Source organism: Papio anubis, chromosome 1, assembly GCF_008728515.1.
Source record: "Papio anubis isolate 15944 chromosome 1, Panubis1.0, whole genome shotgun sequence".
NCBI classification, from domain to species: Eukaryota; Metazoa; Chordata; class Mammalia; order Primates; family Cercopithecidae; genus Papio; species Papio anubis.
In genome coordinates, this window is record NC_044976.1 from 132842349 (window position 1) to 132912456 (window position 70108).

The window sequence follows — 70108 nt, forward strand, 5'->3', positions numbered from 1 at the left end:
CTTATTCTGTGTCAGAAACTGCTCTAAACACTTTGTAAATATTAATCCTCACAGTAACTCTGGTCGGCAGGTCTTATTATTAAGTAGGTCTTATTTCTTTTTCTACCTTGTTTTATTTTTTGTTGTTGTTGTTGTAGAGACGGGGGTCTCACTAAGTTGCCCAGGCTAGTTCTGGGATTTCTGGGCTCAAGGAATTCTCCTGCCTCAGCCTACCGAAGTGCTGGGATTATGGGTGTGAGCCACCACGCCAGGTCTGATAGGTTTTATTTATATATGCATTTGGGAATCAAGGCATGGAGACATCAGTTAACTTGTTGAAGGTCATAGTAACTGCAGAGCCAAGACTCCAACTCTTGTAGTCTGGCTTCAGAGTTCATATTCTTACCTATTATGCTAAGCAGTTAAAGACAAATTAAATGAATAAATAAATGCTTTGGGGGGAAACAGGAAATAATTACCCTGCAGCTCTGAGAACCCAAGTAAGTTTTGAAACAAACACGCTTTTGTAATTGAATTTTTTTCTTTTTTTTGTTTCTGGAATTCAATTTTGATGTCAAGCCAGTTGCCACTGCCAGAGACTTTTATTGCAACATTGGTTTTTTTTCTTCCACTAATATTCAGTAACACAGGCCAAGGGGAGATATGGGGTCTGGAGCAAAAAATGTTGAGGAATTTTTTACTGTGCCTAAGATATTACCTGGAAAATAAAAACAAAGTTAATTTGTTGTCTATTCACAAAGAAGGAATAGGCAACCAGGAGGTATCTCGAACAAAAATAACTTGTGGTATATTGTATGTGTGAGAAGGATAAGAGATAAAATGTACAATAAATTCAGACATGTTCACTTAGAGTAGAGCTGAAAAACTATATTATGAAAATCATATTCTGAGAAATCATCCACATCTGAGAAATCATCTTATGGAAGGTCAACAGCCCAGCAGAGATGGATGGCTGAACAATGACAAAATAGGTGGAAAGGCAAGTTTAGAATAAAGTATGCTGCCCTTCTGGTTTCAATGTAGGTCTGATGCCATTCTAGGCTAGGTTTTTGAGGAATTTTCCTTGGAGAGAGTAACACTGTGTGGCTGCCCGCCTTAGAAAGATCCAGTGAAAGCCAGGTGTGGTGGCTCACGCCTATAATCTCAACACTTTGGGAGGCCAAGGTGGGTGGATCGCTGGAGGCCAGGCGTTCGAGACCTGCCTGGGCAACATGGTGAAACCCCGTCTCTACTAAAAATACAAAAAATTAGCTGGGCGTCATGACGGGCACCTGTATTCCAGCTACCTGAGAGGTTAACACAGGAAAATTCCTTGAATCTGAGAGGTGGAATTTGTGGTGAGCTGAGACTGTGCCACTGCACTCCAGCCTGGGTGACAGTCAAACTCCATCTCAAAAAAAAAAAAAAAAAAAAAAAAAGGAAAGATTCAGCCAAGTGTACTCTCAAGAATATGCATTAAGTGTTTGATCTAGGACTCATAGTGGTTACAAGCCATTTAGCTTTAAGAGAAGAAAATATATTGGAATAATTGATTATGGTGGTTGAGGTTTTTAATGACTGGGTTATTTTTACATTCATTACCTTCAGAGGAACTCTGTTATGTGGCAATAGATTGACTTCTGATCCTGCTGTTTTTTTTTAACTACTCGTTCTTTCCTTCAGTTAATCTCTTAAGAGAAATTTTGTCTCCTTATCTATGAATTAAGGGAGGTGAACCAGGTAATTTCCAGTTAACAGCACAGGAATAAAATTTCAAGTCCACTCCTCCACACTATAAAAACCATACCTCAGTCTGGAATCCTGAGGTTGTGTACCTGCTCTAATTAGCACGCAATGATACTCTTAATTTTTCTTTTCTTTTTTTTGAGACAGAGTCTGGCTCTGTTGCCCAGGCTGGAATGCAGTGATCACGGCTCACTGTAGCCTCAAACTCCCGGACTCAAGTGATCTTCCCACCTCAGCCTCTGGAGTAGCTGGGACCACAGGCACATGCTATCATACCTGGCTAATTTTTGTATTTTTTGTAGAGGCAGGGTTTTGCCATGTTGCCCAGGCAGGTCTCAAACTCCTGAGCTCCAGCTATTGGCCCATCTCGACCTCCCAAAGTGCTGGGATTACAGGTGTGAGCCACTGCACCTGGCACACCAATACTTTCTTGCCTGCTTTCTCTCCTGTTCATTCCATTTTGTTATTTATGTGATTCTTACGTTATAATCAGTTTTGAGAGGTTGTACGTTTACTCATCTTTGTATATCATCCCCAGCATCCCACACACTGTAGATGCACAAATATTTTTCTGACAACTTAACCCTCTGAAGGACAGCATATACTTTAGAAGGGTGTGGAAAACACTGGGCAAAAAAAAAAAAAAAAAAAAATTGTCATTTAATAGAGTGTACTCATCATTCCACAGAATTTCAAAACACACTCTGAAGTACAGAAAATTTATAGTGTGGAAGAAGTGGTAAGCTACATCAGGATGATCTCTTGGGAGAATGACATACTCATGTCCTAGGAAACTGTCAACAGGAAAGTCAAAACGCTAATCCCACCCCACCCATTTATTTGAGGCTCGCAGAAACAGTGATCTCATGAATGCTCAGGCCTTGCATTGAACAGAGCCTTGAGTTGAGCCAGACTTTCTCCTGGTGTGTTGTCTATACAGCTGGGAAATAATCTGGACATTTGCAGAAGTTCAGTGGACTAGCTGAGGCCATTGCATTCAGGACAATGGAGGGAAGACTCCTCTAGTGTATACTTGCTAATACCAGCCTACTGTTCAAAAAATCTTGGTGGGGCCAGGCAAATCGCAGCACTTTGGAAGGCAGAGGTGAGCGGATCACTTGAGGCCAGGAGTTCAAGGCCAGCCTGGACAATGTGGTAAAATCGTCTCTACTAAAAATATAAAAATTAGTCACACATGGTGGCACATGCCTGTAATCCCAGTTACTTGGGAGGCTGAGGCATGAGAATCACTTGAACCCGGGAGGTGGAGGATGCAGTGAGCTGAGATCGTGCCACTGCACTCTAGCCTAGGCAACAGATCGAGACCCTGTCTCAAAAACAAAACAAAACAAAAACAAAAAACCCTGAGTGGTGGATCATTACTTGTTGTACTAAGCAAGAGAGTGTGGTCAGACTGGCACATATCTGTCATGACTTCAGGGAAGAACAATCAAGGAAGCAGCTTTTTAAGTTGTTAGCATACCTGCTCTTCTGAAATTAAAAAAAATAATTCTCCTAATTATAAAACAACTTTCTCTGGAGCATATTTAGAAAATAACCCCTCAAAATCATCCAAAAGAATATAAAAATCACCATAATTCTATTGTCCCTAAAAGACAAAACATAAAACCTATTCTTGTATGTCTTGAATTTTTTTGTTTGTAGTAATGGCCCACTTAAAACATCTCTCCCTTTATCGCGGTATGATTCTGCATTTTTTTTTTTTTTTTTTTTTTTTGAGACAGAGTTTCACTCTAATTGCCCAGGCTGGAGTGCAATGGTACAATCTTGGCTCACTGCGAACTCCACCTCCTGGGTTCAAGTGACTCTCCTGCCTCAGCCTCCTAAGTAGCTGGGATTACAGGTGCTCACCACCACTCCTGGCTAATTTTTTGTATTTAGTAGAGACGAGGTTTTGCCATGTTGGTCGGGCTGGTCTCAAACTCCTGACCTCAGGTGATCCACCCACCTCAGCCTCCCAAAGTGCTGGATTACAGGTATGAGCCACCTAGCCCAGGCTGATTCTATATTTTTAATACAGGACTATTTCATTTCACTTTTTTCTTTCTTTCCTTCTATCTTTCATTTATTCACCTAACATTTATTTATTTATTTATTTATTTATTGAGATGGAGTCTTGCTGTCACCTGGGCTGGAGTACAATGGTGCCATCTCAGCTCACTGCAACCTGCACCTCCCGAGTTCAAGTGATTCTCCTGCCTCAGCCTCCTGAGTAGCTGGGATTACAGGCGCGCACCACCATGCCCGGCTAATTTTTGTATTTTCAGTAGAGACAGGGTTTCACAATGTTGGTCAGGCTGGTCTTGAACTCCTGACTTTGTATTCACCTAATATTTATTGAATAGCTACTGTGTACTAGGCTTTTTCTCTTTTAATTCTCTTTCCAACTCCATATTTCAATTTTGTAGATGAGGAAACTGAAGTTCAGGGAATTTAGGTGATTTTTTTCCAGGTCTCACAGCTTCTGTATACCTGTTCCTTTTTTTTTTTTTTTGAGATGTGGATCTCACTCTGTCGTCCAGGCTGGAGTGCAGTGGTGTAGTCTGGGCTCACTGCAACCTCTGCCTCCCAGGCTCAAGTAATTCTCCTGCCTCAGCCTCGCAAGTAGCTGGGACCACAGGTGCACACCAGCACACCAGTTAATTTTTTGTATTTTTGGTAGAGACAGGGTTTCTCCATGTTGCCCAGGCTGGTCTTGACCTCCTGGGCTCAGGCAATGCACCTGCCTTGGCCTCCCATGTGCTTGGATTACAGGTGTGAGTCACCGTGCCCGGCTCTATCTATGGATCTCTCTATCTCTCTATCTATCTAGGTGAAATATTATCTTTTGGAACACCAAGCTGAGATCATAACACTGCTGAAAATACATCCCTTTTGGTAAATATTCCATTTTTGGTGTTTCAAATTTTACAGCTTATTTAATAGCAACCCTTAAGTAAATATATCACTTTTTTTTTTTTTTTTTTTTTTGAGATGGAGTTTCACTCTTGTTGCCCAGGCTGGAGTGCAATGGCACCATCTCAGCTCACTGCAACCTCCGCCTCCCGGGTTCAAGTGATTCTTCTGCCTCAGCCTCCCAAGTAGCTGGGATTACAGGCATGCACCACTACACCTGGCTAATTTTGTATTTGTAGTAGAGACAGGGTTTCTCCATGTTGGTCAGGCTGGTCTCAAACTTCCGACCTCATGTGATCTGCCCTCCTCAGCCTCCCAAAGTGCTGGGATTACAGGCGTGAGCCACTGCGCCCGGCCAGATGTCTTACTTTCTACGTTCTTTACTTGAGTACAAATACCTTAGTCTTTTTCATTAAGGAGGCAGCAAGAGTTAGAAAAGGTGATGGTGTTACAAGTAGGAAAACACATGAAAGCCTCCAACCCCAAGGCTGCGTATCAAACGGCAGCCTCCTGTGAGGAGTGAGGCTGTCCTTTGCCTCCTGCCTCTTTCCCAAACGTTCTGGGTGTCCTTTTCGGAAACCTCTTCATTCCTTCATTCTTTCCCTCCTCTGAGCTCTGAAATCCTTTATTTGTGCATTCATTATGACGCTTATGACTCTCTGCATTGAAAAAGAAACATCTCTCCTATCTCTATTATTGCACTATAAAGCCCTTGAGGACACAGAATCTTTTGCTATCCTAGGGTGTCTATCACGAAGTCTAGCACAGAGCAGCCAAATAAACGTACTTTGAGCAAACATCAGTTTGATCTTTTTTGCATGCTGAACATATGTCAGTCTGTGCTTAAGAGAATAGTTCAACTTCAGAGACATCCATATATAAACATGGAGGGATTCCAGGCAATGCTCTCTCTGTACAGGTTTCTGTGCTCTTCATCTAAGCCTCCACTGTATCCAACTAGAAGGCTGAGAATCACAGAAAAACATTTCCCTACCATTATTCCTGTACTAAGGAGGCACGGTTGCCACCATAAACAGGACTTGCTGGTGGCATTTACAGCTTCTCAGGTGATGTGGCATTCTGACCAGATGCCAGAAGGCTTGCGACATGGGACAGATATGTTGTTCTGTGCACTGTCACACCTTTCCTGGATCCTTTCCCTTCAGAGCTGTGTGCTCTATAGGTTAAAGATTTCCTTTTGTGTTGGACTGGTAATGAACAACTCCACTGTTGGTTGTATTTTAAAATTTTATATAATTTCAATCTTACTTGCAGAACAGTATAAAGTTCTAAATACCCTTTAAATTAACTATTGTATTTTCCTCCATTTACTTTATTATTTACTTTGCCTCCCAAATTTCTTCCTTGCCTACCCCCATGTGTGTATGCACATATATTTCTTTCTGAGCCTTTTATTTATTTATTTTTTTGAGACAGGGTCTCACTCTGACACCCAGGCTGAAGTGCAGTGGCATGATCACAGCTCACTGCGGCCTCAACCTCCTGGACCAAAGCGATACTCCTGCTTCAGCCTTGGGAGTAGCTGGGTCCACAGGCACATACCATCATGCCCAGCAAAATTTTTTTTTTTTTTGGAGAGATGGGGTTTTGCCAAGTTGCCCAGGCTAGTCTCAAATTCCTACACTCAAGTGATCCTCTCGCCTTGGCCTCCCAAAGTGTTGGGATTACAGGCATGAGCCATCGCTCCTGATTTTCTGAGTCATTTAAGAATTGCAGACATCATATTCTTTTACTCCTAAATATTTTGGTATGTCTTTCCTAGGAACATAAACATGCTTTTACATAACCATAGCACAATGACCAGAATCAATTTATTTAGTCATTTGTTCATATCCGCAACATACATGAAATAGCTCCAGAATTTTTTCATTTGATCAAGTATCTTATGTAGCTTTCAGGCATCTTTTACAACTCTCCTTATACAGGTTTTGCACATTTTGCACTAAATTTATACTTATTTTTTTTTTTTTGCTGTTATAAATGGGATTTTCTCCACCATCGTGTCTTCTAGATGTTATAATGTGTGTATATGAGAGCTACCGATTTACTGATTTCTACATGTTCATTTTATAACTTGCTACCTTACTGACATGGTTTGTCTCTGTGTCCCCACCCAAATCTCACCTCCAATTGTAATAATCTCTATGTGTCAAGGGTCAGACCAGGTGGAGATAATTGAATCACGGGATGGTTTCCGTTGTAGTGTTCTTGTGATAGTGAATTCTCATTATATCTGTTTTTTTTTTTTTTCTTTTTTTGGAGACGGAGTCTTGCTCTGTCACCCAGGCTGGAGTGCAGTGGTGAAATCTAGGCTCACTGCAACCTCCGCCTCCCAGGTTCAAGCGACTCTCCTGCCTCAGCCTCCTAAGTAGCTGGGACTACAGGCACGTACCACCACACCCGGCTAATTTTTGTATTTTTAATAGAGACAGGGTTTCGCTATGTTGGCCAGGCTGATCTCAAACTCCTGACCTCATGATTCACCCACCTCAGCCTCCCAAAGTGCTGGGATTACAGGCGTGAGCCACCGCGCCTGGCTGATATGATGGTTTTATAAGGGGCTTCCCCCTTCACTCAGTGCTCATTCTCTCTCCTGCTGCCCTGTAAAGAGGTGCCTTCCATCCTGATAGTAAGTTGCCTGAGGCCTCTGCAGCCATGCAGAACTGTGAGTCAATTAAACCTCTTTTCTTTATAAATTACCCAGTCTTGGGTATCTCTTGATAGCAGTGTGAAAACGGACTAATACACTAATCAAAATTTTATGGTTAGTCTTATCGTTGACTCTTTAGGGTTTTCCAGGTATTCTCTCTTGTCATTTGCAAGTCGAAGTAGTTTTACTACTTTTTAAAATTCTCAAAATGTATTTTTTAATTTTTTTTTTTTTTTTGAGACGGAGTCTCGCTCTGCCGCCCAGGCTGGAGTGCAATGGCCGGATCTCAGCTCACTGCAAGCTCCGCCTCCCGGGTTCACGCCATTCTCCTGCCTCAGCCTCCCAAGTAGCTGGGACTACAGGCACCCGCCACCACGCCCGGCTAGTTTTTTGTATTTTTTAGTAGAGACGGGGTTTCACCGTGTTAGCCAGGATGGTCTCGATCTCCTGACCTCGTGATCCACCCGTCTCAGCCTCCCAAAGTGCTGGGATTACAGGCTTGAGCCACCGCGCCCGGCCGTATTTTTTAAATTTTATATATATTTTTCGAATTCATAAGCCTCTTGTGATTTCTGTTGTCTAACTTCATTAGCTGATACCTTTGGTGTAATGTCAAAAAATCAATAGGTAGAGTGAGCATCGCTGCCTTGTTTTCTTCAATCGGCTCTTAAAAGACCATGTATACAAAAAGTATTTTGAAGGACAGATGTAACTCTAGTGTGAGAAATTTCTGGACATTTAGCTGGCAAGATGAGATTATGGCCCCTCTTATGCCTACTAACCGGAATAACAAACAAACAAATGAAACTTCAGCAAAAAAGGGCAAAAGTACAAATTTGATTTTATAGTAGTTCATTAAAAACATTTGAGCCAGACCTCAGTTCTACCTTTTTTCTTTAAAGGATTTCTAACTAATAATTTTGCTCTTTACTCAGTCATTCATCTAAGACTTATAGAATGCCTGTAATATTCCAGACATTATCTTAGGTTCTTTCTCACTTTTTACTACACCCATGTGAAATAGGTATTAGCTTCATTTCATAAAAGGACATTGGAGTTTGGAGTGGTTAAATGACTTACCCAAAGTCACACAGTTAGTAAGTATAGACTGATTTTGAATCTGGGTCTCCTAGTTTGAATTTTTATAAGTACTCAATAATAAATAATAACTAAAAGTTATTTAGTGTTTACTGTTTTACATACTTCATTTATATCGACTGGTTTAATACAACCACCAAATGGCATTTTCATCTTTATTGTCTGTTTTTTATAGATGAGAAAACCGATCGCACAAGTAGCTTGCCAAAGATCACAAGCAATAAAGAAGCTGAAATTGTCTTCGGATCCCGTGGTTAAGAAACCAATCACTACACTGTAAACCAATCACTACAGTATTCTTCTTTCAAAGAAACAAATGAAGTTCTAGGATCATGAGAGATGGAGAGTATTCAATCTCCTGAATGTAAATCTACAACCATTACTTACTAAGTTTTTTTTCTGTTGTTACTTGAGGCAGTGGGTGATTATGCAACTGGTAAAGGGAACGAAAAGGCCTTTGCACTCAAGAAAGTAGAAGAAAGGCGCCTGAATCTCTTTATGATAGGTGGTATGTTAAATCTAGGTGTTTTCGTATTTCAACATATCCCACTTCTTGCAAAAACTGCAAAATGCAACACAACTTTAAATGTAAACATAGCTTCCAAGGGCACAGTGCTGAACATATAATAACCTGTGTGTGCACACCCACACTAGGTTATGTAACAGGACTGTAAACACTGGTCCTGGAATGGCCTGGGAGGTCATCTAGGCCCTCCGCCATCTTTCTGCAGAGTACTGAAGCCTAGCTACGTTGTCTGCAGACTCACAAAGATGACCCCCGGCTTATACTGCCTTAGGTTACCTAATACCTTTGTTTGCATTTCCTCTCTCCTTTCCTGTCTGCTTGTGCTAAAGAAAAAAGGCCTGGCTTCACCTTCTTGGGAGCCAAAACACAACCAGAGAGCGAGTTTGGAGCCCGGTCAGGCATCTTGCGAACTGCACACAAAATAGCCCAAGGTCAGAGAGCGCGCCAGGCCCTCCCTGAAAGTTTCTCCGCAGGAAAATCCGCCGCTCTTTCCCAAACATCCGCGTGGGTGGCTCGGAAATCCGCCACCCTGGGGACACAGCTCCCTGCCCATCTCTGTGGCCCGCTTGTGCCTCGTGCCGCTGGGCCAAGAGCCTCGGGCTCGCACCTCTCAGTACAACCTAGGGACATAAGGAGTCCTGGGACCCAGTAGGCGCTCTCTGCCGGCCCGGGCGTGCCCCTCCTAGCGGACCCAACTAATATCCTCCAGCCTCAGCCAGTGCGCTGGAGGGACGGGGCCGCCAGCCGATTGCGCTCCAGGACTATCCCCATTGGGCCAGAGAATGAGTGACGCACTAGGCCCCGCCCCGCCCTGGCGGGTTACTCTTTTCACGCCCGGCCCCCGTCCCTAGCCCCGCCCCGGCGCCCCCGGCTGCGTCCGCGTCGTCATCTGCGCTCCGGACGCTGACGTGTCTGGGCGGTCGGCTTCCACTCCTCCCGGCGCCGGCAGCCACTAGTCGTGGCGAGAGGGGCGGGGTGGCCGGGGCTGGCGTTCCCCTTGGCCCCCGCTCCCGGCCCGCCCCGCCGCCGCGGCCCCCCGGATGAGGGTATATATTCGGAGCGGGCGCGGGACGCCGATGAGTGGCCGCGCGGAAGGAGCTGGAGACAGGCGTAGCTGTGGTCGCGCCGAGGAAGGTGAGGCGCTCCCAGCCCAGCGAGGGGACGGCGGGGCCCTGGACCCGGGCGGGCGGAGGACCTGGCCCCGCCGCACACACGGCCATGCGCTCAGACGTGGACACGCGTCGCACGAACGTGCACAGCGCGGGCAACCGAGCACACACACACCCCAGCCCGTGCGCCCCTCAGTCGCACCCCGTCGTCCGCCACCCGGCGAGAGGGTGTGTGGGCTGGGCAGCCGGGTGGATGGCGGGGCCAGGGATGGAATGATCTCGCCCCAGATGGACTGGGGGCGTTGTGAGAGGAGGTCTGGGCCAGTGTCTGGAGTCCGAGGGGGTTGTGTAGGCGTGTGGGGTTGGGAGTGGGGCCTTTCCCGGGTGGGCAGTAGAGACCTCGAGGCTCTCAGGCTAGGGCCTTGTGGACAGTTATACCAAGTGTGGGGGCCTCCAGTGGGACAGGAGATCGTTGGAACTGTCAGGTGGAAGCGAGTTCGTGTATCTTGAATATATGAGGAAAATAATTGAGAGCTCTGACAAAGAGGGGATACATTTGGAGGACAGGACAGTGGGACAAAACCTGTTTGCTTGCCACTTTTTTCTTTCTTTTTTTTTGGTTTGGTTTGCCATGATACTGGTAGTGAGAGAGAATTGAAATTTCTGGGTTTCCCCGTGCTTGGCCAAGCAGAAGGATGGTATTGGAGGGCTAAGTACACATATGCTGAACATATGGCTGCTTGAACTTTGGCCTGACGCTGTGCTACACTTACTTCTACGTGATTTATGAAATCTGGAATCAGGTAATAGGATTATAATCATATGTGTGTGTCATTTGGTATTGCAAAAGTTTAAGGACTTTTAGGTGAAATTCACTGGGTGTGGACCCAAGAGTTCGTCGGAAACTCAAGGCAGTTGTCTGTTCCTTCACTGTTAGTCAGTTGGCTCACTTAGCTGGAGCTAAGAAAGACTTCTTAGGCTGTGCTGCCAAGCATTTATAGGATTCAGTTGGTGGTTATGTCTCAACGCTGATACTGTGTTTTAAAAGCTGTAAAAGGTCATACATATACCAGCAGAGATAGGGGCTGGGGTGGGGGAGGCCAGAAAAGGAGGGAGAAATACTGGATTTCTTTAATACTGGTATTTAAATTCTAATAAAAATATATTTGATAATGGTAGATTATTACCAAATTTGTCATATATTTTGATGCAGATGGATTAGGCTGTGGGCATGTACCAAGTTTTGTTATAATTTCTAGAGCAGCTTTTCAACTTTTTCAGTTTTCGGTTGTCAAAATAAAAATTCTTGTCTTTTAACTCTTCTGTTCATTGCTGCTTACCATTACACACACATGCCTCTAAACATCGTTAATGGGAAATGTACTATTTTTGTGGCATGAAGATGCTTATATCTGCCTCAGATAAATATAATAGGTGAATTGTGCTTGTCCAAAACTCAAGTATAGTTGTTACATTATAAACATTATACAACATGTAAATGAGTACATGTGACCAGTGGTTTAGGTCCAGATATCAAAGTTTAACCTATGAGGTACCTTTTTTTTTTTTTCTTTTTTTTCTTTTTTTGAGATGGAGAGTCTCACTATGTCGCCAGGCTGGAGTGCAGTGGCGTGATGTCTGCTTACTGCAACCTCCAGCTCCTCCGTCCAAGCGATTCTCCTGCCTCAGCCTCCTGAGTAGCTGGGACTACAGGCGCGCACCACCATGCCCAGCTAATTTTTGTATTTTTAGTAGAGATGGGGTTTCACCATGTTGGCCAGATGGTCTCCATCGCTTGACCTCGTGATCTGCCCGCCTCGGCCTCCCAGAGTGCTGGGATTACAGGCGTGAGCCACCGCGCCCGGCCCTATGAGGTATCTTATTTGCATGGATTCATTTTTCCAAGTGTCTGAAGGTGGAGGAGTATCTAATGATGACCTTTTAGAAAAGTTTGGTTTATATCTTAAAATGTTATAATAATATGTTTGTGGCCGGGCGCGGTGGCTCAAGCCTGTAATCCCAGCACTTTGGGAGGCCGAGACGGGCGGATCACGAGGTCAGGAGATCGAGATCATCCTGGCTAAAATGGTGAAACCCCGTCTCTACTAAAAAATACAAAAAACTAGCCGGGTGAGGCGGCGGGCGCCTGTAGTCCCAGCTACTCGGGAGGCTGAGGCAGGAGAATGGCCTGAATCCGGGAGGCGGAGCTTGCAGTGAGCTGAGATCCGGCCACTGTACTCCAGCCTGGGCAACACAGCAAGACTCCGTCTCAAAAAAAAAAGAAAAAAAAAATAATATGTTTGTGTATGCCTTTTAGCAGACAGAGCACTCTTTACTCTTGACTCTCTTGAAGGCATGTGAGAAAGGTTGGTTGTCTTATATTCATGAGGAAGTATATGCACAGGGAGGTAAAATGATTGCATAGAATCAAATGATGGAGAAGGACCAAGAACAGGGACTTCCTATTCTTTGGTTATCTGGTTCCTTGCTGATCTTCCTATTACAATGTACTCTCTTAAATCAGAGGCAAAGCAGTAGCATAAATGAGGTCTTGGGAAAAACTACATTCCTTGGAAAATAATTTAATATAAATCTGTTCCTCTCAAGTGTCTTTCTTAATGTGATTTTTTAAAATTACAAAATAATAGCATCATGACTCTTGAAACCTATATAAATCAATAGGAATGCCTTTTAATACCATAACGAACATTGAAAGCTAAGTGTTGTTATTACCACCTCAGGGAACACACAGATGTAGGTTCTCTAGACCTGAGCTTGTAAATGGTGTTTGATGTTTAATGATCCTGGTGAGGTAGATACTATTATTAATCTCATTTTACAGACAAGGTAACCGAGGCATGGGGAAATTAAGTGGCTCAGCTGAGCCTAGAATTGTGCTCTGAACTACCATGTGTATTACTTTTCACTGTTCTCATAGGAGAAGATAAGTGTCTTTAGTACCTACTTTTTCCCTCTGTCCCTCACATCGAAGCAATTATAATGCAGTGATGATTCTTTACAGTGACCCTCAGATTTATTCCTTTCACTCTTATTTTCTCTGCCACTAATCTGGTTCAGACCTTTGGTATTTCATACCTGCAGTTGTCTTTTAACTTCTTTTCCTGCTTCTAGTTGTCCCTCCTTACAATCTATTGTATGCCATTGCTCCTTTCTCTCATCCTTTAAAGCATGGTAACGCTGCCCTGTTTGAGAATCTGCTGTTCACTTTCTGTTACTTCTTCTCTAAAGTCTAAATTCTTTTGGTTAGTTTTCAGACTCTTCATGATCTAGCCCTACCCTAGGCCATTTTATGTCATTTGTCATACGTTAACCTTCTTACTGCTTTCCATCCCACACATGCTTGCTCCTTATGGCCACCAGGCTCTGCTTGTTTCCTAATCTTTTATTTTTTTGAGATAGAATTTCCTGTCGCCGAGGCTGGAGTGCAGTGATGTGATTACGCTTCATTACAGCCTCGACCTTCCGAATTCAGGTGTTCCTCCCACCTCAGTCTCCTCAGTAGAGTAGCAGGGACTACAGGCATATGTCACCACACCTGGCTGATTTTTGTGTTTTTTGTGGAGGTGGGGTTTTGCCATGTTGCCCAGGTAGGTCTTAAACTCCTGAGCAGAGGCCTGTGCTGGGATTACAAGTATGAACCACCATGCCTGGCCTCTAATCTTATCTATGTAGTCTGCCCAACCCTTAACATATGGCTAGATCCTGCCTGTTTGTGAACTTTCTAGAAAACACCTATCTCCTGTTGCATTTGTCTATATTGGGCAAGTAGATTAAATATTTCCTCATTTTCTTATTTTTTAGCACTATGAAGTTTAACATTTTACTATATTATCACAGAATATAGCTCTTTAGAAAACATTTGTCTTATTCACTGATTGTTATATGTATATTGCTTGTCTCTTTACGGAGGACCCAAGTTTTTAGTGAGTAGAGACAATAGATGTGTTATTGCTTCTTTGCAGAAGTTGCTAATGAAATGAAATGCATTTTTCCTTATTATAGGTAGTTCTGTCTTTCTGAATATTTCGGTATACTGACTACAACAACACTTAATAGTATTTCTATCATTAGAGATACAAGGAAAACATTTAAATATTAAGCAGTCAAGTGTTCTTTCAGTGGTAGCTTAGTAGTCGGAGGACTAATACAGAGACAACTAAATGTGGTAAAGAGTGTGAGCCATGTCATCAGGCTGCCTGGGTTCCTATCCCAGCTCCACTCATTAGTGAGGTTACTTAGCCTCTCTGCCTGTCTTCTCAACTGTAAAAGAGTGGTAATAATAGTGCCTATGCCATAGAGTTGTTGAAAATTAAACAAGACCATGAAGGTAAAGTACTTAGAAGTGCCTGGTGCATATTTTTGTCTTACAGGTTTGATCGCTTACAAATATTGAGTGATGGAAAAGCAGAAGTTAATTTTTTTAACATCAAATTTTAAAAATATTCTTATTTTAGATGGGGAAAACCCCCTCAATTTTGGAGGTTGAATTTTGACGTGCCATTAATTATTTTTCTCTTTTCGGTTTATAGGTACGTACATTACACCCCTATTTCTACAAAGCTTGGCTATTAGACCATTATGAACATTAATGACCTCAAACTCACGTTGTCCAAAGCTGGGCAAGAGCACCTACTACATTTCTGGAATGAGCTTGAAGAAGCCCAACAGGTAGAACTTTACGCAGAGCTCCAGGCCATGAATTTTGAGGAGCTGAACTTATTTTTCCAAAAGGCCATTGAAGGATTTAACCAGTCTTCTCACCAAAAGAATGTGGATGCACGAATGGAGCCTGTGCCTCGAGAAGTATTGGGCAGTGCTACAAGGGATCAAGATCAGCTCCAGGCCTGGGAAAGTGAAGGTACTGGGCATGTACATATTTCTTCTGAAGTTTATTTGAGATATACTAAAATTGTTCAGGTAGCTGGATCATGTCACCAATATTTTGATTCATACTACATTAAACCAGGTGATCTAGCAGAAAGTGACAAAACTTGTCTTTTTATTTTTGATGCTCCATTCAAGGCTTCTCTCATTCAAGTCTTAATTTGCCTTCAGTCTCTTTCCCTCCTTAGTTTCCATACTTCTGCTAGATTTCTTTTCCCGAGGCACAAGTTAAATACTTAAGTTTAAGCTGGCTTAATTTTTTTTTTTTTAAGACAGAGTCTCACTCTGCTGCCCAGGGTGGAGTGTAGTGGGGCAATCTCAGCTTACTGCAACCTCTACCTCCTGGGCTCAAGTGATTCTCCTGCCTCAGCCTCCCGAGTAGCTGGGATTATAGGCATGCACTACCATGCCTGGCTAATTTTTGTATTTTTAGTATAGGCAGGGTTTCACCATGTTGGCCAGGCTGGTCTTGAACTCCTGACCTCAAGTGATTCGCCCACCTCGGCCTCCCAAAGTGTTGGGGTTACAGGTGTGAGCCACTGCGCCTAGCCCAGCTGGCTTAATCTTTAATGCCTTAACCTGACCCTAACCCATATTTCCAATCAACATTTTAGCTGAACCAAATAATTCGCCTTTCCCTGAAATAATTCACCTTTCCTTGCCTTTGCTCATGTTTATCCTTAGCTTGATGTGCCCTTTGCCCTTTCTCTACCTAGCTAGGTCACCTTGTAAGTCATTTCTTGAAGTTGTACAGTGCAGTAGTTCTGCCACTTGGGGAACTTACACTCATTCATTAAGGTTCACCACACATAATATTTGATCTATGACCTTTTCTTCTGTGTCCCAAGTTACAATTAGTTGTTCATGCTTTTATTTCATTCTAGCTTATCATAAGAGGTGTTTGTCTTCCTTAGTACATTGTAAATTCTTGAAGAGCAGCCCATGTGCTAGTTGTCTCTGCATGTTACGTAGCATTTAGAAAAGAGTTTTATAGTTATAAGTTGATCAATAAGTGTTTGTTGAATTGCCCCAATGCTTTTCATTCTAAAGCATGTAAAAATATCTGTCCCCTTAACCTAATACTAATTTGTGCTTTTGAGAATGACAAAATAGCTCAACTGTAGCTTTTGGTGGAGTTGAAAGCTGTGCTTTTTATAATCTATTACTCCTTTGTAAGTAAAATGTTGACTAAATATTGTAGGTGATTCCCTGAGTGTTTGTACATGATCCTTGTCACATCTGGGCCTCATTTTCTCAACTGTGAATGAGAGCTTGGGCAAATACTTTCCTTAACTTTTTAAAATACATTATTTTATTGCAAAAATATTGTTGAAATAACAGATTGCCCATAATCTCATCAAAGCTATATTTTTATTTGCTCACATTACCACCCAGTACTTGATTGTATACTTATTTTTTTGTTTCTTTGTGCTTTTTTTTTTGAGACAGCCTCGCTTTGTTGCCCAGGCTGGAGTGCAGTGGTGTGTTCCTCACTCACTGCAACCTCTGCCTCCTAGGCTTAAGCAATACTCCTGCCTCAGCTTCCTGAGTAGCTGGGATTATAGGCGTGAACCACCATGCCTGGCTAAGTTTTTGGTATTTTTAGTAGAGATGGGGTTTCACCATGTTGGCCATACTGGTCTCCAACTCCTGACCTCAAGTGATCCGCCCACCTTAGCTTCTCCCAAGTACTGGGGTTACAGGTATGAGCCAGTGTGCCGGGGCAGATTGTATATATATTGGATTTCATAGATGTGTAGTAATGCTATAGATACAGTCTTATAGTCTGTATTTATAACATGGCTATTTTTATTTTGTTTTCCACTCTTTGGCATCCCCTCACCCCCTGTAAAAGAAAGATTACTGGCATCATCAACCTGCTGTATACCTCTCTCTGTCTTTCTCCAGGCTCACAAATTTACTGATTTTCAAAGGGTGTTCCAAAGAACCCAAGGGTTTTCACTGTTGGAGAAGCTGCCTCTTATAGGGAGGGTGGGAGGGAGCAGATACTAAACTGGTAGGTCTCCAACCCCTTTATTCTCCACTATGAGTAGTTCTACTTTTTTCTGTTCTGTGTATTTGATCTTTACGTGAGGTTTTATTTAAAAGAGTTTAGAGGTTTAAAAACAGTTTGAAAATAATTGAATTTTCCTCAAGGAGGTGCTTTTCAGATGTAAAATGCTTGGTGGTAGCTAACCTAGCTTTTTACCTAGGATAGGGCTCTGCCACTAAGATGTGAGAGAATGATGCCTAGATGTGTCCTTGTGAATGAAGAGTTTAAGTGATACCATGACTCCTGTTACTTTGGATTCACTAATCCTTCCCTCCTTCCCTGGGTTTCAAAAAGGCTACTATTCCCAACCAAAAACCACACAGGCCTTTCTTTACCCTCTAGTATCCCAGTTGCCTATATTTTTCCTTGGGATTTTAAGGGCATGAAGTATTAGTAGTAACTCTTACGGAAAGTCAAAGCTTTGACCTTGTGTAATGGGGAACATAAGCCACAATTAAGATATCCTATAATTTGAGTCTTCTTTATAGCCTTTTTGTTGGACTATGTGGAGCCAGTCTACTTTTATGACTTTTCATGTAAACTAAAATCTGGAACTATTAGAATCAAATATATTATAACACGGTGTAAACTTCCTTTTGGCTTAGTGTCAAGGGAAAGGTATTTATCTGTAGCTTAAACAGTAAGGGTGGAGAAGGAGACTTTATGTTGACATTATTATCCTTTTCACTTAGCCAGAAACTACCATGTATCTGCAAATTCATAACAAAATGAAGTTTCTGCAGTAAGTTATCAAAGGGAAGAGAAGCCATTGCGAAGATCATGGCATTGTATTTCAGGTAGTAGGAAGATCCTGCTAATTGTATCAGGGACAGTTTTTACTTCCCCACACCTCCACCTCCTCAGATTGGGGGAATGAAAGCATTGTCCAGTAGTTGCAAAGTATCTGGTGGTTATTCAGATGATAATGGACATTTTTACAACTAGAGTGGAAAATTATTTATTTCTGAAGAATGAATATAAGTGACCACTGTATTCCTTGTTAAAGAGAGATCTTGCTTTATTTCTTGAAGTTTTCTGGCCAGTTGTAGAAAAAGGAATGTAGAGGAGCAACTAGAAAATCTTTATTTTACAAAGCTGAGATCTTGAAAGAGAAGTAATTACCAGCTTTGAGAATGTTATTTTAGTAAAGATACACTGGGAAAACCTGTTTGCTTGATAAAAATACCCATTTATTAAAACAAATGCATGCTTATTTGAACACAAATCTACCAATTTTATATTATAATATCTAATTAGTATTCAGTCTTAGTCTTTTTTGCCTATAAGACGTTTTCCTGTTAATCATAATGGTGCTTCTCTACTATATAGCACTATGGTAGAAAAGTAAGTGGATTGTTTAGAAGAAATGCATTCTTAACATTATCTCCCTCTACATTTTCTGAAATCTAGGATACTGATGTTTTTAATAGATTTGTTTTATTTTAAAAGTAATATGGCTGGGCACTGTGGCTGACGCCTGTAATCCCAGCACTTTGGGAGGCCGAGGCAGGAGGATCATGAGGTCAGGAGACCGAGACCATCCTGGCTAACATGGTGAAACCCCATCTCTACTAAAAATACAAAAAAGTAACTGGGTGTGGTAGCAGGTGCTTGTAGTCCCAGCTACTCGGGAGGCTGAGGCAGGAGAATGGTGTGAACCCAGGAGGCGGAGCTTGCAGTGAGCTGAGATTGCGCCACTGCACTCCAGCCTGGGCGACAGAGCGAGACTCCATCTCAAAAAAAAAAAAAAAGAAAAAACATATTTATTTTAGAGAAATGGGTAAATACTAAAAATTACAAAGGAAAAAATAGAAATCTCTGTGATTCCACCATCGAGAGATACTCACTAGTAATATTTTACAGTATTTTCTTTCACACACACACACATATGCATATATTGGGATTGTGGTGCGTGTATAGTTTTGTAGCCTGCACAAGAATTTATCATGAAAAATGTCAAGGATATTTTGAAACAAATATTTAGCGGCAAATTCAGTACAGTGAACCCCCACATAAGCCACCTTAATTAAAAATTATGAAAGTTTTGCTCCTTTTGCTTTCTCTCTCCGTCTCTTTTTTTTTTTTTTCCTTTGCTGCAGTATTTTAAGGCAAATTCCAAACATCATGTTATTTTTATCCTCATATAGTTCGATATCCGTGTCTAAATATATGGGCCTTTTCTTACTGATCACATGCCATTATTATACCTAATGAAATTCATCTAATGTAATCTCTGCTACCTAAAACTGGTTCAGATAGAGATTTTCCTGATTGTTTTGCTTTTTGTGCTTACTATTTTGGGGAAATATTGTAGTTTCAGCTATAACGTGATTAAAAATTAAAGACTTAAATTATTCTCTCTAACTTTCTTGGATAGCTTTCCTTTATTTCTAGCAGTTGAATAGCCTGTTTACCCAACTCTACTTGTCCTGGAGTTCTGATACTTTAAATGAAAGTTCTGACAGTGCTTTACTCCAAAAGGACCGGTGCTATCTTCTTTGTTAAAGTCTACAGAAGGAACTAGTCTAAGTAGGAAGTTATCCAGGAAGCATTTGACTTCTGACAGGCCACTGTAGACTTTTCTGTTTCTTGTGAATGTTATCAGAAAAAGTGCTTAGATTCTCTTGGGCCCACAATGCATGACTCTCCAAGGAGAGAGATATGCTCCAGCCCTGGACCTGTGTCAGGCTGGCTTGCCCGCCCGCCGCCCTCCCTCCCTTCCTTCCTTCCTTCCTTCCTTCCTTCCTTCCTTCCTTCCTTCCCTTCCTTCCTTCCCTTCCTTCCTTCCTTCCTTCCTCTCTTTCTTTCTCTCTTTTTTTTTTTCTCTCTCTCTCTCTTTCTTCCTTTCTTCCTTTCTTCCTTTGTCTTTTTTTTGTGACAGTCTAACTGTGTTGCCCAGGCTGGAGTGCAGTGGCACGATCATGGCTCACTGCAACCTCTGCCTCCTGGGTTCAAGCACTTCTCCTGTCTCAGCCTCCCAGTAGCTGGAATTATAGGCCTGCCATGCAATAATTTTGTATTTTATTAGAGATGGGGTTTCACCATGTTGTGAACCAGTCTTGAACTCACAGGCCTCCAGAGTGATCTGCCTGCCTTGGCCTCCTAAGTGCTAGGATTACAGGTGTGAGCTATCTTCCAAGTGCTGGGATTACAGGCGTGAGCCACTGCACCTGGCCACTTTTTTCAATTTCAATTTCAGTTTTGCCTGTGTTGAGTTCCCTTGTGTAGGAAAAATTATTAACCCTTATGTCTTATCATGGAGAGATAGAAAGGATGATACAGTGTTGAACTTTTCAGTGTTTTTCAGTATTTCTGTAGAGGTAGCTTTAGGATAGAAATTTATAATTTCCTAATTGTCACTTGGGTTTAAATACATTTATAATTAGTTATTTTTCAGGTAGATGCTGTGCTGCCTATATGAAATTTATGTTATGACAAACGCAGTTTGAAATGATGTATAATTGCCATATAACCAAAAAACTTATTGAATTTTATTGGCCCACTTAATTCACAACAGCATTTTATCTGTCATCAGAAGACAGATACTAATTTATGTGTTGCATATTTTTGATAAACATTGCAACTTTATTGTAGTAACAGAGCTGAAGTAGATGAGTACTGAGTACTTCAGCCAGTGTACACCAATTTGATACTGTGAACAATAGCTGTAGCTGCATTTCATTTGTGAATTATAGCTGGCCTTGGTTCTCCAGGGACTGCTGCCTTTTCTCTTGTTTTCTGCTGTTTGCTTATAAGTGAGGTGTGTAAACAGGAAGAAGTTAATGAAAAACCTTTTTATTGTAAATATATGTGGATTGTGTTATAATTCATTGTAATAGTTGTGGTTAAATAGAGATGAGATGCAAATGTATATCTACCTGGTAATATATATCTGGTTGGCATCATCTCAGTGCCACTGTTAATTGGTGACCGGACTGGTTATCAGGTTCAGAGATGGAAAGAAGCACTGAAGAGTGAACAGGAGTTTAGGAAACAAACACATGCCATTTATCTGAATAAAGAATGAAGCCACTGTGAGCTGCCGGTTAGCAAAATTTTAAACGTGAAACAGTTGGAGAGTGGGAATGAAGCAGTAATTTAGGGAACCCATCTAAGGAAGAGAAAAGTTTATACAGGGCTATTTTGAACCTGGTTAGACCTATAGAAAGCACAGAATTGATGTTGAATGCCATCAGGTCAGCAGGAGCTGAGACCTGGAACTGGCTCTGGGAGTGTAGCTTTTACCTTTTTCAGATCAGTTAGCTAAGGGAAATAACTTACCTCGGACTGAGAGTGAAAGTAAGAAGTCAGGAAGAAGGCTAGCACCATGTTAAGAGTAAAACAACTTGAAACACATGTGCCATATGAAGGAAATGTACTGTATAAAAAGAACAAAGATATCTGTGGCCAGAATATAGGTATCAGGCACTTCTTTTGAAGATGTTCAGAAATATTTTTTATTCTAACACCTTTGATTATATGCAAGTGTCCAGACAGCAGATCTTTATCTGCATTTCTAAAATGATACAAAACCTGACCTGAATAGACATGAGGCTGTTTGTCAACTTTATTTATCCCACTTAATGTGATTATAGGGTGCTGTTTCAGATCTGCTGGGGACATATATAATTATAGCATATTATACATGTACTATAGTCTTTTTATACATTTTGAAGAGTTCTGTGTTCTGAAACAAATCTGACCCATGGGTTACGTAAGAGATTGTGGACTTGTTCTTTAAAACAATGTTTTGTAGGTGACAGCAGAATTAAATTTATTTTCTAGAAACCATAGTTTATTTGATATAATTCAGGGAATAACCAAATACAAAACAGTTTTCAAATGTCTAAAAATGTTCCCCGTTCCCTTTACATTTCTTCATCTCAGTTTTTGTTATATAATGGTTATGGGTCTTGCTTAAGACAAATACAAACTCAGAATGACTGTTAAGAATTTCAGTGTTTGGGAAGTTTTGGAGAATGTTGACTCTTCTTGCTCAACAGTTTTTTCTTTTTTTTTTTTCGAGGCAGAGTTTCGCTCTTTTTACCCAGGCTGGAGTGCAATGGTGCGATCTCGGCTCACCGCAGCCTCCGCCTCCCGGGTTCAAGTGATTCTCCTCCCTCAGCCTCCTGAGTAGCTGGGATTACAGGCATGTGCCACCACCCCGGCTAATTTTGTATTTTTGGTAGAGACGGGGTTTCTCCATGTTGGTCAGGCTGGTCTTGAACTCCCGACCTCAGGTGATCCACCTGCCTCGGCCTCCCAAAGTGCTGGGATTACAAGCATGAGCCACCACGCCCGGCCAGTTTTTTCATTTAGGATGGTGGGTAAGACAGGCTAAGAAAAAAGGCAGCATAACCTCTGGTGGCAGGGTGGTATGGTGCTGAAGAGGCCCTGGAGTCAGGTCCTAATCCTGATTCACAATTACTAGCTATGTGACCCTGGGTGAGACTCTTAACTTTTCTGAGTTTATTATCTCTAAAGTGGTGAAAATTACACAGAACCTGCCTCTTAGATTATAGTTACTATTTTGGGTTCTATTTTGGTACACCTGATTTTATGTTCTTGTTTTCAAACTCTGATGAGGTACAATTAAATACTATGGAGTTAACGAGGACAATTCTGGTTTTCGGGAAGGAAGAAAGAAGATTTAACTCTCAGGTAGCTAAGGTCAGCTTCATATCGAAGGTGAAATTTATGAAAATATATAATGTGCTTTTGGGTTTTTAAATTGAAAAAATAGCTGGAATAGGCTGGGCAGGGTGGCTCATGCCTATAGTCCCAGCACTTTGGGATGCTGAGGTGGGCAGATCGCTTGAGCCCAGGAGTTCGAGACCAGCGTGGGCAACATGGTGAGACCTCTGTCTCTACTAAAAATACAAAAATTAGCTAAGTGTGTTGGTATGCACCTGTAGTCTCAGCTACATGGGAGGCTGAGGTGGGTGGATCACTTGAACCCAGGAGGCGGAGGTTGCAGTAAGCCAAGGTTGTGCCACTGCACTCCAGCCTGGGTGACAGTGTGAGACTTTGTCTCCAAAAAAAGAAGAAAAAATAGCTGGAATGATTGCTGAATAATGTTCTTGGACTATACTTACTAATGCAGGAAAAATAGAATCAGACCTGGCTCTAAATTTATGATGGGTTTATTTTTCTTTATTTTTTTTTGATGGAGTCTCACTGTGTTGCCCAAGCTGGAGTGCAGTGGCACGATCTTGGCTCACTGCGGCCTCCGCCTCCCGGGTTCAAGCAATTCATCTGCCTCAGCCTCCCGAGCAGCTGGGATTACAGGCGTGCACCACCACACCCAGCTAATTTTTGTATTTTTAGTAGAGATGGGGTTTCACCATGTTGGCCAGGTTGGTCTTGAGCTCCTGACCTCAGCTGATTCACCCACTTTGGCCTTCCAAAGTGTTGAGTGTGAGCCACTGCACCCGGCCGGGTTTAGTTTTCTTTATGTTGTTGACCTACTAATGTATTAGCTTTAAGAAAACCCAGTATGTCAAAAACAAAGCACAAAGTTGGTAAATGAAATAAACCCACATTACCTAAGGATTTTAAAATAATAATTGATAGTTGCCGTCACTGACTGCGTCCTCTGACTTCACATACAACTGTGGGCAGTGGCCAGGTTTGTTCACAAAATTTCTAAGAATTCTAATGAAAGTATGAAACTCAGAAAACAAGAACAAAACTGTTTACCATGGCTTTAATTTTATAGTTTTTCTAGCTTGCCAGAAACCCAGTTTCCACATAGCCTCTTCTCACCAACTACTGTGCCTTGTGGTACTGAGACTGTCCACTTTTGAATGATGAGATCAGTCTTAGGAATGGATTATGGCAAGATTTTTTTTTTTTTTTTAGATTCAGACTAGAGCTCCTTTGTAGTTTTTGTGGTTACATTTATTTGCATTTGGATCTCAAATCATCTTGAATTTATTTTGGTTTGAAGAATAACATTTTTATTCAAACATTATGCTTGATGACTACTTATTGCTGAATATTCTACTGGCAAAAATTGACAGGCTTCCAGACTAAAGAAATAAATCAGTAGTGAAGATAGTCTGAGTCTTATATTCTTCTGAGCTGGTATAGATGGCCCATTTTTTAAAAAGACATTTTATTTATTTATTTATTTTTGAGACAGAGTCCCACTTTGTTGCCCAGGCTGGAGTGCAGTGGCACGATCTCGGCTCACTGCAACTTCGGCCTCCCGGATTCAAGTGATTTTCCTGCCTCAGCCTCCTGAGTAGGTGGGATTACAGGTGCCTGCCACTGTGCCTAGCTAATTTTTGTATTTTTTGTAGAGATGGGGTTTCGCCATGTTGGTTAGACTGGTCTCGAACTCCTGACCTCAGGTAATCCTCCCGCCTTGGCTTCCCAAAGTGCTGGGATTACAGGCGTGAGCCACTGTACCCGGCCTACAAAAGGCATTTTAATAAATTAATATATATTTACATGTAATAAAATGCACTAGTTTTACCTTTTGGTTTTGTTTTGTTTTTGAGACAGAGTCTTACGGTCACCCAGGCTGGAGTGCAGTGGTGCAGTCTTGGTTCACTGCAACCTCCGTCTCCTAGGTTCAAGCAATTCTCATGCCTCAGCCTCCTGAGTAGCTGGGATTATAGGCATGCACCACCATGCCTGGCTAATTTTTGTATTTTTAGTAGAGATGGGGCTTCGCCATGTTGGCCAGCCTGGTCTGGTCTTGAACTCCTGGCTTCACATGATCTGCCTGTCCCGTAGTTTTATGCTTTTGTGTTTTTTTTGAGTCTCACTCTGTCACCCAGGCTGGAGAGGAGTGGCGTGATCTCGGCTCAGTGCAACCTCCGCCTTCTGGGTTCAAGCAGTTCTCCTGTTTCAGCCTACAGGTGTGTACCACCATGCCCGGCTAATTTTTGTATTTTTATTAGAGATAGGTTTCACCATGTTGGCCAGGCTTCTCTTGAACTCCTGACCTCAGGTGATCCACCTGCTGCGGCCTCCCAAAGTGCTGGGGTGAGCCACTGTGCCCAGCCAATTTTATGTTTTAACAAATATATACCCATATAACTACCATCCCAATCAACATAAGCGTATTTCCATCACCCTACAAAGACTTCTGATGCCCATTGCAGGTGATACCCCAGGCTCATTCTGTTGAGTTGGGTTTCAAACTAGAAATCCTAACTTCAGAGCCTGAGTTCTCACCTATTATACTTTACTGCTTTCCTAACTGAAGATTTATTTTCTTTATATTGCTTACCTGCTATATTTGCATGCTCATTGATTATTTATTATAGGCTGGGGTAATTTGATAGTGTCATCATTCATCCTGAAACTTTGGTATTTTCTTTATTTTATCTTTTCTTGACTTGCCACATCAATCAGTCATCAAATTTTTGCGAAACCTTTATAATATCTCTTGCTTCTTACCTCCTGACATTATCAGCAAAAATATTTAGTTCATTAAAATACATCGTTCATCGTTTGGTGTTCTGTTGGGTTATGTAAATTTAATTGTTTTAATAATAGAAAAGTTTTTATTAGCAAGGTAGTCATCCACGATTCTATGTAGATTCTGTGTTCTCTGTGCCTTACGTCGATAAGCCCCTATCTTGTTATTTCAGTCCCATGTGATCAATAAAACAGCAAGCAGCCTTTGGTCCAAGCCAGATTCTCCACCTGTACCCTAAATCAGCAAATGACCTCAGGACAAGGCAGCTGTATAGCCTTACTTCCCTTTTGATGAGTCTTTGCTGCTACCTATGTATATTTAATACTAAAGTGTTGAATTGTAGAGGTTTTGTGATACAAGTGTTTTCTTTTCTAGGACTTTTCCAGATTTCTCAGAATAAAGTAGCAGTTCTTCTTCTAGCTGGTGGGCAGGGGACAAGACTCGGCGTTGCATATCCTAAGGGGATGTATGATGTTGGTTTGCCATCCTGTAAGACACTTTTTCAGATTCAAGCAGAGCGTATCCTGAAGCTACAACAGGTTGCTGAAAAATATTATGGCAACAAATGCATTATTCCGTGGTAAGATACGTCTCATTATTGGAGTGTGTCTGAACATATATTGTTTTATAATATTCAAAATGCATATATACACTTTATTCACTCGCAGACATTTTACTTGTTACTGAAGATTTTCTTGGGAGGTGTAATTTACTATATATGTTAAAAGTGATATATATTATTGCTTGGTAGATGACCACTATTGACTTCATAAGCAATACGTACTCACGACCAACTTTTACATTCCTAACTGAGTACCTTAAAGTACTCAGTGAGCTCTCTGCATCTAGAAACTCTTATTTTCAAGTACCAAGTTATTTAGCTCTCCCACATCCACCTGTGCCTCTTCCACATACACACCAGGTTTGGCTGACTGCGTCCTCTGCCTCCCGGGTTCAAGCGGTTCTCCTGCCTCAGCCTCCCGAGTAGCTGGCATTACAGGCGCCTGCCACCACACCTGGCTAATTTCTGTATTTTTAGCAGAGATGGAGTTTAACCTTGTTGGTCAGGCTGGTCTTGAACTCCTGACCTCATGATCTGCCCGCCTCAGCCTCCCAAAGTGCTGAGATTATAGGCATGAGCCACTGTGCCTGGCTGTTTTTTTTTTGTATTTTTTGTAGAGACAGGGTTTCACTTGTTACCTAGGCTGGTCTCAAATTCCTGAGCTCAAGCGATCTGCCTGCTTCGACCTCCCAAAATGCTGGGATTACAGGTGTGAGCCACTGTGTCCAGCCAGTGTTAGTTTCCTAAGTACCAAGAGATTACAGAAGATCCTGCTCTGCTTTTTACAAGTTTTTGGTTCAGCTCTTTAATCTCTTTCCCCGAGCAGTTTTGGAAGTTACCGTGTTTTGAGGGGAAAATCAGCTGTGTGTTTGAAGCCCCCCAAGTCCCTATCTTGTTATTTCAATCCCATGTGATCAACAAAAGCTCCACTAGTTTCTGTCCCCCAGCAGCCTTTGGTCCAAGCCATATTCACCACTAGCCTGTACCCCAAATTAGCAGATGCCCTCAGGACAAGGCCTCAGTTCCTTTTGAAAGATTCTGTCTCTGGACTTACAGTTCCAATCTATTTTGCCTCTGAAGCTCTCTGATGCCTTTAAAAATCTGCTTTTTGTAATTTTCCTAGCTTTTCTAGCTCTTCTTACCGCAAGTACTGGCCTGCTGTGAACTGTTTGGTTCATCTTGATTCCTGTGGGGAATTTGGAGGAACATCTGTGTTCTAAGTGGCCAGCATTCTACTTACAGCCCTGGCCTCCTACTATCGTGTCGAATTTTCTTCTCTTTCTTCCATCTCCTCACAACTCAGAATTTCTGTTCTTATGCAGAGAAGTTTAGCCACTTCTTTTGTCGTCTTCTAAATATATCCAAACCTTTTGTACCTAAAGTTCAAAATATCCAGGATAATTTGTTAAACAGACAGATATCTCCTGTGGTATGAAATTATACCATTTTGTTTATTCTTTTAACAAATATTAATTGAGTGTCTGTTTCTAGGTGTTGAGGATAAATCGTAACCAAAATAGGCAAAAATCCCTTCTTATTTGTAGTTTACATTCTAGTAAGGGCAAAAGCTACCGCAGTCACTAATTATAGTTTTAGATATTATTTTCTTCTTCTTCTCCGCACTAGCATGGGTTGACTTTTTGTGACAACAGAAAGTATAATTATACTTTTATGATTTTTAAATGGAGGGTTAGCAGAGCCCAGATTGCATTTCAAATTTCAATAAAAGGAACCCCAAGAGATCATTAAACTGTATTACAGTTACCCTTTTCTTCCTATTTATTCAGAATAGGCTTTTCAAATTTAAAATACACTTTCACAGAGTTCCAAAATGTTTCCGTAAGCCGTTTTATAGGTTCTCTGGAAGGAGTTATGTTTAGTATGTTTAATATTGTTAAGTAGATTTATTTCATACCTAAGAGTTGATGAAATTACTGAAAGAAATTTCCCTTGGGAAACAGCTAATGAATGTGTCTTACCGAAGAAAAATATGAAGGAAGTCAAAATAATAAGCAAGTACTTTCTTTTTTTTTTTTTGAGACAGAGTCTCACTCTGTCGCCCAGGCTGGAGTGCAGTGGCCAGATCTCAGCTCACTGCAAGCTCCGGCTCCCGGGTTTACAACGTTCTCCTGCCTCAGCCTCCCGAGTAGCTGGGACTGCAGGCGCCCGCCACCTTGCCTGGCTAGTTTTTTGTATTTTTTTAGTAGAGACGCGGTTTCACCATGTTAGCCAGGCTGGTCTCAATCTCCTGACCTCGTGATCCGCCCGTCTCGGCCTCCCAAAGTGCTGGGATTACAGGCTTGAGCCACTGCGCCCAGCCAAGCAAGTACTTTCAAAGGTATCTTTAGCTTAGGAAATAGACAAAACTTTATTTCCCTAGTCCACCTAGCACGATTGCTTAGAAGATCTAATTTTCTCTTGTAAGGTATATAATGACCAGTGGCAGAACAATGGAATCTACAAAGGAGTTCTTCACCAAGCACAAGTACTTTGGTTTAAAAAAAGAGAATGTAATCTTTTTTCAGCAAGGAATGCTCCCCGCCATGAGTTTTGATGGGAAAATTATTTTGGAAGAGAAGAACAAAGTTTCTATGGCTCCAGGTTTGTAATCATCCTTATTTAATGGTGACTAGAAAGGGTAACAACCTAAATCATCAAATGTTGATTTGCTTTTTAACATGGTGATTTGGGTATTTAAACATTAATATGTATGTGTTTTTTGCAGCTTGGAAATAATTTAAAAAGATGAAAATGCCCGTTGGTGGAATGGATACTTTTTTTATACTTTTTTTATACTTGCTGTTGATGTCTGCTCTGTAATGGAGCAATTTGAGGAACATTCAGGGTATTCATTCTCTATAACAAGTATTTTATTTTATTTTTTATTTTTTAAATTTTTGAGACAGAGTCTCACTCTGTTGCCCAGGCTGGAGTGCAGTGGCGCAATGTCGGCTCACTGCAGTCTCTGCCTACTGGGTTCAAGTCATTCTCCTGCCTCAGCCTCCTGAGTAGCTGGGATTACAGGCACGTGCCACCATGCCCGGCTAATTTTTTGTACTTTTTTTAGAGATGGAGTTTCGCCATGTTGGCTAGGCTGGTATCCTGACCTCAAGTAATCTACCTGCCTTGGCCTCCCAAAGTGCTGGGATTACAGGTGTGAGCCACTGTGCCTAGCCATATAGCAAATATTTTCTATATACTGCAATGTTCATGGCTACATTATTTATTATAGTAAAAACTTGAAACCATATGCTATTTAATAAATGAGAGGTTAAATTAAGTTTATAAATAGCATTAATTCTTAAATAGCATTAAAATAATTGGTGGCATTAAATGAAAAACATTATTTCAGTAGGTTAAATAAGAGAATGCAAAATGAAAAACTGCATACAGTCTATGATTAGGGCCACTGCTTTGCACAGTTCCAGATAGTGCATACACATCGTGGTTTGTTAATGGGACCCACTAGAATGGGACAGTGTATTGCCTGTGTAGCCACATTCAGTGACCTTGAGTACAACGTCAATCTATAAAAATAGACCTCCTGACAGATTTATATTTATGTGAATCTGTACTTGGAGGAAAGGCTGAAAAGAAATTAATGGTATTAACAGTGGTGCTCTCTAGATGTAGGCTTTTATTTCATCTTAATTCTTTTGGTTAATGGAAGAGTTACTATTCTTAGCTGTATTTTGTGAAATTGTCTAATTTTTCATCACTTAAGCTATGGCTAAGGTTGTTATTGGACAAAGTACATTAAAGCAGCATTATAAATAGATGGAGAAAGAAGAGGTTTTATTTATATCTAGTTTAAATCACCTTAGGCCTTCTTATCAGTCTATTTTTTTAACACATGATTTGATATAAAATACTTACATATTTTTATTTTTGACATGGGTGAAATTCTTAGCGTCAGAGTTATAAATACAGAGCTAACTTATATCATACAAACGTTAATAAAGCTTGATATGAAATAATCATTGCCTGATAAAGGATTTTATATCATACAATATATTACTAAAAGGGGCTGAGTTAAAAAGAAAGATATGGTTTTTGGGGTTGCCTGATCTTACACTGATAGTGTTATTCTCTGGATACTTAATGCTAAGTAACCTTCAAAATCCTATAGTTTAATTTTTTTGAAACCTGATTCCTTCCTTATGGATGTTCACTTTTCTTGCCTTTGTAAAGTGAATTTTGGTTTTTAGGGATCTTGACCCTAGTTTGGAAGCAATCTTTGTGTTGCCTTTATAATGGATTTTTATGTGCTACTAATGAGCTATTTTGTTTTCCAGATGGGAATGGTGGTCTTTATCGGGCACTTGCAGCCCAGAATATTGTGGAGGATATGGAGCAAAGGGGCATTTGGAGCATTCATGTCTATTGTGTTGACAACATATTAGTAAAAGTGGCAGACCCACGGTTCATTGGATTTTGCATTCAGAAAGGAGCAGACTGTGGAGCAAAGGTAATGCCTTTCTCAACTATGGTGAGGCTTTTGATGGTCTTTCTCTGTCATATATGCATTCCAGAATTCAAACCAAGTTTATTAGGGTGATTTGAATATTTTAGAACCATTTATCTCTCTAAGGTAACTAAACGGTCCTACACCTACTTTTTTCCTTAAATTGGCAAGACTTGATTCTAGAAGTAATGTTGTATACTTACCAATCACAGGTAAGAGTTTAAAGTATGTGAGGAGGATTTGTAAGTACTTGGGAAAGTGGTCATCACTAGACCTGGGTTGGATTCATTAATACCAAATTGTGTTCAATCAGATTAACCCAACTTTTTTCCTGTGACAAAGTTATTGGAGTAGGAAAGGAAAATGTGGTAGAAATAACAGATTTAGACTTCCTAAGTCAGGTGACAAGGTATCTGATGATGTTCTTTCAAATAATTTGGAAATAGGTAAGTTGGGCATAAGGACAATTAAAGAGACGAATACTTGCTTGAATGACCACACACAGACTGATACTAAGTTGGAGGGAGGTTTGTAATGATATGTAATGATTCTGTTCTTGGCATTGTACTTTTCAACATGTTTTTAGTTGTATAGATGGTATGTCTTTATGGTAGCAAAAAAATATGTATTATAGCTAGAAATAGACAGCAAACATGCAAACCTTTAAAAACACTTTGGAAGACTTAAAAATATTGATATAAACATTACTAGAAGTCTGTAAAGGTATCCATTCTCATCAAAAACAGTATAATACAATCCCAGTCAAAATCACAGTGAGACTATTTTGGGGACACTTGACAGAATGATTGCAAAGTTTAGAATAAACATGTAAAGGTGGCCAGGAAAATGTTGAAAAAGGATGAAGATAAGCGTGGAAAGGGGGCCAAAGACAATATATCAAGCATTAAAAGGAATTGTAAATTAAAAGAGTGTGGTACTAGAACCAGAATAGAATGACAGATTAATGAAAATAATGTAGGTCAGTCAGAAACACATCTGTGTATGTATAAGAAGAACACATTTGATAAAATATGGCATTTCAAATCAGTGGAGGAAATTAATGAAATAACTGGCTAACAATAAAGTAAGATCTCTCTGTCAAAGTTCATACAAATATCAATTTTAGGTGAATTACAGTTAAGTATTTTAAAATGAAGCCATAAAGGTATTAGAAGAAAATTAGAATAATTTTACAATTGTGATGCAAAGGGAAGACCTTTCTACCAAAAGCAGTAACTATATAGACTTCTGACAAAAACAAATTAGATTTCAAATTATTTTGAAATATCTGTATTTAAAAAGAAGATCTGCCAAAGAAGTGATTTCTCTCAAAGTTAATCTAGAAATTTTATGCAAAGTCACATCTGAAGCTGAAATCTTAAATTTACTGATACAAGTTTTGAAAGATTAAGCTGATGGACCTAATAAGCCTCCTCTGGACTCTGAAAATAAGAGTTGGTTTAGTTCATTTATTTAAGACTTCTGTATACCCTGTGAGTATCTGAACTGTATTTTTTTTTTTTTTTTTTCGAGCCACAGACTCACTGTGTCATCCAGGCTGGAGTGCAGTGGCAGGATCTTGGCTCACTGCAACCTCTACCTCCTGGGTTCAGGTGATTCTCCTGCCTCACCCTCCCCAGTAGCTGGGATTATAGGTACACGCCTTCCACTTGGTGTCACTCTTTTTTTTTTTTTTTTGAGACGGAGTCTTGCACTGTCGCCTGGGCTGGAGTGCAGTGGCATGATCTCAGCTCACTGCAACCTCCGCCTCCCAGGTTCAAGCAATTCTCCTGCCTCAGCCTCCTGAGTAGCTGGGATTATAGGCACTCACCACCAGACCCAGCTAATTTTTTTGTATTTTCAGTAGAGACAGGGTTTCACTATGTTGGCCAGGCTGGTCTCGAATGCCTGACCTCATGATCCACCCGCCTCGGCCTCCCAAAGTGCTGGGATTACAGGCGTGAACCACTGTGCCCGGCTGGTGTCACTCTTTTTTTCTAAAATAGAAACTTAAAATTTTACTGTTACGAGCTTCAGAACCAATTTAAACTTTATGCAGTCAGAGAGTGTTCAACCTGGAAGGGACCCCAGAGATCATCTGGTCAACCCCTTTGATCTCAGAAATGAGAATCCTGAGTTCTAGTACTTTGTTTATTTATTTATTTGATAGGGTCTGGCTGTGTTGCCTAGGCTGGAGTGCAGTGATGTGATCTTGGCTCACTGCAACTTCTGTCTCCAGGCTCAAGCAATTCTTCTGCCTCAGCCTCTGGAGTAGCTGGTACCACGGGCATGCACCACCATGCCTGGTTAATTTTTTTGGGTCTTTTTGTATTTTTAGTAGAGACAGGGTTTCTCTATGTTGCCCAGGCTGGCCTTGAACTTCTGACCTCAGGTGATCTGCCCACTTTGGCCTTTTGCTGGGATTACGAAGTGGTCAACACCCAGCCAGAGTTCTGGTAGCACCTGGAGCCAGGCTCAGGGTTTTTTTTTTTTGAGACAGAGTCTGGCTCTGTGGCCAGGCTGGAGTGCAGTGGCGGATCTCCAGCTCACTGGCTCAGCCTCACAGGATTCCAGCATTCTCCTTGCTCAGCTGCTCCCGGTAGCTGGGACCACAGAGGCCTGCCACCTGGCCCAGCTAATTTTTTGTATTTTTAGTAGAGGCAGGGTTTCACCGTGTTAGCCAGCATGGTCACCGATCTCACTGACCTCGTGATCCTTGTCTCGGCCTCCCCAAAGTGCTGGGATTACCAGGCTTGGAAAGCCTGCAGCGCCCGGCCTCAAGGTTCTTTATCACATTAGCAGAGCCAGGATTAGAGTTCGTGTTTCCCAACTTCCTAGTCTTATATTATATTACATTATAGACCCATACTCTTTAGATTAGTTAAGTTTTTGCTGACAGCTCAAAAATCTTTAAACTGGTGTGCTGACTTTTGTGAGTACACTAATCATGCAAAGATGCAAGTGTTGTCACTCCTCTCCATTACCTGTGGACTCTGTAGGGTAAATCCAGACTGAGTCTTGCAAAGACACTCACTGTTTAGTCCTGTGTCTGGCATGTAATGTAGTAGTCACTTAGTGAATGAATAAGTAAATATTCAGATGGAACCAAAATATAACTAGACTGGCATATATTAAAATCTTTTAGAAATGTTAGAAGCCTTTTATGTTATTGCTCCCCTGCCCTTTTAAAATAAGAAAATCAAAGCATTAAAATATGTGTTTTAAAACATGTAAGTTAGGGGATGATTCATACTGTGGTAGTAGAATTATTTGCAGTACTTTATTTTTATTGTATTTATTTATTTTGAGACAGGGTCTCACTCTGCCACCCAAGCTGGTGTGCAGTGGCATTATCATGGCTTCAGTGCAGCCTCGACCTCCTGGGTTCAGGTGATCCTCTCACCTCAGCCTCCTGAGTAGCTGGGACTACAGGCACCCGGCACCATGCCTGGCTAATTTTTGTCTTTTTTGTAGAGATGGGGTTTTGCTATGTTGCCCAGGTTGGTCTTGAAATCCTGGGCTCAAGCAGTATGCCTGCCTGAGCCTTCCAAATTGCTGGGATTACAGGTGTGAGTCATTGTGCCTGGCCTGCAGTACTTTAATAGGCCCCTGTCTTGGTGCATTAAGTATTTTTTATGGAGTGAGGAACATGAGAAAAGACTGAAAGAGTGAGGTAATTTGCAGAAGTGCAAAGTTAAAAAGGCAGGAACCATTATTTATTGAAGATCATTTTGTAAAGCAATTATAGTAACTCTGAGGTGAAAGTGTTATTTTGTACTCAGCTTTTCTTTCAGCTCACTACAACCTCTGCCTACCGGGTTCAAGTGATCTTCCTGCTCAGTCTCCCAAGTAGCTGGGATTACAGGCATGTGCCACCACACCTGGCTAATTTACCATGTTGGCCAGGCTGGTCTTTTAACTCCTGATCTCAAGTGATCCACCTGCCTTGGCCTCCTGGAGTGCTGGGATTATAGGTGTGAGCCACTGCGCCCCGCCCTGGACTCAGTTTTTCCAGATTAAACTTATGAAATAATGAGTAAACCTTTTAAGTTTGTACTGTATATGTTTTCTTTGTGTGGTTTTTTTTTTTTTGAGATGGAGTCTTTCTCATTTCGTCCAAGCTGGAGTACAATGGCGCAATCTTGGCTCACTGCAATCTCCACCTCCCAGGTTCAAGTGATTCTTCTGCCTCAGCCTCCCAAATTGCTGGGATTACAGTGCCTGCCACTATGCCTGGCTAATTTTGTTTTAAATTTTCAGTAGAGATGGGGTTTCACAATGTTGGCCAGGCTGGTCTTGAACTCCTGACCTCAGGTGATCTACCACCTCAGCCTCCCAAAGTGCTGAGATTACAGGCGTGAGCTACCACCACCCGGTCTAAGCTTTATATCTTTTCTGTATAATATAAATTGATTCCCACTTCATGCAGTTTACAAATGCTTTCTTCTGTAATGTAGACTTTGATAATATTTGGAGGTTCATAGTTGCCATAGAAGTAAACCTTTGGGAAATGTAAAATGTGAATATGCACATTTTTATTTTTATGGCTGGTTGGGAGTAGGCATATATAGCGGTGATTGGAAAATAAACTTGTGTGTGTTAAAAAAAAAAAAATGAGAATAAGGGGAATCTATCCCAAATTCCCTGCCTAGTAAAGTACTGACTGTAGGTAAAGTACATGAAGTAAGAGGTGGTGATGGGTTGGTAGATAAGAATTATAAATAGGCCCCTGATTGATTTAAATGATTTACTGAATAATGTTCCCCTTCAGTTTAATCTAATTCCTTGGTAGAAAGTTTCTTTTCATTAAGAACTGTGTTCCTTACAGGGTGGCAAACAGTGAACCACACAGCAGGCTTACTTATCCAGCAGCTCTGCCTCACCCAGCTAGACTCAGTGCCTATATCTCTAATTGCTGTGTAAACGAAGTTCTCAATAGTGCCTTTAGTTTTCTGGATGAGACTGCTACTGACTGTGTTTATTTTAAGAAATCAGTTGTTGAAGAAAAGTTTTAACTTTATTAATATAATTTCATGTCCACTTAGGATAGACTTGTCAAATTGTTTTAAACATATTTTGAAGCATGCTGAATTGATAATTGGACAGGACAAATAAAACAATACCTTCAAATAAATATGTATTTTTGAGACAGGGTCTTACTCTGTTGCGCAGGCTGGAGTGGAGTGCAGTGGTGCAATCACGTTTCACTGTAGCCTCAACCTCCCCAGACTCAGGTGATCCTCTTGCCTCAGCCTCCCTAGTAGCTGAGACTCCAGCATGCCACCATGCCTGGCTAATTTTTTTATTTTTTAAATAGAGACCAGGGTTTCACCTTGTTGCCTAGGTTGACAAATATTTTTTATTGTTTGATTCTTTGGTTGGATATTTATCTCATCTGAACCTTGATTTTATATTGTTCATTGTATATAGTTGTTTTATAATTTTCTTGTAAACACTTAAGTCAGTGATGTGTGGGATTAGTGTGGTGGCACACCAAAATCACCTGTGAGGTTTTTAAAAATTACATATTCTTACATTTTCCCTCTGATTTTAGTATGCCCTCTTTTCTCAGCTCCCCATCAGCCCAGAGCCTTTGATAAATTGTCACATCACTGGTTTTCAAAAATAATTTTTTGAAATGTAGAATCACTTATTTCAAACAAAATTGAGTATACAAAACAGATAAATATGGTTGAGTTTTCTCATTAAAGTTGGAGTGGGAGGCTAGTGACCTGCCTGCTCTAAACCCCTTTACCTGCTGCTCAGAAAAATGCCATATTCACTAATGAAAATTAAAGAAATGCTATTTTCAAATGAAATATTGGGCAATAGAAAATGAGAGACAAAATGCCTAACTTAGGTCTTTTGTCTTGTGAATCCCAGAGAAATTTCATTTTGTTTATTATCAAAGTAATTGAGTGTGGTTAAGGATAAATTAAACAAAAAGTACAAGATACATGGGGAATGTTGACTCCTGATTTAGTTATTCCCAGTCCAATGTGATTTACTCTGTGCTAGAGATATATATATATATATATATATATATATATGATGGAATTTCTAGCCCATGGTTTAGTTAGGTGATAAGTAGGAAGGAAATAATGTACCTCATTTCCGGTTGGAAAGTGCCTGTCAGGGTATATAAAGATGGATAGTTGATTGTCTAAAGTTAAAGATTCTTCTTGGCTTTATACCTTTTCGTGTAAGCAAAGTTGTAAATGTCATCTTTGACAATGGCAAATCTCCAAAGAAACATTTAATTCCATTTCTTTCTCTACTGTTGTCTTTCTTTGGTGGACAGGTGGTGGAAAAAACGAACCCTACAGAACCAGTTGGAGTGGTTTGCCGAGTGGATGGAGTTTACCAGGTGGTAGAATATAGTGAGATTTCCCTGGCAACAGCTCAAAAACGAAGCTCAGATGGACGACTGCTGTTCAATGCGGGGAACATTGCCAACCATTTCTTCACTGTACCATTTCTGAGAGATGTTGTCAAGTATGGGCAAGATGGAGCCTTTTAAAATTATATTTATTGTTAATCAGAAACTAAGACACTTGAGAGGGACGCAGATACCCCAAATCCATATCCCACAGAATTCATCTTTCCCGAGGATCACTTATCAAATGGACATGTATCTCATGTTGTGATTGTTTTTAGTAAGATGTATTGTAAGGTGGGAATCATCGGAGCCCATTCCCCAGCACATTAATGGGAGGCCAAAGCATTTCACCCTTCTCACCTTCCCACCCCCAACTATGTGCTAGGTTCTGTTGAAGCAAAGAATAAGAAATGAAATTTTCTTTACCACAACTGTGAGCTTTTAAAAAATACAGATATTCACCCTACACCAACTGAATTAGAATTTCAGGAGGTGGGTTTGGGGCATCTGTATTTTTAGGAAGCTGTCCTCAGAGTTCTAATTCAGCTGATTCCCAAGCTGGCATTTAGGAACTAGTGTGCTAAAGAATAAAGAAAGAACTTGACACCTGCATGAAAATCAGTGGGTAGTGCTACAAAGGATAAAATAAGAGCTATTTTATCCTACCATAGTTTTAAATGAAGGACATTCTCACTATCAATTTCACTTAGCTTTTAGACATTCAAGATGACTGTCTACTTTTTAAAAAGTTAATACACCTTACTTTATCCAGTTCCAGAATATTTCCCATTCTATGCCATTTGTAGCTGGGTTTTTGTTTCATCCATAGTAACTTAATGCATTTTTTAATGTACACATATACAGTTTTAAGGCATTTGTAATGAATATAGTTTTAATGCACATGTACACAGTTTTAGTGGAGACCGTTATTTGATTTTTTAAAAAATAGATGATTTGGGGAAAGCTATTCATTTACTATTTAAATATGAACTGAAACTTAAATGCTCTTCACTTTGAAAATCTTAGTATTGGTTGTTGACACATTTGCTCCTGAGTGTTATAAGATTTTCTGGCATTTGAAATCTGAAACATGATTATATCTTTTCTCCTCCTACTTCTTAGTGTTTATGAACCTCAGTTGCAGCACCATGTGGCTCAGAAGAAGATACCTTATGTGGATACCCAAGGACATTTAGTTAAGCCAGACAAACCCAATGGAATAAAGATGGAAAAATTTGTCTTTGACATCTTCCAGTTTGCAAAGTATGCTTTGAATAGTACCAGTAAGGTTAAATAAATGTCTTAAAATGCTGCTTTTCACTCTCTTAGGCATGAAACTGTTTTCAGGAAACATTTGATAGCACATATCTCACATGGCATTTTGATTGTGAGTATGCAGTCTAGATTCATTATGGTTCTCTAGAATAAAACCAGGAGTGTGATCTGAGTTGCCTATGAGTACAACATTTTTTTTTTTAATCATCTAGTTTCTGGCTTCTATAAAGTTTTTTTTTTCATATATATATATTTATTAAATGAGATGGGTTCTTCCTATGTTGAGCAGGCAGGTCTCAAACTCGCGGCCTCAAGTGATTGTCCCATCTCGGCTGCGCAAAGTGCTGGGATTACAGGCTTGAGCCACTGTGCCCCGCCTTGGTCTCCTGTAAAGTTGTTAAAGTCGTTTATTTTGGATGAGAAACTGAAAAGGTTAAGATAAAGAATTGACCCGTTTTGTATTTAGGATATCTTTTTACTGCCCTGTGAATAAATGTTTTAGTAAACATGTTTTTAGATTATATAGTTTTCTATAAAGATCACATTTGGTGCTGAGATGCTTGTCTCAGAATTTGATGAGTGCAAAAATGAGGAAGACAAATAAGCTGTATAAAATTAATGCGTGGTGGCTCATGCCTGTAATTCCAGCAGTTTGGGAGGCTGAGGCGGGTGGATGACTTGAGGCCAAGGAGTTGGAGACCAGCCTGGCCAACATGGTGAAACACCGTCTCTACTAACAGTACAAAAATTAGCCGGGCGTGGTGGTGCATGCCTGAAGTCCCAGTTACTCAGAAGGCTGAGGTGAGAGAATCTCTTGAACCCAGGAGGTGGAGGTTGCAGTGAGCTGAGATTGCACCACTGCAGTCCAGCCTGGGTGACAGAGTGAGACTCTGTCTCAAAAAAAAAAAACATAAATAAATAAAATGAAATTAATCTTTCCATTTCTAAATCATCTTTTTTGCCTGTTTTTTTTTTCCCCCAGAACAGGCACTAATGTGATCTTTGTACGTTAGGATTCCTAATCTTTCTGACTTAAGATGAACTGTTCTATAGTTGAGGGGGGAAATGATTTCTCATTTTGCATCGAGAAAGAAAATTTCAACTTTCTTTAGTCCAAGGATGAGCAATATTTTATTCATCATTCAAATTGGAATAGGAAAGCCTATTGTTGAAGACCAAAGGCTTAGCTATGTTAAGGGGTTAGAAGCTGTGTATGCAGTTTCATAATAAAGAGGTCTTTATATGGTTTTGCTCTAGGAAGTTTGTGGTGTATGAAGTATTACGGGAAGATGAGTTTTCCCCACTAAAGAATGCTGACAGTCAGAATGGGAAAGACAACCCTACTACTGCAAGGCATGCTTTGATGTCCCTTCATCATTGCTGGGTCCTTAATGCAGGGGGCCACTTCATAGATGAAAATGGCTCTCGCCTTCCAGCAATTCCCCGGTAAGTCAGTATCTTTTCTCTTTTGTATGGATGCTTTCTTGGACTTTTCCTCCTCTTGGACTACTTTCTCTCTCTCTCTCTGTATTCCTAGATCTTTTTTAAAAAACAAAGTGTTAATGTGTGAATAGTTCCTGTTGTGAAATAACACTAGCTTTGCCTATTACAAAGAGAATGATTGTTTTACTTTCTTGTGAAGAGGAGTCTTTCAAATCTCTTTCTTTAATTTTTATTTTTTGGAAACAATGCCACCATGACAGCAAAAAGACTTCTACTAAATAACGATCAGAAGATTTTTTTTGTTTTGGTGTGCCATATGGTTAAAGCCCATCGGTAACACTCTGTTCCACAGGGCAAGTCCTTCAGCCACAGAGGATTGGTTGTTGCTGCCCTTATATCTGTGGCCTCACTACTATTTTTTTTTTTTTTTTTTTTGAGACAGAGTATCGCTTTGTCACCAGGCTGGAGTGCAGTGGCGCAATCTCAGCTCACTGCAACCTCCACCTCCTGGGTTCAAGCGATTCTCTTACCTCAGCCTCCCAAGTAGCAGGGACTACAGGTGCACACCACCACACCCAGCTAATTTTTGTATTTTTATTAGAGATGGGCTTTCACCTTGTTGGCCAGAGTGCTGTTGATGTCCTGACCTTGTGATCCGCCTGCCTTGGCCTCCCAAATTGCTGGGACAGGCGTGAGCCACTGGGCCCAACTGACCTCACTACCATTAATAATACTGTCTGTGAGACCCACTCATAGCCCCACCAACCCCAGGCTACCTACAAATTGTAGTCCCATGGCAGTTTTCACTGTCGCACTTTCAGGTCACTGAGGAAGATGTGTAGAACAGAAGTAAATATCAATTACATTCACTGATACTTTAGAAATGGCCTTGGTTTTGAGCAGTTAAAAAAAAGAAGGTATTGTAGCAATTTAAATCCAAGGTAAAATACTTTCCAGCTAAATCTGTTTTTGTTTGTTTGTTTGTTTTTTGGAGCCAGAGTTTCGGTCTTGTCACCCAGGCTGGAGTGCAATGGCACAATCTCTGCCCACTGCAACCTCTGCTTCCTGGGTTCACGTGAGTCTCCTGCCTCAGCCTCCCAAGTAGCTGGGGTTACCCTCGCCTGCCGTAATGCCTGGCTAATTTTGTATTTTTAGTACAGACAGGATTCCACCATGTTTGTCAGGCTTGTCCCGAACTCCTGACCTCAGGTGATCCACCTGCTTTGACCTCCCAAAGTGCTGGGATTACAGGCGTGAGCTGCCATGTCTGGCCAGTCCTTTTCGTTTTTAAGACAAGGTCTTGCTCTGTCAGCCAGGCTGGAGTGCAGTGGCGCGATCTCGGCTCACTTCACCTCCTGGGCTTAAACAATACACCCGCCTCGGCCACCCAAAGTGCTGGGATTACAGGTGTGAGCTATTGTGCTCAGCCTAAATCTTGTATTTTATGATGAAACCTTCACTGGCACCTAGAATTTCCTCTTCTGAATCATCTGGTATATCCGTACTTATGTAAAAAGCATTCTGCCATTTAATTTATATTCCTAACGGATAAGTTGGCTGGCTGCAAGAATGCCTCAATAAATGTTAAAATATTGGGCTAGGTGTGGTGGTTCATGCCTGTAATCCCAGTATTTTGGGAGACTGAGGCAGGTGATTACCTGAGGTCAGAAGTTCAAGACCAGCCTGGCCAACGTGGTGAAACCCTGACTCTACTAAATCTACAAAATTAACTGGGCATGGTAGCACACGCCTGTATCCCAGCTACTTGGGCGGCTGAGGCAGGAGAATTGCTTGAACCCAGGAGGGAGAAGTTGCAGTGAGCTGAGACTGTACCGTTGCACTCCAGCCTGGGTGACAGGGTGAGACTCCATCTCAAGAAAAAATAATAAAATGTTAGAGAACACATTGGAATTTACTAGTACGTAACTGGTTTTATAAGAAGCAGCAGTGGTAGCTTTCATCTCCCAGTCCAAGGCCACTTTTGGGCTCTGTATTGGTCAACAAGCTTGCTCTTGGCATGTCACGTTGTCCTCATGTTTCATCTTTGGCCATTGAGTTTTATTTTGATTTTTTTTAACCCCCTTTTGGTCTCTTGGGACAAATTTATGATTTACCATAAATACATACCATTCAATCAAGTATATTTTGCAACTCCATTTCATTGTTATTGTTTGATTTGCTTCCATTCCCATTAATGCTTATTTATTCCCACATAGCAGTGCTACAAATGGGAAGTCAGAGACCATCACAGCTGATGTCAATCACAAGTAAATATACCAGCCTGCCTACAGTGCATGGTGATGGGGCTGTGCTTCCCTCCATACTAACTGGCATCGTAGTTTAGTGCTCTGCCTTTTGGGGGTCTGGAGGGAGGATGGTTGAAGCTTTGGTGTGGGTGCACTGCTTACTTGGTGGCAGGTATCTCTCTGGATAACACTAACTCAGAATCTTGTTGCATGCTGGAAATGGGGAGCATGCTTTACTAAAGAATCTGATCACAGGTGTTAGAACTGGAACTGACAAATTTTAGATGATAGATAAGATCCAGAGCAGGTTACAGGTCAGGGAGAACACATTTTGCACCTTTAACATAAGCTTGTACGGGATTAAAAATACCATTCTGAAGATGTGTCTTGTGGAATTGGGTGTAGGCTGTCAGTATAAAGGCTAATTGTTCCTGTCGTGTTTGATGGCCCTTGATATGGTGAAAACTGTTCTGTTGATTTATTCTCACACTAATAACTCCCCTTTTTGGTCACTGCATTAATTTTAGTCAGTTACTATCTTGCTTCTAAAGAATCTTTTAATCTTAATGGCAGATCATTTTTAGTTAGATGTAACACATATCCTCTCCCATCTAGGTACTGACAGAGTTTGGAAAAGCAGTTATCTTTATAGTTTAAGAGACAGCTTGGTGTTATTGTTACACGTTGAAAGTTAAAGTTTTTAAGGTTGGGTGCAGTGGCTTACGCCTTTAATCCCAGCACTTTGGGAGGCCAAGGCGGGTGGATTTTCTGAGGTCAGGAGTTGGAGACCAGCCTGGCAAACATGGCGAAACCTCATCTCTACTAAAAATACAAAAATTAGCTAGTGTGGTGGTGCACACTTGTTAACTAGCTACTCAGGAGGCTCAGGTGGGAGAATCACTTAAACCTAGGAGGCAGAGGTTGCAGTGAGCTGAGATTGCACCACTGTACTCCAGCCTTGGTGACAGAGCAAGACTCCATCTCAAAAAAAAAAAAAAGAAAAAAAAAGTTTTTAAGGTAATTTGGGAAATATATGTAGGGCAAAAGATCTGGAGATGGAAGTTGTCTCAGAAATAGAGTAGCACTGACATCAATGTCACCCAAGTGCTTTTTCCTGTTTGTGCCATTCCTCTGCCCAAATTCCTGTGAATGTCAATGTTTCTGGGATGTGACTCTGTAAACAAGGAAGTGGACTTAAACATCTGATCAATTTCTTACAGGTGCTGTAGATCAGTGGTCCCCAACCTATTTTGGCACCAGGGACTGGCTTTGTGGAAGACAAATTTTCCACGGTCTTGGGGTGGTGAGGGTGGTTTCAGGATGATTCAAGCACGTTATATTTATGGTATACTTTATTTCTATTATTATTACATTGTAATGAAGTAATTATACAACTCACTGTAATGTAGAATCAGTGGGAGCCCCAAGCTTGTTTTCCTGCAAATAAATGGTTCCATTTGGGGATGATGGGAGACATCATCAAGCATTAGATTCTCATGAGGAGCATACAGCCTAGATCCCTTACATGGGCAGTTCACAATAGTGTTCACATTCTTATGAGAATCTCTTGCTGCCACTGATCTGACAGGAGATGGAGCTTAGGCAGTAATGTGAGTGGTGGGGAGCGTGTGTAAATACAGATGAAGCTTTACTCACTTGCCCACTGCTCATCTTCTGCTGTGTGGCCCAGGTCCTAACAGGCCACAGAGTAGTACCGGTCCATGGCCCAGGGGTTGGGGACTGCTGCCACAGATGGCTATTGTCCCTCATGCCTTGAGAACTGTATGCAGATCCCTTTGTCACTTTCTGTCTCATCCATCATTTTTAATATATGGAAGCAAACTGCTTTTATATTTAAAAAATAAAACTTTGACTAAATTTTTTTTGTCATTGAACCGTAGCTTTTAACCTAAGAGTGTAATAGATTCTTAATTATATAACTGAAGACAGCTACAGCATCTAGCTATCTTAGTTAAGATACAAAAAGCTTTAAACATTATTCTTACTCTTTTATTTAAAACCCCCCATCACCCAGTTTTCTTCATTTTAGCCGTTTGTAGAATAATTAAAGTGAAATAAAAGTTTGGCTTTAAATGATACCATGCACTGAAAAAGAGTTCCTGCATAATCCTTGGCACCAAAGGATGAACTCACACAGCTGAAGAAAATCATGTAATAGTGAGAGACGAAAAGAAAGTATATTATGTAAAAGAGGGAAGAAGCAGCTAGGAGTATTCTGAAAGAAGGGAAACAGCCATGCTGAGTTTTGACTCAGTATTATTTTTATTTCTCACCTTAATGCTTACTGAATAGTGTTAGCTACCAAAAGGATGCATGGCTAAAGAATTGTGGGGCAGTTGGTATATTGGGCTAATTTGCCTATATCCTGAGATTTTACATTTGGTGATGGTAGCTTCCGTTTTCCCTCCTTCAGGGCATCCAGTTTTGTTTGCTAAAGTTGACTCCTTAGTTTCTTGGGGTATCTTTGTGGTAGTAGAATGGAAGTTATATATTAAGGCCAGCTGTATATGTGTTTCTTGGGTTCACAACCACCTTCTGTTCCTGCTACACTGAATCCTTCGGGGTTTAGGTGGGACTGGGCTATATACATCTTATTAATGGGTGGGCCCTCATTTTTTCCTTGGCATGCCTACTCAAAATTCATTTGGTTTTGTATGACTTTGAGTTGCCCCAGAAGATCTGGACTAGACCTCTTGAGCTCTTGTGGTAGAATCTGGCACGTATGTAGAGAGGTGTGTGCCCTACTATACCTCCTCTTTTCCCTTCATTAGTTTGTCATCTGTCTATTTTCATAGTGTTATTTGTTCAGACAACAAGCATTGGTAGGCCTGCTCATAGGTTTATAGGTGCTGTTAGTATTCTAGGTGCTGAAGTATCTTATACAAGAGAAATAAGTCACTTCTTACAGCCTACTGGGATGTTCAAGATGCACATACATAAAAGTTAAGTAAATTTTCAGACAGTATGTGATTATGTGCCAAATGTGTGCTATAGCAATAATAACTCTAGGAGGCAGTGACTTAGCAGGTGTCTAATACATTTATTTTTTATTTATTATTGTTATTACTATTTTTGAGATGGTGTCTTCCTCAGTCGCCCAGGCTGGAGTGCAGTGGAGCGATCTCAGCTCATTGCAACCTTCGCCTCCCAGGCTCAAGCGATTCTCCTGCCTCAGCCTCCTGAGTAGCTGGGATTATAGATGCTCGCCTCCACACCCAGCTAATTTTTTGTATTTTTACTAGAGACGGAGTTTCACCATGTTGGCCAGGCTGGTCTTGCACTCCTGACCTCAGGTGATCTACCCGCCTTGGCCTCCCAAAGTGTTAGAATTACAGGCGTGAGCCACTGCGCCCAGCCACATTTATTTTTTATATGACTAAATGGATGGAGACAATTACTATGAAATGCAGTGGTCAAGAGAAGATTGGGGCTTGAGCCAAATCTTGGAGGATGGGTGTGGTTTTTATGGGACCATAATTGAGAATGACTTGGAATAATCCAAAGAGTGTGACTGGTCTGATTTGAGTGGAGAGTCTCAGGATAAGTAAGTTGAAGTAGGATAGAGAGTGCTTTGAATGCTAGAGAAAGGTTGACCTGTAGCTGAACTCAGAAGCCCTCTAGTTTTTATTCACTCCAGCAAAGTTTGAGACTATGTACTTAGGGAAAGAAAAGAAAGAGCTATGGTTTGACAAGAGACTAATATTTTTGTGCCCTGTGTCTTATTGGTAAGATTCTTGAAGCGGCAAGTAACAAAGAAGTCTGATGACTGCAAATGCATTGACTATTTATTGACTTTTGTGTTAGATAACGTAGAAATTCATTGCTATAAATGTTAGGTTGTGACCTAGATGAAGCAAATAGGGACTTTGACCTTGCTTTTGCTTGAGTGCCTTCTGCCTTAACTCTTTAGAAAGGGACTTTTGGTAACAGAGAAGTACTTTGAAACATACTGAATAAATCAGCTCAGTTAATCTAGAATATTTGGGATGTACAGAAAAACATGTACTGGGAAATAATTTAATTGTCCGATAGAACTTTCTGCAGTGAAGGAAATGTTGCATATCTTTGTTGTCCAATTTTGTAGTCATTGGGCATTCATGGCTTCTGAACCCTTGAAGTGTGATTGTTATGACTGAGAAACTGAATTTTAAATTTTAAATTAATTTTAAAAATTTTAACTAAGTTTAAGTAGCCCTGTGTGGCTATTGGCTTCTGTATTGGATAGTACAGCTTTAGAATGTTTGTCAACCTTAATAGTACCAAGGTAGTGGTGAGAATTAAAATGCAATATAAAGGGCTCCAGAGCACCTAGCACTGGGCTTGGCATATAGTATATACCTAGTAAGTAGTTGCCTTTTTATCAAATTGAAACTTGGAAATGGTAAAAAATGAAATGTAGGTAAGGGGACAGTGTATAAAAACTATAAAAACTAGTGAAGTGCTGTAAAGAGCTACCCATAATTATTGGCACTTGCCCCAAATAGTGTCCTTCTGACCTGAGAATTTCATATTAACTTAATCCTCAGGGAATTTAGTGATCATCAGGGTAGCATCTGTTCCATTCGTTTAACTGGAAGAATTGTTATCTGTAAGCTTCTCAGAGGAAAGTTGATGGTTTGTACTTTTGCTCCGGCAAGTAACATGGGAAGCAAAATCTTTAACACACATTTGTTTTTTTTCTTAGCTTGAAGGATGCCAATGATGTACCAATCCAGTGTGAAATCTCTCCTCTTATCTCCTATGCTGGAGAAGTAAGTCTGCTTTACTTTTTCCTCTATTCTTTGGCAAAGCTTTGTATATTTCAAAATAACGAAAAGGTGGATTTTAAATGTTCTCACCACAAAGAAAGGATAAGTATTTGAGGTGATAAGTATGTTAATTGGCCTTATTTGATTATTCTACAGTGTATACATGCATCGCATCATCACATTGTATCTCAAAAATATATACAATTTTTGTCAATTAAAAATGAAATAAAGTTGGGCACAGTGGCTCACTCCTGTAATCCCAGTACTTTGGGAGGCCGAGGCAAGTGGGTTGCTTGAGCTCAGGAGTTTGAGACCAGCCTGGGCAATATAGTGAGACCTTGTCTTTATAAATTAAAAAAAATAACAAAAAAAAGCAATAAAACTTTTTTAAAAAGTAGAATTCTGGCATTGTTTTATGTTTAAGTAGGGATGCCCTTAGAGAAGATGCAGCATTTTCTGATGGTCCTGCCCTGAGGAGCTCTTCCTGGGAATAAGTTGAGAAACTGCATTTGTTCTGAATTCTTCTCTTTGAGAATTCCTGTTATGGCTTTGCATCTATCCCATAAGTGAGTTAGTTGCCATTAACAGACATCTACAATAGCTAGTCCATTTCACCCACTCATTGAAATGCAGTAGGCTTTTGAAAAATATATAGTCACCCTTGTTTTTTAGATAAATCATCTGGCTTTTAAAAAATGCAATGTAACTTTTCTTTCAAGGAGTCTAGCTTGTTCATGTACTTAGTACTGTCCCTTTTGGGTGACAGTACTTGGGGATTTAGAGGTCTCTACTCTTTTAATTATGTAATATTTTTCCTGGAGATCTTTGTATTGCTTTGTTGTAGCATTAGAGACAACTTTCTTGCTTAGAAAGTTAACTCTATTGGCTGCTTGTGGTGGCTCATGCCTGTAATCCCAGCACTTTGGGAGGCCAAGGCAGGTAGATCATTTGAGGTCAGGAGTTCGAGACCAGCCTGGCCAACATGATGAAACCCTGTCTCTACTGAAAAATACAAAAAATTAGACGGGTATGGTGGCAGGCGCCCGTAGTCCCACCTACTCAGGAGGCTGAGGCACGAGAATTCCTTGAACCTGGGAGGTGGAAGTTGCAGTGAGCAGAGGGGTGAGACTCCTCCGTCTCAAAAAAAAAAAAGTTAATTTTGTGAGAGGTGATTGTAGGAAAAATGATTATCATCTTATTAACTGTAGAAATGATAATCAGAGTAATTTTCTTTTTATATTTTTGTTTTGTGCTTTTACAAGTCAGTCATTAAGTCTACTCTAAAACGTATATTAAATAGATTTTAACTTTTATGTTCTACATCTCAACCTTTTTTGGCATTTGTGCTTTAAATCATCATTATAGCAAGTCCAGTATTGCATGACAAGTGCAGATTTTCTAATTGTGTTTCATTTCAATCCTCTTTTTAGGGATTAGAAAGTTATGTGGCAGATAAAGAATTCCATGCACCTCTAATCATCGATGAGAATGGAGTTCATGAGCTGGTGAAAAATGGTATTTGAACCAGATACCAAGTTTTGTTTGCCACAATAGGAATAGCTTTTATTTTTGATAGACCAACTGTGAACCTACAAGACCTCTTGGACAACCGAAGTTTAAATATCCACAGGGTTTTATTTTGCTCGTTGAACTCTTACAGCTATTGCACACTTCCCAAGATCCAGATGACTCAACTGCAGATAGCATTTTTATGATTCCCAACTCATTGAAGGTCTTATTTATATAATTTTTTTCCAAGCCAAGGAGACTATTGGCCATCCAGGAAATTTTGTACAGCTGAAATATAGGCAGGATGTTCAACATCAGTTTACTTGGAGCTGGAAGCATTTGTTTTTGAAGTTGTACATAGTAATAATATGTCATTGTACATGTTGAAAGATTTCTATGGTACTAAAAGTTTGTTTTATTTTATCAAACATCAAGCTTTTTTAAGAAAATAATTGGGCGGTAAAATAAATGTGTCTTCTTGTCCCTGGAGTGTCATTTGTACTTGAAGAAATTATTTCATTGAGAAAATATGAAACTTGGGAGAAACTTTAAGAGAATGCATAAAAACAAATCGATGATTCAATGAGGCTGCAGAGTCATAGAACTTCTTTCAGTGAATGTCTAACTTTGGGCTTTCTCTTCTTATCACTTTATAGTAGTAGCTCTCACTCAAAGATTATTTTGTTCCCCTCCCAAAGGGCCATTTGGCAATATCTGGAGATATTTTTGGTTGTGACAAGTGGGAAAGTGAAATGGTACCACTGGCATCTAATAGGGACTAGGGATGTCACTAAACATCCTACGATACACAGGACAGTCTCCTACGACAAAGAATTGTCTGGCCTAAAGTGTCAATGGTGTCAAGGTTGAGAAACCTTGTTTCAAATTACTCATTTACTCTGTTTTGCTCAAATATTTGGTGGCACTTAGGAATTCAAAAGAATATAGTTTCTGAATTTTCTGTGGCAGGCTATTCCAGTTTTTTGTTACTGTAATTGTTTTGGAGGATTAAAAAAAAAAAAGACAAAGGTGGTTCTTTAAATATGGGCCATAGATCATTGGTCATTAGTAAGGGTTCTGTGTGTCTAAAATGCTGTTTGTTTAAAAAGACTGAGCTTTTTAAATGCATCTTAAATAATATTTAAGTATTGACAAAAAGTATAAAAATGAACATCTGGATAAATGATTATGAAAATTACATCTAGAAAAGAGATGAATAAATTTTATTTTCCACTAACAAGTTGTCACAAGATAGGATGCCATTCATGGGGTGGGTCTTTTGTTTAAGGATCACTTTTTTTTTTTTTTGAAGAGCATGTGATGTTGATATCCATCAATCTTATCTAAAATTTTTTTTTTAACTAAGGCCTAAATTGTTCATTTAGCATATTTTCTATTTTATTTCAATAACAGCTCAATTTTGCTATTCTTATCTATTCTAGTTTTCAGAAAGATTAGTGAAGTTTGGCTTCTTTTTGAAATGAGCTCCAAACGGGTTGTAAGAATGGAATTGCAGAGTTTTTAGCTCCTGAATGCCAAAAACTGGTACTAATGGTGTGATCCATTTCTTTTTTTCTTGAACCTTGCTATTTCCACTGCTATTTCCGCCTGCTATTTCTTCTCCCCTTGTTATAAGAACATACTAGTGACACCATGAAAAGGGAAGAATGGAAGCCTGGGATTGTGTAGTGGTTTTGTTGGAGAGTAGCGATGGCTGGGGAACATTGGGTAGTTAAGAACAAACTGAGAGCCTCTGAACCATGGAATGATGAGGTGATAGCATTATGTATCTTTATAAGTTCTTGTTAAATAATTGTCACAATTCAGAAAATATAGAATTGGGTAAAATGTTTATGAAAATAAAAGCTAGAATAATTTGGCAGTAACAGTATAGAATTTATGTGAGAGCTGATAGTCATTTTGAGTCTGGCTTGATTGGCTGGCTGTGATTTAATAACTTTTTTGATAGTCACAAGTCAACATAGAAGCCCAATGGGTATGTTACTTGAATATTTGATTTTTGTTCAATTTCCCTCTTACCTCTCAAATTTAATCCAGTTTTGATGTCCACAAAGGAATTATTAGTGACATCTATTGGAAGACAAAGAAAAATTACAGTTTTCAACTTCTACCTCTTCTATTCCTGGAAGTTTTGGCATTTATTGGTAATTTTGATTTTATTTCTAATTCCAGCTTACTGTTGCTAACTTTTCCTCTTTATTCATCATAGTACAGTCAGATTTCAGTTATCCGGGTAAAAAGAGGGAAGGAAAAAGCATGCATACTCTAGAAGAGTGACTAAAACACAAATCGTTCAGTTAGTTTGGAAATCTGTTTTTCTGTTGGCCAACGTGGACGTTTTTGCAATTCATGGTCCTATTTTGAACCCTGGTTTAGGAAATACATACTGGGAAGTGATGAATGAATGAGTTAGCCAATAAGGACTGAGTGCTTGCTTGTCATGTGGTCAGCAGTATTAGATGGGGTATAAAAAGTATAACACAGAGACTTGTCCTTAAAAAACTTACATAAAGAGACAAAATTAACCCACATAAAATGAAAATATAATTTATTACTAAAATGTAAGGAATTAAGCTCAGTAAGAATTAACAAAGGCAATCATAAATTGGAGTTTAGCATGTCCTCATCGAAGGATCTCATTGTATTAGGGTTCTCTAGAAAAACAGAACTGATAGGATATTAAAAGTAATGGGAAAAACTGCAATTACTTTTGCACCAGCTGAAATATATAGTTATACGAAAGATTTAATTACGAGGAAGTGGCTTGTGATTATGGAGGCTAAGACCCATGATCTGCCCTCTGCAAGCTGGTGGTGTGGTTCCAGTCCAAACCCGAAGGCCTGAGAACCAGGGGAGCCAATGGCGTAAGTCTTAGTCTGAGTCTGAAGGCTGGAGAACCAGGAGTGCAGATGTCCAAGGGCAGGAGAAGATGGATGTCCCAGCTCAAGCAGAGCCAGTTCACTCTTCCTCTGCCCTTTTGTTTTATTCAGGCCCTCAATGTATTGGATGCTGCCCACCCACACTGATGAGGGCAGTCTTCCTTACTCAGTCTCCTGACTCAAATGTTAATATCTTCTAGAAACACCCTCAAAGACACACCTAGGAATAATGTTTTACCAGCTGTCTGGGCATCCCTTAACCCAGTCAAGCTGACACATAAAATTAACTATCACATCCATCATTTTGAGAGTAGAGCTATTCCCTTCCCAAATTGGGGTTATATGTTTATATATACTAACAAGAAAATGTACCTCAATAATTCTAACATGTATTACGAAAAATCAGTGTGGTTTTTAGTAATCAGACCATGTTTTTCTCATAGTAGGCACTCAAACATTTTAATTAGGGTTTATTGGGTTTAATTACCTTTTTTCTTTTTTTTTTTTTTTTTGAGATGGTGTTTCATTCTTGTTGCCCAGGCTGGAGTACGATGGCATGATCTTGGCTCTCTGAAACCTCTGCTTCTCGGGTTCAAACGGTTCTACTGTCTCAGCCTCCCTAGTAGCTGGATTACAGGCACCTGCCACCATGCCCAGCTAATTTTTTAGTAGAGACGGGATTTCACCGTGTTGGCCAGGCTGGTTTTGAACTCCTGACCTCAGGTGATCCACCCACCTTGGCTTCCCAAAGTGCTGAGATTACAGGCATGAGCCACGGTGCCCGGCCAGATTTAATTACCTCTAAGTGCAAATGTGTATTGTGATTTAGAAGTGGGTCATGAAGGAAGATTTATAATTATTTTGGGGAGGAAAGGGGTCCCTTAACTGCATCAAGTTGCCAGGTGATTGATGCCCAAAATATGGGGTTCATTAGGAAATCTATAACTGATATTTTTAAGTGTGGTCGCCTGACCAGGTACATCAGCATCACCTGGAAACTTGTTAGAAATACAGATTCTCAGAATTACTACATTATGCATTTAGGGGTGCAGCCTAGAAATGTGTGTTTTAACAAGCCATCTGGGTGATTTTGGTGTACATTAAGACTTGAGAATGATCACTGTAAGAGGATTTGGGGAGGCTGACTGAAAGTTCAGAGATGTTCCTGTGTTGATTTGTTTAAGGTAATGGCCTCCAGCTGTATCCATGTTACTGCAAAGGACATGATTTCATTCTTTTTTTTTATGGCTGTATAGTATTCCATGGTGTATATGTACCACATTTTCTTTATCCAGTCCATCTTTGATGGACACCTAGCTTGATTCCATGTTTTGCAATTGTGAATAGTGCTGTGATGAACATACAAGTACATGTGTCTTTTTGGGTGAACAATTTATATATATATATATATATATTTTTTTTTTTTTTGGGGAACCAGGAGTCTGCGGCTCACAGCCAAAGCCCAGGCTGCATGGAGTGGCGATCTGGGCTCACTGCAAGCTCCAGCCTCGAGGTCCGCCATTCTCCTGCCTCCAGCTCCCGAGTAGCTGGGACTACCGGCAGCAGCGCCCGGCAGTATTTTTTGAGGCGGGGTTTCACCGTGGTGCAATCTCTGTGTGATCCACCGCCTCGGCCTCCCAAGTGCGGACACAGTGAGCCATGGCGGCCCCAGTTATATATTTTGGATATATACACAGTAATGGGATTGCTGGACCAAATGCCACATGTTTTCACTTATAAGTGGGAGCTAAACATTGGATGCATGAATATAAAGATAGCAACAAACAAGGCACTGGGGACTGCTTGAGGAGGGAGGGAAAAGGTGGGAAAGGGTTCGAAAAAACCAATAAGTTTTCCAGTACAAACCATCATTTCTGTAAAACTATCACAGAACAGAAACCAAAACACATGTTCTCACTTAGGTGGGAACTGAACAATGAGATCACTTGGACTCAGGAGGGGCATCACACACTTCAGGGGCCTATCATGGGGGGAGGGAGAGGATTTTAATGGGAGTTATGCACAGATGTAAATGACGAGTTGATGGGTGCAGCAGACCAACATGGCACAAGTATACATATGTAACAAACCTGCACGTTATGCATGTACCCTACAGCAAAGTATAATAATAATAAATAGAGAATTTAAAAAAATAAAAAAAAAAAAGAAAGAAAACTATCATACCTGGGTGACAGAATCAGTTGTACCCCAAGCCTCAGCATCACGAATATCCATGTAACAAACCACCATGGAGCACTGCCTGAATCAAGAATAAAAGTTGAAATTATTAAAAATGTTCAGGGATACTAAAAAGGAAACATAAGTCCAAGACAGAGACTGAGAGAGGCCAGTGTTTCCACAGCAATAATAAATTAAGCAAGAAACCAAATAGATAAATCTTATGTGAGCTTTATTCTTTCAAACACCTGAGGGGGCGGTAAAAGAATGAAAGATGGGCTGGGTGCGGTGACTTAGGCTTGTAATCTCAGCACTTTGGGAGGCTGAGGTGGGCAGATCACGATGTCAGGAGTTTGAGACCAACCTGACCAACATGGTGAAACCCTGTCTCCACTAAAAACAAAAATTAGCTGGGTGTGGTGGCGTGTGCCTGTAATCCCAGCTACTCAGGAGGCTGAGGCAGAAGAATCGCTCGATCCCGGGAGGCGGAGGTTGCAGTGAGCAGAGATCATGCCACTGCACTTCAGTCTGGGTGACTCGGTCTCAAAAAAAAAAAAAGAAAGAAAGATAAAACTAGCAAGACATGACTAGGAGAATTGTAATTACTAGAACAATGGTTTCCAACCCTTAGGATCCTCTGAATTACTTGGAGAGATTTTTGAAAAATCTGGCAAGGTTTTGACTTCAGTCCTAGAGATGATGATTCTCAGTCTGGTAGAAGGCCAGAGCATCTAATTTGTAAAAAGCATTAGATGATTCCAAAAGGCAGCTAGGAGTGAAAATTACTGACTTGGAGGCATAGACTTAGCTTAGAAATCAGCAACCAGGGATGAGAGGGAAGAGACCGGATGTGTTCTGGCTTTGAAAGCTTAGATGAGGGGAAGAGAAGAGTGAAGAACATTTCACTTGAGAACAGTACAAGCAAAAGATGAATAGATGGGGCCAGGAAATAGGCATTCTGGGGATAATTCCACTTTGCAAATATCTCAGACTGCTAGAAAGAACCAGCCTAAATAGGGGTCTTTCTAAATTTTATCCCTCTCTGACTCAACATTTTCTGAAACGAGGGTGGGGTGGTAGGCAGGGAAGAGAAAGGGGAAAGTTAGTGAACAATTTGGTTTAAAAATATTACTGGCGCTTTTTTCAGGCTGAATGAGATGTAGAAAGTATAATGTGTTAAGGCTGGGCACGATGGCTCACACCTGTAATCCCAGCACTTTGGGAGAACGAGGCGGGTGGGTCACCTGAGGTCAGGAGTTCAAGACCAGCCTAGGTAACATAGAGAAATCCCATGTCTACTAAAAATACAAATATTAGCTGGGTGTGGTGGCACACACTTGTAATCCCAGCTCCTCAGGAGGCTGAGGCAGGAGAATCATTTGAACCCGGGAGGCAGAGGGTACAGTGAGCTGAGATTGCACCACTGCACTCCTGTCTGAGCCACAGAGTGAGGCTCTGTCTCAAAAAAAAAAAAAAAAAAAGTGCTAAGGTAGGTTTTTTCTCTCTATGAATTTTTGGACAATGCATTCTTAATTTTATGATAAAAAGCTTTATCTTTTATAAAGGCTCAAAGGAAAAATTAACCAAAGTTGTTCACATTAGCCACTTTGGTACAGCTGTGAAGGAACTCTGAGGTCAAATTGGCTGTGGTGCAGTTGAGGTGGGGGATGTAAATGTACTTTCAGATAGCGGAATGTCCATCGTTGCAGTATAAGAAAGCGTAGTCTTCATTATGCTATTGTCTTTGGCATTGAGCATTTCATAGAGTGTCTTCATTTGTCAAATATGATAATGCCTTATGATTCAGAGGAATATATGAAGGAAATATATAGAAATTTAAGGTAATGCAGTTTGAGATAAAGCCTTTCTGCAAGAGGTTTAATATGAGCCCGCTGATGGAATGTATACATTCAGTATTATGTCTTTAAAGTTGAAAGGTCTAAAAGGCTTGCCAAAAAGTGTAGTGAGTCAGGGCTGACACAAAATATGTTTATATGAACAAATTCTCAACAAAGTTAGGATACCATAAGAACAAAAACTCTATCCTGATAGCTTCATGACTCATCATTTCCATATCAGTTCTTCAGTTTCTTTCTCAGTGATTCCACTTCCCAGAAATGATCCTTCCCACAGATCTCAGATTTTATTCTGGTAGGCAAAGTTTTTTTTTTTTTTCCTTCTTACAAAACGATGTGTACAACTCATACTCTATGTATTTTATAGAGTAAAATATATAACATAGGTAGTATGGATAAGATTGAAATGAGACAATATATTTCCTTTTAAAGTTTAAAATATGCATTTTACTTTTTTTCTGTTTTTTTAAAAAATTTGTTTATTTTTTATTATACTTTTAAGTTTTAGGGTACATGTGCACAACCTGCAGGTTTGTTACATATGTATACATGTGCCATGTTGGTGTGCTGCACCCATTAACTCATCATTTACATTAGGTATATCTCCTAATGCTATCCCTCTGCCCTCCCCCCACCCCACGACAGGCGCTGGTGTGTGATGTTACCCTTCCTGGGTCCAAGTGTTCTCATTGTTCAATTCCCACCTATGAGTGAGAACATGTGGTGTTTGGTTTTCTGTTCTTGCAATAGTTTGCTGAGAATGATGGTTTCCAGCTGCATCCATGTCCCTACAAAGGACAGGAACTCATCCTTTTTTATGGTGGCGTAGTATTCCATGGTGTATATGTGCCACATTTTCTTAATCCAGTCTGTCATTGATGGATATTTGGGTTAGTTCCAAGTCTTTGCTATTGTGAATAGTGCCACAGTAAACATATGTGTACATGTGTTTTTATAGCAGCATGATTTATACTCCTTTGGGTATATACCCAGTAATGGGATGGCTGGGTCAAATAGTATTTCTAGTTCTAGATCCTCGAGGAATCGCCACAGTGTCTTCCACCTGGTTGAACTGGTTTACAGTCCCACCAACAGTGTAAAAGTGTTCCTATTTCTCTACATCCTCTCCAGCACCTGTTGTTTCCTGACTTTTAAATGATTGCCATTCTAACTGGTGTAAGATGGTATCTCATTGTGGTTCTGATTTGCATTTCTCTGATGGCGAGTGATTATGAGCATTTTTTCATGTGTCTGTTGGCTGCATAAATGTCTTCTTTTGAGAAGTGTCTGTTCATATCCTTTGCCCACTTTTTGATGGGGTTGTTTGATTTTTTCTTGTAAATTTGTTTGAGTTCTTTGTAGGTTCTGGATATTAGCCCTTTGTCAGATGAGTAGATTGCAAAATTTTCTCCCATTCTGTAGGTTGCCTGTTCACCCTGATGGTAGTTTCTTTTGCTGCGCAGAAGCTCTTTAGTTTAATTAGATCCCATTTGTCAATTTTGGCTTTTGTTGCCATTGCTTTTGGTGTTTTACACATGAAGTCCTTGCCCATGCCTATGTCCTGAGTGGTATTGCCTAGGTTTTCTTCTAGGGTTTTTAAGGTTTTAGGTCTAACATTTAAGTCTCTAATCCATCTTGAATTAATTTTCATATAAGGTGTAAGGAAGGGATCCAGTTTCAGCTTTCTACATATGGCTAGCCAATTTTCCCAGCACCATTTATTAAATAGGGAATCCTTTCCCCATTTCTTGTTTTTGTCAGGTTTGTCAAAGATCAGATGGTTGTAGATGTGTGGTATTATTTCTGAGGGCTCTGTTCTGTTCCATTAGTCTATATCTCTGTTTTGGCACCAGTACCATGCTGTTTTGGTTACTGTAGCCTTGTAGTATAGTTTGAAGTCAGGTAGCGTGATGCCTCCAGCTTTGTTCTTTTGGCTTAGGATTGTCTTGGCAATGCGGGGTCTTTTTTGGTTCCATATGAACTTTAAAGCAGTTTTTTCCAATTCTGTGAAGAAAGTCATGGTAGCTTAATGGGGATGGCATTGAATCTATAAATTACCTTGGGCAGTATGGCCATTTTCATGATACTGATTCTTCCTATCCATGAGCATGGAATGTTTTTCCATTTGTTTGTGTCCTCTTTTATTTCATTTGAGCAGTGGTTTGTAGTTCTCCTTGAAGAGGTCCTTCACATCCCTTGTAAGTTGGAATCCTAGGTATTTTATTCTCTTTGAAGCAATTGTGAATGGGAGTTCACTCATGATTTGGCTCTCTGTTTATCTGTTACTGGTGTATAAAAGAATGCTTGTGATTTTTGCACATTGATTTTGTATCCTGAGACTTTGCTGAAGTTGCTTATTAGCTTAAGGAGATTTTGGGCTGAGACAATGGGGTTTTCTAAGTATACAATCATGTCATCCGCAAACAGGGACAATTTGACTTCCTCTTTTCCTGATTGAATACCCTTTATTTCTTTCTCCAGCCTGATTACCCTAGCCAGAACTTCCAACACTGTGTTGAAAAGGAGTGGTGAGAGAGGGCATCCCTGTCTTGTGTCAGTTTTCAAAGGGAATGCTTCCAGTTTTTGCCCATTCAGTATAATATTGGCTGTGGGTTTGTCATAAATCGCTCTTATTATTTTGAGATATGTTCCATCAATACCGAATTTATTGAGAGTTTTTAGCATGACGGGCTGTTGAATTTTGTCAAAGGCCTTTTCTGCATCTATTGAGATAATCATGTGGTTTTTGTCTTTGGTTCTGTTTATATGCTGGATTATGTTTGTTGATTTGCATATGTTGAACCAGCCTTGCATCCCAGGGATGAAGCCAACTTGATCATGGTGGATAAGGTTTTTGATGTGCTGCTGGATTTGGTTTGCCAGTATTTTGTTGAGGATTTTTGCCTCAATGTTCATCAGGGATACTGGTGTAAAATTCTCTTTTTTTGTTGTGTCTCTGCCAGGCTTTGGTATCAGGATGATGTTGGCCTCATAAAATGAGTAGGGAGGATTCCTTCTTTTTCTATTGATTGGAATAGTTTCAGAAGGAATGGTACCAGCTCCTCCTTGTACCTCTGGTAGAATTTGGCTGTGAATCTGTCTGGTCCTGGACTTTTTTTGGTTGGTAGGCTATTAATTATTGCCTCAATTTCAGAGCCTGTTATTGGGCTATTCAGGGATTCAACTTCTTCCTGGTTTAGTCTTGGGAGGGTGTATGTGTCCAGGAATTTATCCATTTCTTCTAGGTTTTCTAGTTTATTTGCGTAGAGGTGTTTGTAGTATTCTCTGATGATAGTTTGTATTTCTGTGGGGTCGGTGGTAATATCCCCTTTATCATTTTTTATTGTATCTATTTGATTCTTCTCTCTTTTCTTCTTTATTAGTCTTGCTAGTGGTCTATCAATTTTGTTGATCTTTTCGAAAAACCAGCTCCTGGATTCATTGATGTTTTGAAGTTTTTTTTGTGTCTCTATCTCCTTCAGTTCTGCTCTGATCTTAGTAATTTCTTGTCTTCTGCTACCTTTTGAATGTGTTTGCTCTTGCTTCTCCAGTTCTTTTAATTGTGACGTTAGGGTGTCGATTTTAGATCTTTCCTGCTTTCTCTTGTGGGCATTTAGTGCTATAAATTTCCCTCTACACACTGCTTTAAATGTGTCCCAGAGATTCTGGTATGTTGTATCTTTGTTCTCAATGGTTTCAAAGAACATGTTTATTTCTGCCTTCATTTCATTATGTACCCAGTAGTCATTCAGGAGCAGGTTATTCAGTTTCCATGTAGCTGAGCAGTTTTGAATGAGTTTCTTAATCCTGAGTTCTGGTTTGATTGCATTGTGGTCTGAGAGACAGTTTGTTATAATTTCTGTTCTTTTACATTTGCTGAGAAGTGCTTTACTTCCAACTGTGTGGTCAATTTTGGAGTAAGTGTGATGTGGTGCTGAGAAGAATGTGTATTCTGTTGAATTGGGGTGGAGAGTTCTGTATATGTCCATTAGGTCCGCTTGGTGCAGAGCTGAGTTCAATTCCTGGATATCCTTGTTAATTTTCTGTCTCATTGATCTGTCTAATGTTGACAGTGGGGTGTTGAAGTCTCCCATTGTTATTGTGTGGGAGTCTGAGTCTCATTGTAAGCCTCTAAGGACTTGCTTTATGAATCTGGGTGCTCCTATATTGGGTTCATATATATTTAGGATAGTTAGCTCTTCTTGTTGAATTGATCCCTTTACCATTATGTAATGGCCTTCTTTGTCTCTTTTGATCTTTGTTGGTTTAAAGTCTGTTTTATCAAAGACTAGGATTGCAACCCCTGCCTGTTTTTTGGTTTTGTTTTCCATTTGCTTGGTAGATCTTCCTCCATCCCTTTATTTTGAGCCTATGTGTATCTCTGCTCATGAGATGGATCTCCTGCATACAGCACACTGATGGGTCTTGACTATCCAATTTGCCAGTCTGTGTCTTTTAATTGGAGCATTTAGTCCATTTACATTTAAGGTTAATATTGTTGTGTGTGAATTTGATCCTGCCATTATGATATTAACTGGTTATTTTGCTCGTTAGTTGATGCAGTTTCTTCCTAGCCTCGATGGTCTTTACATTTTGGCATGTTTTTGCAATGGCTGGTACCGGTTGTTCCTTTCTGTGTTTAGTTCTTCCTTCAGGAGCTCTTGTAGGGCAGGCCTGGTGGTGACAAAATCTCTCAGCATTTGCTTGTCTGTAAAGGATTTTATTTCTCCTTCACTTATGAAGCTTAGTTTGGCTGGATATGAAATTCTGGGTTGAAAATTCTTTTCTTCAAGACTGTTGAATATTGGCCCCCACTCTCTTCTGGCTTGTAGAGTTTCTGTGAGAGATCTGCTGTTAGTCTGATGAGCTTTCCTTTGTGGGTAACCAGACCTTTCTCTCTGGCTGCCCTTAACATTCTTTTCTTCATTTCAACTTTGGCGAATCTGACAATTATGTCTTGGAGTTGCTCTTCTTGAGGAGTATCTTTGTGGCGTTCTCTGTATTTCCTGAATTTGAATGTTGGCCTGCCTTGCTAGGTTGGGGAATTTCTCCTGGATAAATAGCCTGAAGAGTGTTTTCCAACTTGGTTCTATTCTCCCCGTCACTTTCAGGTACACCAATCAGACACAGATTTGGTCTTTTCACATAGTCCCATATTTCTTGGAGGCTTTGTTCATTTCTTTTTACTCTTTTTTCTCTACACTTCTCTTCTTGCTTCATTTCATTCATTTGATTTTCAATCACTGATACCCTTTCTTCCAGTTGATCAAATCGGTTACTGAAGCTTGTGCATTTATCATATAGTTCTCCTGCTATGGTTTTCAGCTCTATCAGGTCATTTAAGGACTTCTCTACATTGGTTATTCTAGTTAACCATTTGTCTAATCTTTTTTCAAGGTTTTTAGCTTCTTTGAGATGGGTTCAAACTTCCTCCTTTAGCTGGGAGAAGTTTGATCATCTGAAGCCTTCTTCTGTCAACTTGTCAAAGTCATTCTCCATCATGCTTCGTTCCATTGCTTTGAGGAGCTGTGTTCCTTTGGAGGGGGGAGAGGCACTCTGATTTTTAGAATTTTTAGCTTTTCTGCTCTGTTTTTTCCCCATCTTTGTGGTTTTATCTACCTTTGTTCTTTGATGATGGTGACGTACAGATGGGGTTTTGGTGTGGATGTCCTTTCTGTTTGTTAGTTTTCCTTCTAACAGCCAGGACCCTCAGCTGCAGGTCTGTTGGAGTTTGCTTGAGGTACACTCCAGACCCTGTTTGCCTGGGTATAAGCAGCGGAGGCTGCAGAAGAGTGAATATTGCTGAACAGTGAATGTTGCTGCCTGATCGTTCCTCTGGAAGCTTTGTCTTAGAGGGGTACCCGGCCATGTGAAGTGTCAGTCTGCCCCTACTGGGAGGTACCTCCTGGTTAGGCTACTCGGGGGTCAGGGACCCACTTGAGGAGGCAATCTGTCCATTCTCAGATCTCAACTTCCGTGCTAGGAGAACCACTACTCTCTTCAAAGCTATCAGACAGGGACATTTTAATCTGCAGAGGTTTCTGCTGCCTTTTGTTTGGCTATGCCCTGTCCCCAGAGATGGAGTCTACAGAGGCAGGCAGGCCTCTTTGAGGTGCGGTGGGCTCCACCCAGTTCGAGCTTCCCGCCTGCTTTGTTTACCTACTCAAGCCTCAGCAATGGTGGGTGCCCCTCCCCCAGCCTCACTGCTGCCTTGCAGTTAGATCTTGGACTCCTGTGCTAGCAATGAGGGAGGCCCCCTGGGCATGGGACCCTCCGAGCCAGGCGCAGGATATAATCTCCTGGTGTGCCATTTGCTAAGACCCTTGGTAAAGCACAGTATTAGGGTGGCAGTGACCCGATTTTCCAGGTGCTGTGTGTCACGATTTCCCTTGGCTAGGAAAGGGAATTCCCTTACCCCTTGTGCTTCTTGGGTGAGGGGATGCCTTGCCCTGCTTCAGCTCTCGCTCGGTGGGCTGCACCCACTGTCCTGCACCCACTCTCCGACATACCCCAGTGAGATGAACCCAGTACCTCAGTTGGAAATGCAGAAATCACCCGTCTTCTGTGTTGCTCACGCTGGGAGCTGTAGCCTGGAGCTGTTCCTATTCAGCCATCTTGGAACTGCCTGAAAATATACATTTTATTTTATTATTTCTTTAAAAATAAATTCCTCACTTTTTTTTTTTTTAACTAGAGACAGGATCTCACCCTGTTGCCCAGGCTGGAGTGCAGTAGTTCAGTCATAACTCACTGTAGTCTCAAAATTGTGGGTTCAGGGGATCCTCCTACTTCAGTTTTCCAAGTAGCCAAGGACTATAGGCATGCAGCACCATGTCCAGCTAATTTTTTTTTTTTTTTTTTTGAGATGGAGTTTTGCTCTTGTTGCCCAGGCTGGAGTGCAGTGGTGTGATCTCAGCTCACTGAAACTTCTGCCTCCCGGGTTCAAGTGATTCTTCTGCCTCAGCCTCCTGAATAGCTGGGATTACAGACATGCGCCACCACACCTGGCTAATTTTGTGTTTTTAGTAGAAACAGGGTTTCTCCATGTTGGTCAGGCTGGTCTTGAACTCCCTACCTCAGGTGATCTGCCTGCCTTGGCCTCCCCGGCTAATTTTTTATTTTAATTTTTTGTAAAGATGGTCTCACTATGTTGCCCAGGCTGGTCTAGAACTCCAGGGCTCAAGAAATCCTTCCACCTTGACCTCCCAAAGTGCTGGGAATACAGGCGGGAGCGACCACATCTGGCTCATTTTATAGACTTCTAAAAGGTCTGAAATGTGATAGAGGAGAGATTAACTGTCATATATAAAGTAAATATTCAGTGAGGATGATAACTATGGCCAACACCATAGTGTGTCAGGCATTGCACTAAGCACTTGTGTTAGTGTCAGGCATTGCACTAAGCACTTATCTTAACCATGTGTCAGGCATTGCACTAAGCACTTGTCTCATTTAATCCTTGTTACTTTCCTATGAAGTGGGAACTCTTATTGTCCAGTCCACAGGGAAACTGAGGCATTGAGGTTAATTGTTTAAGATTATATACCTCATAAGAAGCAAAGCTGAGAATTGAACCCAGAGTCTAAATCCAGAGGCCCACACTTTTTGTCTACTAAAAAAAAATTCAAACATACACAATAGAACAGAGAAATAAGCCTCTATTCCTTAGTTTCTAACAATTAATTGTGGTTAGTCTTGGTTCATTTATTTCTCACTTTCCCCCTACACCCCACCTACCCACTGAATTACTTTAAAATCAGTTCAACATCTTGGTTGTAATACTTCAGTGCATCAGTGTATATTGGAGTGATAAAATAACCAGAGAGAGTGTGTGTGTGTGTGTGTGTGTGTGTGTATGAATATATATATATATTTATATTTAGACAAGGTCTCACTCTGTCACCCAGGCTGGAGTACAGTGGCGTGAACATGGCTCACTGCAATTCCAACCTCCTGGGCTCAAGTGATCCCCCAACCTCTGTTTCCCAAGTAGCTGGGACTACAGGCATGTGCCACTGGTCCAGGTAATTTTTTTATTTTGTAGAGACGAGGTCTTGCCATGTTGCCCAGGCTGGTCCCAAACTCCTGGGCGCAAGTGATCCTCCCACCTCGGCCTCTCAAAGTGTTGGGATTACAGGTGTGAGCCACCATGCCTACCCCATAATATTTTTAAAACCTTAATAATTAAAAATCACACCTTAATATCATGTAATATCCAGCCAGTGTTTGAACTTCCCCAAGTGTCTCATAAATATCTTTTTTTTTTTTTTTTTCTGAGACAGGGTCTCACTTTGTCACCCAGGCTGGAGTGCAGTGGCAAGATCTTGGCTCACTGCAGCCTCAACCTCCTGGGCTCAAGTGATTCTGCTTCAGCCCCTCAAGTTGCTGGGACTACAGATGCGCACCACCATGCCAGCTAAATTTATGTATTTTTTGTAGAGAGAGAGCTTCACCATGTAGCCCAGGCTGGTCTTGAACTCCTGAGTTCAAACTATCCACCCTCCTTGGCCTCCCAAGGTGCTAGGATTACAAGTGTAAGCCTCTGTGCCCAGTCCCCAGTGTCTCATAAATATATATTTTTTATGTTGAGTTATTTGAATCAGGTTCTATAGTCTATTTATTGCCTTTGACTAATATGTCTCTTAAATGTTCCCTTAAATATTTAAAAATATATGCAGGTCCTCCTTCCTCTTCTTTTTTTTTGTTTGATGTTTGTTAGAAAAAACTGGTTACTTTTTCAACATAGATTTGCAGATTTTGGGTTTTGTTTCCATGACGTCCTGTAACATACTCCTCTAGCCTCCATATTTCCTGAAAATTATAGTTACAGCTGAACCTTGATTAAATTCAAGGTCAATTTTTTTTTTTTTTTGAGATAGCATCTCACTGTCGCCCAGGCTAGGGTGCAGTGGCGTGATCTCGGCTCACTGCAAACTCCGCCTCCCAGGTTCACGCCATTCTCCTGCCTCAGCCTCCCCAGTAGCTGGGACTACAGGTGCCCACCACTCTGCCCAGCTAATTTTTTATTAGAGACCGGGTTTCACTGTGTGAGCCAGGGTGGTCTCGATCTCCTAACCTTGTGATCTGCCCGCCTTGGCCTCCCAAAGTGCTGGGATTATAGGTGAGAGCCACTGTAATCAATTTTGTAAAGTTAAAAATATTTCATAGGCTTGGCACGGTGGCTCACAGTAATTCCAGCACTTTGGGAGGCCAAGGGGGGCAGATCACTTGAGGTCAGAAGTTTGAGACCAGCCTGGCCAACATGGTAAAATCCTGTCTCTACTAAAAATACAACAGTTAGCCAGGCATGGTAGCGTAGGCCTGTAGTCCCAGCTACTTGGGAGGCTGAAGCAGGAGAATCACTTGAACCCAGTAGGCAGAGGTTGCAGTGAGCCGAAATCACACCACTGCACTCCAGCCTGGGCAACAGAGCAAGACTCTGTCTAATCAAAACAAAACAAAACAAAAACCCAAAAAGCTTCATAGATAGTGTGCATACTTCATGTTAATCTCATTAGAGGCACATAAATTTAGTTCTTGTTCAGCCCAACAAGATAAAGAGTATCTCTGTGTTCTTATAAAGACATTTTTAAATCAGTCTTCTGAAAATAGATTAATAAAATATTAAAATCACCGAGGGTCACTATGGAACAAAGAAATCCTAATTTAAAGAGGAAATAGTGGCCCTTGATCAAACTATTTAATATGGCCTTAGTAGAATTAGCTGTATTTAGGTCAAGTCAGACTTTATTGTGAAATGTAATAGTTGGCTGCATTCTCTTCATTTTAATCAAAGAAACTTAAATGGCTTCTTTTCTTCCACATGTCATATCCTTGACAAGATGGGCAGTATCACTAAGGGGCCTGGCTTTCTATCACGTGATGCTAGGAACTATAAACTTGTACTTAACTGTTCTCCTAGTTTCTCTTTTATCTGTGTATCTTTGCCATTCTGTTTTCTCAATGAGTAGTACGTTCTCTCCCATTCAGGTACCTTAATGGTCTCTATTTTATTTTATTGTTGTATAATACCACATACTTATTTTTTAGTTTCTGAAGATTAGTAATCCAGGAGTGCTTAGCTGGATAGTTCTGTCTCTGGTTCTCTCATGAGGTTGGAGTCAAGCCATCAGCTAAAGCGGCAGTCATCTGGACTACATTGGGGCTGAAGACCGTGATGCCAAGCTCACTCATGTGGCCTTTGGTAAAAGGCCTCAGTTCTGTGCCATATGGACCTCTCCATAGGGCCTCATGACATGTAAGCTGGCTTTCCTCAGCACAGATGACCCAAGCAAGAGAGATAGCAGCAAGATAGAAGCCAGTGTCTTTTTTTTTTTTTTTTTTTTTGAGACAGAGTCTCGCTCAGTCACCCAGGCTGGAGTGCAGTGGCCAGATCTCGGCTCACTGCAAGCTCCGCCTCCCGGGTTCACGTCATTCTCCTGCCTCAGCCTCCCGAGTAGCTGGGACTACAGGCGCCCGCCACCTCGCCCGGCTAGTTTTTTGTATTTTTTAGTAGAGACGGGGTTTCACCGGGTTAGCCAGGATGGTCTCGATCTCCTGACCTTGTGATCCGCCCGTCTCGGCCTCCCAAAAGCCAGTGTCTTTTATAACGAACCTCAGAAGTGACATAGCATCATGTCTATAATACCATATTGGTCAACTATTGTACAATAAGTGATTACTCAAGGGTATAAATACTAGAAAGCAGAGATTATGGGGACCCATCTTAAAGGCTGGCTTCCACAAACTTAGGTGTAAAATTCTTAACACAATTTTAGCAAATAGATCAACAATATATTAAATGGATAATATAACAAAGGGGTGTAGCCTAGGAATGCATGGTTGTCTTAATATTTGAAAATTAATAAGCAGAATTCAATATATTAACAGACAAAAAGACAAATTATAGATTTAGAAAATACATTTCACAAAATCCAACATCCTTTCCTCATAAAATTTTAGTCTCATGACACTAGGAATAGAAGGAATAGATGTGATAAACAAAGGTCATGTTTGCAAAAGCTACATTTTACTATTCACACTTAATGGTGAAGGACTGTATATTTCCCCCAAAAAGTCAGGAACGAGGCAATATGTTCTTTTTTACTACCTCTATTCAATGTTGTGTAGAAGTTCTACCCAGTGCAATAAGGCAAGAAAAACATATAGGTATCCACATTGCAAAGGAAGAAATAAACCTGTCTATTTGAAGATGACATGATTATCTTCCTAGAAAATCCTGTGGGATCTGCATAAAAGTTATCAGCTAATAAGTTTAACAAGGTTGTAGGACACAAGATCAACATACAAAAATCATTTGTATTTCTATATTCTAGCAACAAAGAATTAGACATTAAAATTTAGAAAATCAACATCATTTATAGTAATGTTAAAACATGAAATGCTTATGGGTAAATCTGGCTAATATGTGAAGGACCTGTACATTGAAAAGTACAAAACTTCGTTGAGTAAAATTACAGAGGCAGATCAGAAGATTTGTGTTAAGATGTCAGTTCTCCTCAAAATGATCTATAGATGACAAGGTAGACAAATATATCAATGACACAGAATAGATAATCTAGAAATAAACTAATCTAGAAATAGACAATACATATATTGTCAATTTGAGGCTGGGTGTGGTGACTCATGCCTGTAATCTCAACATTTTGGGAGGCAGAGGTGGGAGGATCACTTGAAGCCAGGACTTTGAGATCTGCTTGGTCAACATAATGAGACCCCATCTCAGAAGGAAGGAGGGAGGGAGGGAGGGAAGGAAGGAAGGAAGGAAGGAAGGAAGGAGGGAGGGAAGGAGGGAGGGAGGGAGGGAGGGAAGGAAGGAAGGAAGGAAGGAAGGAAGGAAGGAAGGAAGGAAGGAAGGAAGGAAATTGTCAATTCATTTTCAACTAAGGTGCAGAGGCATTTCAATGGAGAAAAACAGGATTTTCAACAAATGGTGCTGAAACAATTAGATATCCACCTTCAAGAAAGTAAACTTTTATACATACCTTGCACCAAATATAAAAATTAATTTGAAATAAATCATAGACCTAAATGTAAAATGTAAAACTATATAAAACTTCTAGAATAGGCTGGGCATGGTGGCTCACACCTGTAATCCCAGCACTTTGGGAGGCCGAGGAGGGCGGATCATGAAGTCAGGAGATCAAGACCATCCTGGCTAACATGGTTAAACCCCGTCTCTACTAAAAAAGTACAAAAATTAGCCTGACATGGTGGCATGCACCTGTAGTCCCAGCTACTCGGGAGGCTGAGGCAGGATAATTGCCTGAACCTGGGAGGGGGAGGTTGCAGAGAACCAAGATCATGCCACTGCACTCCAGCCTGAGCTACAGACTGAGACTCTGTCTCAAATAAATAAATTAAAAAAAAAAAAAATAGAAGATTTGAATAGGTACTTCAATAAAGAAGGTAAGCTGATAGCAAATGAGCATACAAAAAGATGCTAACCATCATTAGGGAAATGGAAATGCAAACCATGATAATGAGGTACCCTGACACATCTATTAAAATGTGTAGAATTAAAAGGACTCATCATGCAAGGCGTTGACCAGGATACAGAACTCTCACAGATTGTTGGTGCCAAGATAAAATGGCATAGCCACGTTGAAAAGAAGTTTGGCAGTTCCTTAAAAGTTAAATATAAATTTGGCAGCTGGGCGTGGTGGCTCATGCCTGTAATCCCAGCACTTTGGGAGGCTGAGGCTGGTAGATCACCTGAGGTCAGGAGTTCGAGACCAGTCTGGCCAACATGGCGAAACCCCATCTCTACTAAAAATACAACAAAATTAGCTAGGCATAGTGGTGCATGCCTGTAATTCCAGCTACTCGAGAGGCTGAGGCAGGAGAATTGCTTGAACCTGCGAAGTGGAGGTTGCAGTGGGCATAGATTGCGGCACTGCACTCCAGCCTAGGTGAGAGTGAGACTCTTTGAAAAAAAAAAAAATTGTTTTTGCATATTGTCTAGCAATAATATTGGGAGAAAGAAGCCAGGCACAAAAGAGTATCCACTTCATTATTCCATATATATGATGATTAAGAATCAGCAAAACTAATCTGTGATGGAAAAGGTCAGAATAGTCAAGTTCTATGGAAGGGGTATGTATCTATTGAGGGAGGACCACAAGGGAGCCTCCCGAGTGCTGGATTTATCTATATTTTTATCAGTTGTGGCTACAGATACATTTCTAAAAATTAGGCTGAACACTTAAAATTTGATTTACTCTTTAGTGTTATACCTCAATTAAAAAGAAAAAAGTATCTTAATCTCCTATGCATTTTGAAGTTTGAAAATATATTTTAAAATAATTCATTGATTTAAGAGGGAGTTTAAATAACTTATTCAAGACTTCATAACTAGTAGATAGTGAGTGAGGATTAAAATCCAGGTCTGTCTGGCTCTGAGATCCCTGCTTTGAATTATTAGGTTGGTGCAAAAGTAATTGTGGTTTTTGCCATTGAAAGTAATGGCGAAATACTACCGTTGTTGCAGTTAATACTATGCTATGCTGCTTGCCACCACACCTTCTAATCCCAACAACATTCTGAAAAATGCTGTACATACTAACCATGACTTTTGAAAGAGTAAACAAATAAAATAGTTGGGTTTCTAATTTTTAAGCTGTCAGAATTGAGGAGCAGTGGAAAAAAGCTAAGAATGAAGAGAGAGCAAATATTTTTAGTGAATTTCACAATTAGCAGTTTGAGAAAAAGGCCTATTGGTATGAGATGGTTCAGCCTGTGGTATCCGAGGAGGAAGTGTCAAAAGCACAAAGAGAGAGTGCCAGATGGTGATCATGGGCAGATGGCTGTCGCCAGGGTCATGCTCAAGCTAGTGAGAATTAAGAAGAATCTTATACAATAAGCTTATGCAACACCGGCCCAAAGCCAATTATTGTTCTTGGACTTAGGGTATGTTTCCTTTTTATTTATAGGAAAGTGTATCTTTGTATGTGTGTGTTTGTATATGGGGGGTTGTGTTTGCAAGGGATGGCAAAGAGCAGTTCTGGGAATAATGAATCAACATTTGAGAGCAGAGTTGGGCTATAATTAGGTGAGTGTAATTGTTTCAGTGGAAAAGTTTTTCTCACACTCTTTCCCTTCCCTTTAGTGTATTATCAGAACATATTGAAGGGCAGTGATTTGGCAGGCTGAATTTGGCACTGCTCAGATAGCCTCAGCAAAGGGCCTGAGGACACTAAATTCTATCCAATCTCATTTACTGAGCTGTTGGGCAATGGAATGGTGCTCTTGATAACTTGCTTCCAGGGGGTGAGAAGCAAAATACCAAAACTTACAGTTCCTGTGTTGGGTTCCAGGTGGAAGTTGAGAGCTCTACTCCTGCAGAACAGAGTTGTAAGACTAACTGCTTTGCTTATTGGCCTATTCTCAATCAGAGACAAGAGTATCCAAATAGTGATCAAATTAAAGGCCCACAGTACTCTTTGGTTAACATTTATTAGTCAAAAGCTATTTTTGTCTCACTCTTCTATCCTTGTATCCAAATTTGGTTGGCCTTCCAAAAATGACACTCCAAGGTCTTGTTTCTGGAACTGTCTGGAGTCCTCTGGAATGGAATGCAGCAGCAGCCCTCAGCCCCACTGCCTGTCCTACCCTAATCTGCCCTGCTATCAGGGGTGGCATAATTTGAGGGTAATGATGAGCTAATATCTGAAGCCCTGGAGCAGAATGTATTTGCTTAAGCCGGGTTTTTTGGCTTGATTTTTCACTTATTTTTTAAGTGTATTTTAGGCTAGTTCCTGTGAGTCAGCTGCCTTCCTGGGGGCCTTGTCCCAGCTAGGCATGGTTACTGTTTTTTGTAGATTTTCCCGCAGGGCTATTTCTGTGCAGTAGAGGGCAGTATTTTCAAATGCTCAGGTATTAGCGCCTCAGCCTTAGGAGAATGTTTAACCCAGATCCAAGTTACACAGGGTTGAGTAAAAGCCCACCTGCTTGACCATCTGAGAGATGCTAACATCATCCATACCCCGATCCTCTGTGTCCTACCAGCAGATGAAGGGCACCCAGGTTCATTAATAGAAACTTGGAAATGCAGAGAAATAGCAAATTTA

General features: G+C 40.6%; 1 protein-coding gene across 5 annotated transcripts; it reads left to right on the forward strand.

Annotated features, from left to right (window-relative positions):
• The first annotated feature begins 9829 nt into the window (after positions 1-9829).
• UAP1 (UDP-N-acetylglucosamine pyrophosphorylase 1) lies at positions 9830-48668 on the forward strand. 5 transcript variants are annotated; one of them, XM_021926293.2, is made up of 12 exons: positions 9830-10070; positions 10690-10848; positions 14596-14924; positions 25813-26017; positions 28425-28600; positions 30295-30467; positions 36766-36959; positions 37966-38106; positions 39376-39564; positions 41778-41828; positions 46513-46579; positions 48007-48668. In XM_021926293.2, exons 3-12 carry the CDS (start codon positions 14645-14647, stop codon positions 48097-48099), a joined length of 1569 nt encoding a protein of 522 aa, XP_021781985.1. In that variant the 5' UTR covers positions 9830-10070; positions 10690-10848; positions 14596-14644; the 3' UTR covers positions 48100-48668. The 5 variants fall into 5 exon arrangements, with proteins under 5 accessions (XP_021781985.1, XP_017804334.1, XP_021781993.1 ...); XM_017948845.2 differs by lacking the exon at positions 10690-10848; XM_021926301.2 differs by lacking the exon at positions 10690-10848 and having other exon boundaries at positions 41781-41828.
• The last annotated feature ends 21440 nt before the right edge of the window (positions 48669-70108 follow it).

Coding starts and splice junctions, on each gene's coding strand:
- UAP1 (XM_021926293.2), top strand. CDS start 14,645: ATGAACATTAATGACCTCAAACTCACGTTGTCCAAAGCTGGGCAAGAG. Junction 36,960..37,965: donor TTTCTGAGAGATGTTGTCAA/GTATGGGCAAGA, acceptor CCTACTTCTTAG/TGTTTATGAACCTCAGTTGC. Junction 39,565..41,777: donor CGCCTTCCAGCAATTCCCCG/GTAAGTCAGTAT, acceptor ATTCCCACATAG/CAGTGCTACAAATGGGAAGT.